The sequence below is a fragment of the Sinohyriopsis cumingii genome, chromosome 15, assembly GCF_028554795.1.
Source record: "Sinohyriopsis cumingii isolate HCF-2022 chromosome 15, ASM2855479v2, whole genome shotgun sequence".
In the NCBI taxonomy this organism is placed as follows: Eukaryota; Metazoa; Mollusca; class Bivalvia; order Unionida; family Unionidae; genus Sinohyriopsis; species Sinohyriopsis cumingii.
In genome coordinates, this window is record NC_142975.1 from 28,873,201 (window position 1) to 28,945,289 (window position 72,089).

General features: G+C 39.7%; 1 protein-coding gene across 2 annotated transcripts; it reads right to left on the minus strand.

Moving 5' to 3' along the window:
* Window positions 1-10,801: 10,801 nt before the first annotated feature.
* Window positions 10,802-57,525, minus strand: LOC149781468 (heat shock 70 kDa protein 12B-like). 2 transcript variants are annotated; one of them, XM_089935554.1, is made up of 7 exons: window positions 57,397-57,525; window positions 45,295-45,465; window positions 23,533-23,724; window positions 21,827-21,934; window positions 17,172-17,285; window positions 16,485-16,596; window positions 10,802-15,418 (listed from the first exon to the last, which is right to left on the minus strand). In XM_089935554.1, the coding sequence occupies exons 2-7, from the start codon at window positions 45,418-45,420 to the stop codon at window positions 14,331-14,333; spliced, it is 1,740 nt and encodes a 579-aa protein (XP_089791680.1). In that variant the 5' UTR covers window positions 45,421-45,465; window positions 57,397-57,525; the 3' UTR covers window positions 10,802-14,330. The 2 variants fall into 2 exon arrangements, with proteins under 2 accessions (XP_089791680.1, XP_089791679.1); XM_089935553.1 differs by having other exon boundaries at window positions 16,455-16,596.
* Window positions 57,526-72,089: the final 14,564 nt, after the last annotated feature.

Sequence of the window (72,089 nt, forward strand, 5' to 3'; positions counted from 1 at the left end):
CACTCGCTTCTGGTACACGAGCTGATAGACTTTGTCCAAGGGCCGACTGACGATGTGGTGAGTGGGTAAACGTACAATCTTGTTAGGTTGATAGGTGGTCACTTTAAAGTGTTCATCCTCTCCCGATTGCAAGGCTTCTTTCAGTACCCCAAAGTTCACCACTCGACTGGTACGATAATTCAGAGTCAATCCTTTCACTTTGCACGTCGTGTGCACTTCTCCTTGTTTGTCCCGGTATTCGTAGCCGTAATTTTTGGGACCGCCACTGACGAAATTTAGAATCTTGTCGTCGGGATGCTCGTCTGTCCAGGCTCCTAAACGGTCTCCTTCGATGTCAGGGTGCTGTTGACTCGGGTGATGGATGTAAATGCAACTGTCCGTGTCGAAGTACAGGACGCGTTCCCCTAACAGTTCTAAAGCTTCGTACAATTTTAAGCGAGCATGAGCTGTCACGTAAGCCGCAATGATGACATTTCCAAAAGGGTCGTCTTGTACAAAGTCCAGATCTTCTTCGTAATTGACCAAGATCAAATCCTCGCGAACGACGTCCACGTGTTTCATGTATTTGGTTTTGTCGTGAATCATCTGAAAGTAGCGGGAAGGTTCTGTCAAATATTCCGTCTTGGGTAAACACGGACGTTGTGCCATTTTTCCCCACAAGCAATTTAACATCACTTTGGCAAACGATCGCCTGCCTTCGTTTTTCTCGATGTGATCTAAAGTGATGCCTTCTTGTTCATTGTATTTCTCTTTGAATGTCTTTTCGTCTTTGGGAGTGTGACACCATGAAGGATAGCCGCTGGCTTTTTCCTTCAGTTTCAAAAAGGCATCCACGTAGTCGGCGAAAATGCCTTTCTGAGTGGGGTCACCCTTGTGGAATTGTTGTGTCTTGGGACAAATTTCGTACACTTCTAACAGTTGGTATCCCATGTCCATAGCTTTGAACAATTCCACGCTGACCCACGTCCCCGTCAAGGCCCGTTCTTCCTGGGTGTGATGGCAAGGCTGGTCTTGGTTGCACGTTTCGGCACAAGTACGGCAATGGTGAGGTAACACGGGATGGTACAAGTCCGTGGGCGGCAAAACTTTGCACTTGATCAGACCTTCGTATTGTCGAATGTTTTTCAGGTCGATGTGTTCAGTCAGCAATTGTGGGTGCCCTACAGGAAAGCGACAATATTTGCACACGTAGGGATACGGCGAACACACGTCCAAGTATTTCATTTCTTCTCCTTTCTCTTCGTCGGCTTGGTACAGCAAACAGGTGGCATTGGTCCTTCCTCCGTACAAACTATCCCTCGGGTTCAGGGGGTCAATCAGCTTGTAACTTTCCACGAGGCGTTTAAACTCGGGATCGGTTTTCAAACGGTGATCGTACTCGTGTTCCCACATTTCCACCACATTGTATCCTTCCTGTTCTAACTTTAGGCGTCGCTGACAAGTGGCCTGGTACAAGCCTTCCATGGTTCGTTGTAAAAACTGATTTTAAGTGCTACGATCAGGGTAACAGACGGGACATCCGTGAAATAAGCAACCGTTAAACTCGTACACGATCTTGGGGTTTTCTAAGTCCCAGCCATCGACCGAATACGTTCCAATGGTCTTTTCACCCACTCCGTTGCGGGCATGCTGAATCCATTTGTCTTCCTTGTCGCACAAGTAATGTAACCAACGTAGGGCTTTGACCGAGTATTGAAGTTTGACATAGTTGGTCGATTGAGGCCTGATGACAGCCACGGTGTTTTCAGGCATGAATCGTTGTCTGTACACTAAGGAACACGCTTTGGCAATGGTGCAAGCTTCTTTCAAAGGATCGACCCCTCCGTGTTCCATGAACAGTTCTCGAAATTTTCCACAGCAACGTCGTAAAATGTCCACGTCGGAACGACAATACTTTAACATTTCTTCCTGAAAGTCGAAGGGGTCAGAGGCATGAGCCTGGTACCAAGCGTAGAAAGCTTCTCGTTGTTCGGTACGCATGTTGTCGGGGTCGTAATAGTGAGCCTCAGGTAAATGGGGTAGAACGGCGTGTTGATTGGATTCCGTATTGAAAAAGTGTGGAAAGTACCCTTTAGCCATTTCTGTCATTCCAAACGTTTTAGGCATTCGGCTCAAAGGCATGGCCAAGTAACTCATCGACTCTTTAAACTGTACTTGTCCTACTTGCATGAAAATGATTTTGGCTCCGTTCAAAGTCACTTTAGGACGCTCGGTGCCTTGTTCCGTATAGTATCTCAAAAGAAACTGGCCATCGTATCCGGAGAAATTGTGAGCCATCACCGTGGCATGACGATGACAATCTCCATAACGTTCGATGTCCTCTTGGCTCCACGTCTTGTCGATGGGGTCTAAGACCCATTGGGCAAAATCGGCTAACGTGCTCGGTCCTCGAAAGATTTTTTCACGCCCTCCGGGAATCATACTGCAGTGAGGGCAATGACTGAAGTTAGGTTCTTGAATGCACTTCTCGCACGCTCGATGAGCCACGCAGAAATTAGGAATGTGAATGCCGGTCTCTTTCATGCATTCGAAATCGAAAAAGATGAAATTGCCTTTCTTCTTGTGTCCGTCCTCTTTCTCTGGTGGGGGTTGGTATTTTTGCACGTAGCATTGGTGTTCCAAGTCCACGATGTGGTGACAAATGTGACATTTTTTCTTTCCTGAACATACGTGTGCCTTGGTACTATTGGTACGTATGCCTTGTCCACACGTAGGGCACAATCTAAGCAGTTGACAAGCACATTTCTTCTGTGAACCTTGCGTCTTCAAATGTTGTTGGTAACAGGTAGGGCTGACAAACGTGCGCAGACAAGTTGAACAATGCACTGGTCCTTCGCTCAGACAGGGTGGAGAGGCCAAACATCCTGCGCATTTCAATCCACAATGCTTGTGTTGCTCTCGATTATTATAACCACGGTCACATTTCTCACAGTAATATCTGTATCCCAGGAATCCGGTAATACTGGTAATGGTATCGAAATGTTCATCGTGATAATAGACATGAATGTATTTTCCATCCTTAAAGTCTTTCCCTCGAAACAACAGAGGCCCGCGCACTTCTTGAGGGTACACTTTCAAATTGTAGAATGGAGCTAGGGCATCTTGCAATTTTTGCATCTCAGGAATGCCACAGGGTGTGTCTTTGGACTGTCCGGCTTGTTGCAACAGGAGTTCTGCTTCACTACGTTCTTTGGCTCGGTTCTATTTTCGAATGTTCTCCCAGGCTCTTTTCCATTCTACCGTGGCGTTCTTGTTGGCATAGGTTCGTCCCACCACGATAGCCCTGGCTAAACACATCTGGTCTTGAGGGTTGTGAATTCGGACGAGACTTGTTTTGGTGTTGCGAAGCTCGTTCACCAATAACATCTTTTTGCGTCCAGTCCCTTGAGGAGGAGAGATGTGGGTCATGTCCAGTGTGGCTTTTCCATCGGTGATGTCAAACTGGTCGTTAGATTGTTGCACGTGTTGAATTTTGTCCATGACTTTGGAAGTGGTCAATTCTGCAGGGGTGCTAAACTCGATCCAAACAGGGGATTTCAAACCGTCGTGTTGTATGGAAAGTCTCAAGCGATCGTCTTCTTTGGGTTGACATTGTCGCTTGAGTGTGGTGAGCAAAGAATCCCACACTTCGGTGATGAACCCTTCTGCTTTCTCTAACAGTACTTCAGCCTTGAAATCTTTAAACTTCACCGTGTATTTGTAAGCCGTGGTTCTAAATTTTCTAGAGGAGCGCTTTTCCGTCTCTCGAAAGGAATAGTATTTTTCAGGGTTGACTAAGGTGGCGAACTTGGTTTAGAGGGTTTGGATTCTGGTTCACTCATGTCCTCTTCAAAATCACTGGCATGAATTTGTGCCAAGACTTCAGCCCTGGTACGAGGCGATAGATCACGTTTCTGCCTCTTACTTTCTTCTTCTTCTTTCTTCTCGAATGAATAGGATCGTTTCATCTTGAGTGCAAAACGTAAAATGACTCAAGTTTAAACACCATAGACTAATTTATAGTCATGGCAGACCAGCATATATAAAAGGGTGTGTGTCTTGTCCTTTCACTATTCATTTCACTCTCAAGCCGAGCACAACGATGGAAGAGACTACCCAGATGGAACGTTTCATCAGAGCTTTGCGAGGGGTCATTAGAAAATTCTCTTCAGACCAGCCGACGGACTACTCTCCTTCCTTTCGAGATAAAAGTCAAGATACTTGCTATATCTGTCAGAAGAAAGGGCATTGGTCTTCAGAGTGTCCAGACCATCAAAAAAGAAAAAAAGGGGCTAGAAAAGCCAAAAGTCAAGATACCTGTTATTATTGTAAAGAAAAAGGACATTGGTCTCCAGATTGCCCAAAAAAGAAGCAAGAGGAGTCGGAAGAATAGAGGGATTCTTCAGAAGAAGAGAGGGATTCTTCAGAGGAAGAGAGGGATTCTTCAGAGGAAGAAAGCAGCCAGGTAAAGAAAAAGAAACAGGAGAAGAAAAGAAGAAGGAAAGAAAGTGAGGAGGAAGAAGAGAATAAGACTGTGACGGTGAAGAAATTTAAAAAACAGAGAGACTAAACGATGAGACAGAAGAAGTGTATGAACTTTTTAAAGTGCTCTGTTGTGAATTGTGAATTGGATTGTAACTATTGATAAAAGAATACATTAATTATATAAGGTAAGTGTCTTTGAGTTTTGATTTTAAATAAGAAGCTACACTCACGCACTCATACACAGACACGTAATATAGGGGTAAAATGTTTTTTTTTTTTTTTTTTTTTTTTTTTTTTGAGTTACTGGCAAATTGAAAGTGTATCTCTTTTCGAGAGACGTGGGTGGCCCTGAAAAGGGCCTTTGGTTTTTGATGTAGGGGTGAGTTTAAGCAATCAACTTTAACTGTCTTAAGCCTTTGCCACGGCCCAGGCCTACTTCTGGACTGCGTAATGTTGATGATGATGATTGGGTTGAAATCACTAAGGGTGGTACGGTTGTACGGTTGTGTGTCCAGTGTGGCTTTTCCATCGGTGATGTCAAACTGGTCGTTAGATTGTTGCACGTGTTGAATTTTGTCCATGACTTTGGAAGTGGTCAATTCTGCAGGGGTGCTAAACTCGATCCAAACAGGGGATTTCAAACCGTCGTGTTGTATGGAATCACTAAGGGTGGTACGGTTGTACGGTTGTGGTCTAAGGTTGACATTGCCCGGGGTGGGAGTGGGAGACAAGCGCCCCAATCCTCCAAAATGCCCCATACGGCCTGCGTCTCTTACTGCCTCTGTCAACTAAAATCCAGCTCCTGGCCTTCGCGAGTGGCTTAGATTTGAAGCCCGGCAGACCATGTTTTCTACTAACAGGAGAAGGGGTGAAGGCGGCCCACTGGCGCCTTAAAACCAGTTGCTTCGGGTAGATGGGACTCGTAAACCTTGGATGGTAGCTCATCTAGGAGAAGGAAAACTCCGATTCCAAACCTCTGCTGCCTTGTGGCTATACCCACTCATGGGAAAGGCTAAGGGAGTAAACCCCGACAGAAAATCCGGAGATGGAGTCCCTAAGGCGGTATGACATTGACTTCAACGTCATTCCGGCAACTCCTGCGACGCCGTTGGTGCCAAGCTGTATCGGCATTCGTCGTTCCTTTGGGCACACCAGCTGCGTGGAGAGGGGGGATCTGCTGCATGGGCAACAGCTGATTCTCCATACCACCCTGCCCAGGCTTCATAGCTCCACTGGAGAGGACACTCCAGCGTCGTCGTACGGCGTCGGCACAACACGAGAAGTAGCAGTTTACCGGTTCTAAGTCAAAGCTCGATTGGCGTAGAGCTTGGCGCCAGGGGTTACTTCTGACGGTGGGAGAGATCATCAGGTCTCACTGGACAGCTACCGCCCGCCTCAAGCTGGGCAGCCCCCAGTCAGTAAGGTGCTGCCCGCCATGGCCTGCCTGCTTCACTGGGTGCGTGGAGCTTAGAGAACCATCTCGACAAGTGGGCCACAAAACTCTGCACCAGGAGAGACTAAAAGAAGAAATAAAAAGACTCCAACTCTTCGTTTTGCAACCTGGAACATCAGGACCATGTGTCCTGGATTGACCACTGACCTACAGCAGATCGACGATGCACGGAAGACTGCCGTCATTGACAGAGAACTCTCCCGACTGAACATCGACATTGCCTGCCTCCAGGAGACCCGACTGGCTGACAGCGGCACCATCAGGGAAGCCAATTACACATTCTTTTGGCAGGGGAAGCCCTTGGATGAACCTAGGCAGCATGGTGTAGGCTTTGCCGTCAAGAACACGCTAATCGCCTTCATTGAACCTCCATCATCAGGTACTGAGAGAATCCTTGCCCTCCGGCTGTCAACATCCTTAGGCCCGGTCAACATCTTCAGTGTGTACGCCCCAACCCTCTACTCCACCTACGAGGAGAAAGACAAGTTTTATGAGGCTCTGGATCAGGCAATATCCAGTATCCCCAACAATGAAAGCCTTTACTTACTAGGAGACTTCAATGCTAGAGTGGGAGCTGACCATGAGGCCTGGTCCACCTGTCTCGGCTTTTACGGAAGGGGCAAGATCAACGAGAATGGTCAGCGACTGCTGCAGATGTGCTGCTCCCACAGCCTATGTGTGACAAACACTTTCCTCAAATGCAAGGAGATCCACCAGGTGTCGTGGAGTCACCCACATTCACGCCACTGGCACCAGCTAGACCTCGTCATCACCAGGCGTGCAGAACTGGCCAGTGTCCTCCTTACCCGCAGCTACTACAGTGCCGATTGTGACACGGACCATTCCCTCGTGGCCAGCAAGGTGCGAATATTACCCAAGAAGCTGCACCACGCCAAGAAGAAGGGTCACCCACGTATCAACACCTACTGTGCAAGCAACCCAGAGAAAACACAGCAGTTCATCAGCAAACTGAAGGAAGCCCTCACCAAAGTGACACCTGATGACACCATTGATTCCAAGTGGTCCCATATCCGTGACTCTGTGTACAAATCAGCCATCACAGCTTACGGGAAGAGGGAGCGAAAGAATGTCGACTGGTATGAGGCAAACTGGGAGGAGATGGAGCCCGTGACTGAGGCAAAGAGGAAAGCCCTTCTGGCATACAAGGCTGCACCTAGCCCCAGAACACTACAAGCCCTCAGGATTGCAAGGAATAACGCCCAGAAGACCGCCCGCCGCTGTGCCAACACCTACTGGCTGAACCTTTGCAACAGTATACAGACAGCTGCTGACACCGGGGATACAAGAGGAATGTATGAGGGTATCAAAAAAGCGACAGGCCCCCCCACCCCCAGCTACAAGACCGCCCCCCTCAAGTCCAAGACGGGCGAAGTCATCACAGACCAGGGGAAACAACTGCAGCGATGGGTTGAGCACTATCTTGAGCTAAATGCAACCCAAAACAATGTCACTGGAACTGCCCTGGACGCCATTCCAGACCTGCCTGTCATAGAGGAGCTAGACACACAGCCCACCCTGGAAGAGCTCGGAAAAGCCATCGATTGCCTTGCCTGTGGGAAAGCTCCTGGAAGCGACGGCATTCCGCCTGAAGTCCTCAAGAGCGGAAAACCAGCACTGCTCCAGCCCCTACACACACTCCTCTGCCTTTGCTGGGAACAGGGATACATCCCACAGGACATGCGTGATGCCAACATCGTCACTTTGTACAAAAACAAAGGAGACCGTAGCGACTGCAACAACTATCGGGGCATCTCCCTCCTCAGCATCGTCGGAAAGGCTTTCGCCCGTGTTGCCTTGGCACGCTTGCAGATCCTAGCCTCCCGCGTCTACCCAGAATCCCAGTGTGGATTTCGAGCCGGCAGGTCAACTGTAGACATGATCTTCTCACTACGTCAGCTGCAGGAGAAGTGTCGCGAGCAGCGGATGCCCCTCTACATTGCCTTCATAGACCTGACGAAGGCGTTTGACATGGTTAGTCGGAGTGGACTCTTCAGACTCCTGCAGAAGATCGGCTGCCCCCCATGTCTGCTTTCTGTCATTATGTCGTTCCACGAGAACATGCACAGCACAGTGTGCTTCAATGGCGCAACATCTGAAGCATTCCCAGTCGTTAGCGGAGTCAAACAAGGCTGTGTCCTTGCACCGACGCTCTTTGCCATCTTCTTCTCCATGCTTCTCCAGTACGCATTCAAGGACTGCAGCGAGGGAGTGTACATCCATACCAGGGCTGACGGCAAGCTCTTCAACATCACCCGTCTCCGTGCTAAGACTAAAGTCACAGAGGTACTCATCCGTGAATTGCTCTTTGCCGACGATGCAGCCTTGACATCACACACGGAAGATGGACTTCAGCAACTGGTATGCTGCCTCTCCCATGCATGTAAGGAATTTGGACTGACCATCAGTTTGAAGAAAACAAATGTCATGGCACAGGACACAGACTCCCCTCCCTCTGTCTCCATCGATGGGTACAATTTGGAAGTTGTCGAGAACTTCACATACCTCGGGTCTAACATCTCCAGCTCACTCTCCATTGATTCTGAGGTGGGCGGCAGGATTGCCAAGGCAGCAGCAGTGATGGCCAGACTTAACCAGAGGGTCTGGAACAACCCCAACCTCACAGAGAAGACCAAACTGCGTGTCTACCAAGCGTGCGTGCTCAGCTCACTTCTCTACAGCAGCGAAACATAGACCACCTATGCAAGACACGAGAGGAAACTCAACAGCTTCCACCTGAGATGTCTGCAGCGCATTCTGCACATCCAGTGGCAGGACAAAGTACCCAACACAGAGGTTCTAGAACGCGCCAACATGAACAGCATGTTCTCCATACTCAGCGAGAGGCGCCTTCGCTGGCTCGGCCATGTCAAGAGAATGGACCCAGGTCGCATTCCCAAGGACCTGTTATATGGGGAGTTAGCAGAAGGTGCACGACCAACTGGACGACCACATCTGCGCTACAAAGATGTTTGCAAGAAGGATATGAAGACAGCAAACATCAATGTCAACGACTGGGAGAGCTGTGCAAACAACCGTTCCAGCTGGCGTCTAGCTGTCAGGCAGGGAGTTCAAAACGCAGAGGAAAAGAGAAGAATAAAGCAAGCTGAAAAGAGAGCTAAAAAGAAGGATAAGCAAAAGCGTACTTTGGAGCTATGCCATCGTCTCTCGTAGACGGACGGATGCCAAGAAGACAAGAAGGTACGGTAGGCTTAGTCACAGGGTTGACGTGTTTAGCTCGGGAAGGCCGTATTCTCTTTGGTCGTAATAAAGATGTCTGATACATTTGTTTCAGACTTCTTAACTCCGCTAAAATGTCCAACAGTACCGTGACGGTTTGATTTTCACCCTCTTGTTTCTTTGCTGCTGCTTCTTCTTGTTGTTGTTTTTTTCTTACCTCTTCTTCTTGCTGCTGTTGCTGTAGGAGAAAAGCTTGTTCCGCTTCCTTTTGTCGTTGTATAAATTTCTCCAATCCTTCTTTCTGTCTCTGTCTAAAATTCTCCACTTGCGGTAATGAAGAAGGTGACGAAGGTTCCGGAACAAATTCTTGCGAGGTAAGAAAATCCACAAAATCCCAATTTACCTCTTCTGAAAGTAAGTCCGGGTTCCCTTGGGCGGTCTCCACTGCTGGTGCACCCCAATGGATCGTTTTCTGAGTTTCTGTCATGTTGAATCACTGTAGCATAAATTGACTACACACAGGCGCTAACGAATCTATATAGACCACGTGACGTCACAGACTGTTCTCTTCGGATTGGATGCGGGCTGACTGAATTTTGTAACGCGTGTTTGGATTGGTGAATGAACTCAATCCGTTTCAATCCTTCCTCTACCTATAAATAAGCGCAGTTCACTGCATTGATTCACCTGTTCTCGTCGCCTCAAGATGTGGACCACAGTTGAATCATCCACCCTTGTGTCTTCAATGATGTTTAGGACGGACATGCTCATGTATGTCCGTTCCAAGTGGACCGTTGTCCACAGGACAGACACCAGTCTGTGGATACGTAGGATCTACGTAGAAAGACAAGGATGCCTCAAAAGAGTGCTGATTTACGGTCCTACAGTGAGGCGCAGCCTAAGGACAAGAAGAAGACCAATGCGGTGCCCTTTATGTTAATGGTTACATTAACATAAACCCAAAGGCCCTTTTCAGGGCCACTCATAGGTCTCGAAAAGAGATTGACTTTCGATTGCCTACCCCTTTTTTAAAAAAATATTTTAAAAAACAAATCCCATGTTCAATTCCCCTTGTCCCTAAAGTAGTAGTTTTTTTTTTCTCCCCTGTTAAATTCCCCTTGTCCCTAAACAAGCCCAAACTCTATTCCCATGTTCAATTCCCTTTGTCCCTAGACAAGCCCAAACTCTGTTCCCCCATGTTAATTAACCTTCTCCCTGGACAAGCCCACGAACTATTCCCTAATGTTAATTCCCCTTGTCCCTAGAGTGGCCCAGCAATTTTTCCCATGTTAAATTTCCATTGTCCCTAGAGTGGCCCGGGGGGGTCTGTAATGCTAATTCCCATTGTCCCTAGGGTGGCCCCATTCACTACTCGGGTGTATGCGAATATGGGTTGGTGTGTGCAGACAAGGCGATGGGTTCCGTTTACCCGTTTACGTGTGGACCTGAGTTCAAATCTCCGTAGAGTACGAATTAAAAATTCTCTAACTTGTGTGAAAGTAGTATTTTTATTAAACACACACACACGCATGCATACATACATACATACATACATGCATGCATGCATGCACGCACGCACGCACGCACGCATACATACATACATACATACATACATCTATTGTCTAACCTCAAAAATGGAACAGCAGGTTTTGACTCTTAGAAACAAACCATAAGAAAACAGCAACAAAAAATGCACTTTTTATTGTCATTGGCAGATTTAGAAAAGTAGCCATTACTCTAGTAACATTATAAATTACTGACATCTTCATCACCTTTTTTATCAAAGGTGAAAAAATATACTGATAATTTTTAACAGCACTACCAGGATTTAACAAATAGTGGCAGTCATGCAAATGAATTGGGCTATAACAGCCATTCCTGTAATGAATACCGAAAAGACACAGCAAAAACTTAATAATTTTTAACTTCAGTATAAGTGTTAAACACAATGTAAGTTTTGAACTGACAACACCGTTTTTTGGTTATAGACGGTGTCTATTCACATTTGCTTTCCGCACATTAATACAACGTTCAAGCAGACTTTGCAAACAATAGGATGTATGAGATATTTCCTTACTAGCTGATTATTATCAAAACATTACCCGAGGACAAATTAAAGCCATTCTTCACCTTAAAAGTCAAGATTTTATTAGAATAAATACTGAAACAGGGTTAAAAAAATCGCATACTTAGAAGCTTATTTAGTCTATATACACTTAAATTGAAGATTGATTGTCGTATGCACAAGTTATCGCACAGTATTTCATTTAACTCACTCCAAAACCGATCATTATTGTGAAATAAAGCAGATACAAATTTCTATATGTGTAGTTAGTATACGGAGTTTAGACAATTTGTTTCATGCTCTCTGAGCTATGGTTGACTGCGCAGATGTAAGAAGCACGTGATTAGACCAATGCTATACGGATGATAAATAAATTGAAAGCAATTAAGTCGACGTTTTATGATAACTGGAACTTTAAATCTCTCTCTCTCTCTCTCTCTCTCTCTCTCTCTCTCTTGGTCGTTCGATCGAGAGAGAGAGAGAGAGAGAGAGAGAGAGAGAGCACAATAAAGTACATTTTCCTATGATAGTTTGCGGTTATAATATCTTGATATAGCAACTGTGCATGAATCTTGCTAAAACTGTCCTTTCAAATGACACTCGAAATTCTTTTTGAATATCTGATACATCAACTTGTACGATGTCTATTCTTGCAATATGTAATTATTCACAGTGTATGACTTTCTGTCTGTATATATGTATGTATGTATGTCCGTCTGCTTGGCCATCTGTATGTCTGTCTGCTGTATGTATGTATGTATGCATGTATGTGTGTATGTATGTAATGTATGTGTGTGTTAACAGGAAATTAGTAATACATACATATTTTATTCCTTTAACTGCTTTTACACCATGGTCATAAATGTTTTTCAGGTAGATACGTTATTCTTTCAAAAGGATATTTACAAATATATTTTATAACGTCATTATTATGTCAATTATGCCATTGTTTGTAAGGCGAAATATATACAAAATTTCCTTTCATTTATCTATAAGACATATAAAGACTGGTCCTAAATGATACAGTGCATCAACTAGTCCAGTGTATTGATACAACATAGAAAGCTATGTACCGATATAAACAGCATCAATGTCAATGATACGAAAGCGCTTGAAAGAACATATTTCGTGTTAAGCTCACAACTTATTTTATATATGAAGTAAACTAATGGACAGATATTACAAAACTTGTCCATTATATGGAATAAATAGTTAATGATTTAGAAAACTACGATGCGTCATCAGTGGATATTCTAATTTAGTTTAAGTCTTCAATCTTTGGGATCTTTGAGATTCTTGGTAAATTCATCATCTGTGTTTGAAGTTTGATAAAGATATGTCAGAAGTATGATGGTTAGAGTAGAACTTGTTAAATGAGTGAAAATTTTAGTTTCCATGTCAAAACATCTGAGTGCGATTCCATCGTTCGGTTCGCTCATTCTCCAGCTTTACAACTCCTGGGTCTTAAACTAAGTAACTGAAAGAGCGACAACCAAAATGTTTTGTAAACTCAACAAATAATTTATGTCACTAGAATACAAAGTGAAAATTTAAAAAGAACTTACACGCCTTGTGAACAAATTCCCAAATAATCCTAAATGTTCTATCACAAGTCCAACTGTACAAAGTTCTAATTGAATTTAAGTGGCATTCCAAATAAGTTTCGATATTGAATGTGTTGAAGTGCATGCAGTCTCGCATATGCTAACACTGCCAGTTGCATGGAGGGCGATGATGAACTAACATTACTTTGATTATCACAATAATATAATCCGAAATTGTCATTATCTGAATTCACTATGATTCCAAATTATTGTCTTAGTTCAAGAATATTATTGAGCACTTTGTAATTCCAGTGAATAATAATTTGAACAACTTAATCCACCGAAATATAAACCTGAACACATCGATAAAAATGATTCTGCTTCAGATGTTATTTCAGGAATAAGTACTTTTTAGATAAACAAGATTATCTACCCCTCTACAAACCTATGTCGCAATTAACGTTTTCTGGAAATACTCTGTCACTTAATGGAATTGTCTAGAAGACTCTAAGGTTAAAATCAAGAATATCTTTTTGCTCAAATTCAGGTAAACACGTTTGCATTAATAATGATCTGAATATTTAACCCACACTCATAGAGAAATATTAGACATGTATTATGTTGTTTACAAAATAAATGTCACTGGTCAAGTACAACATTACCTTGGAATTTGGACAAATTTAAGTACAAAATTCAAATGTAAATAACATATGATTTAAAAAATAACTAGTAATATAAATTAAATATACATAACACAATCAATACTCAGTAAAGAATTCACAAAGTTTAAAAGTGGCTCACATTTTAGAATGTGTAATAACTGATTATTGCTTGATGGACTGTTTACAAAAAGAAGGTGAGGAAACAAACTGCAAGAGATATAATTAAAGTACAACAGCAACAACAGGTTCTCAACTGCGTCTAACAAGAAACGCTAAATTAAATTTTTACAATGATATATTATTTGCTTAAAAGGTTTAATTAGATCTTATAACAAGTAGATGATCTTGAAACTCATCATAATTTGCCTAGTAGGAACATATTCGGTAAGATAAAATGTCGATTCCACGAAATAAGAACAGCGAAAGTGAAAGGAATGATAATAACATACAAAATTTAAGTGGGTTGAAGAAAGAAAATAGGGAAAAGTATTGTACTTTAGCAAAATTAAAAATGCAATATATGTTGAGTTCATTGAATTGTATGACTCTAACATGCTTTCTAGCAAATAGTTGTTTAATCATCTGGTATTTCATAAGAAGCTAAAGTCCGTATTCGCATTTCATATTTAGAATGAAGGAAAACTCTCTCTCTCTCTCTCTCTCTCTCAGCAAATATCGAAATGTGTATGTAACGAAATGGGTCATACAAGATAAAAGTACACACTTATGTATGTTACGAAAAATAGTTTTAAAATAGTTTGAAACATTTAAGCTTTGGGTTTTCGAGTTGTTTTAAATTCAATTATTATGGACACAGGAGGAATATGCCTTTTAACGAATTTATAACGATGGAATGCGAATAGAAATGCGTTCAATTTTCCGTGGGTTTATCCCCATGATATGTGCACTGTCATGTTATCGTGTCTGATGCCAGCATAATTTATTTACTCAGAGATGAAGTCACTGGACAATTCAGTGTCATTGACAAGAAAGTCAACTTTGCACTTTGCGAGTTCCTTGCCGGTGTCTGCATCTTTGACCACCGTCTGCAGTTCCGTACCAATACAAAACATGGTCACGAAAAATCTCCATGGTTTGTCTTTCTTCCAGATATCTACATACATTGATCCAATGCAATCGCATTCACAACAGAAAACTGGATCGAGAGAATCAGATCGGAATATATTCCATACTACACGTGTTGACTCTTGATCAACATTTAGTGTGTAATGACGACCTTTACTTTCTTCTCCTACGCTAAATTTCTGTCCCTTTTCAATGTGCTTTTGGAAGGTGTCTTTTACTATTTGCCTTCCATTGACTTCGACGATTTTCTCCACTGGATGTCGTTTGGGGTTAAATCGTTCCGTTGCATCCACCCCGTACGTGTATGGGCTTATCCTGTTAAGAATAATACCAGAGTTACAGCGATAAATCAGGGCACCCCTGAGAATGGCAAAAGCCGCATCTTTTGGAACCATGACTCTCAGTTTTGGATAAGTTGATTTAATGCTGTTAGTAACAACCGTTGAGTCTGCTAGGCCTCCAACAAGAAGTATGGACGTAACACCGGGTACAGCTTTCAAAAGAGTGTCGATATGATCTTTGATATGATCCAGTACAAAGTTGAAATAATCTTGCATCTTCTCTCTTGAAATCACAAGAGTGTCTGAGTCTTCATCGAAACGAAACTTTCCATGATAGAGATCGTCGAAGGTTTCCTGCAGACGTTTATTTTTAGCTTTTGCATACGATTCTCGAAACTTCCTGTTGATTGGAATTAGAGTAATTCGTCCTTCCTTATTGAGAAACTCTCTTTTCCTTCCTTCAAATGTGTCCTCCAACTGCAACCATTCATGTTGGTGTTGATTCTTAAAGAGCCGAAGAAATTTTTCACCAACAACCTGCTCTATGTTCTTCTCGAAAAGATCATTTATTCTCTTTCCTCCCCATGGTCCACCATGTGCTGCGTGCTCTTCATGAAGTTTTCCTTGATTTGTAACACAGTGCACTGCTGTGTCTACAGTACCACCTAAAATTAACGGTTTTACGTCTTTAATTTATGTAGATACTATTTTGGCAAGATGATAATGTTATTTAAATAGGAAAATTAGGGAACATAAGGTGAAGGATAAGAACATGATCAAGTTATCGATTATATATTTTGAGGCATCGAGGTTAAAGAGACGTATTTATTGAAACCATCGTCGCTTTTAAGCTAAATAACACATTGGAATAGGAATGTAAGATGTAATGTTCAATCTAGCAGGCAGGTTTGGCGTATTTGATTACACAAATACACATGAGGCAGTGATGGAGATATATTCTACAGTTCCTATCATACATTATGTCATGCCCCATCTTCAAAAAAGGAAGGAACATAGGATTCAGATTAGTGTGAAATAAGTATGGAAAAAACGCAAGAAAAACTATTCGCGAAATGAAGCTATAAAGCTTGATAAATATCGGCAAGGACTATTGCTGTCAAGAACCTCTTCGCCTAAAAATACTAATTAAAATCAACACAATGAAGGACTTAATCAAGATTACTACTACTACTACTACTACTAATAATAATGATAATAATAATAATAATAATAATAATATAGTTGTATACAAGGAAGAGCACAGTGTTAAATTGATGTGTAACGTAACGCATATACCGAAACAAAATGTCAGAGAAAGCCTAATAAACGGCACTGTTTAATATAGTTTACGGATCTGTTTACCTGTTTCTATTTATTTACGTCTAGAAAATAAAAATAAGCATGCTGTGAAGTTAATTTATCTCCTGTGTGCCAGTGTTATGCTTTTACTGGGTGATTCTAAGCTAAAAGTTTTAAAATTAAGCTAACATCTTACCATAAGCGTAGTCAGTACGACACCCTTTAACATGACAAAACATACACTATATATGACAAGGTATGATGATCACGCTATCGTTTGTGGACTCTAAAAATATGTACACATCAAAATAAACAAGTTAACAATACGTGAAAATGATGCTAGACATTATTGGTTAGCACCATGATCAATGAAGATTTTCACATACTGTAAGTCTGATTTACCTCCCATATCAACGACGATATATTTCTCACCAGGATTGAATGCTTCGATGTCTCTTGTTCCGATCACTGCCTGGTTCTTGCAGAAAATGGCTGCTGCTTCAGGCTCAAGGGCGAGTTTAAGCCTTTCATTCGGGATTCCTGCCTGAAAATTTACATTTATTTATAAAAATGTTCACATACATCTGAATAAATCGTAAAGACGACAAGAATAATTCATGTTATTAGTCTACTGTTAAAATATTACCATGTATAAGGTACATATAATTTTAATATACTTGAAGATATAGTCGACGGAAGCAACACTCTAGGGCAACAAAAGGATATCTCAAAAGACGCGAATATCTTTTGCCCAGGGTAATATTACGAAATTAGGCGTTGTTAGTTTTAGTCCTTACCAGTAAGGGGAAACGGACATAGTTTGCTTACGTCTAGAGGGTGAATTGTTCTTTGGCAAAAATAAACTTTGCACAAGAGTAGTAAGTACATGAGATATTTTATTATTTATTACGACCCTCGATTCACACAATTGAACATTTCCGTAGGACTTTTAAAACCCTCATGTGGATCAGAATCGTAAAACTATTGCGCAAATTTCTGAACCGATTGCATTTCATAGTTTGATGTTTCTTTTTCATAACACTGGGCACCATGAACACACTTATGTATGCACAGAGAAATGGTCATGGATATACAATTCTCGAGACAGGGAATATTTACCTTCTTCGAAGCCTTTCTCATAAACTGTTTTGCAGAGTCACTCCATATTGCTGGAACTGTTATGACCCAGTCAATTTTCTCTGGATGTACTTTTTTTCCATATGCTTCCTCAATCTGAGGCAGAATAAGGAACATAGGTAACTACTAAATTTTAGAATTTCAAATTAAGAAAGAAATGATATGGTCGTCATTATGCTTATTCATTTAGTGCCCACTATTACATAGTTTTAGGAGTATTTGTTATAAACTGTTTCAGGCTATTGGCATGAATCATCGTCGTCTTGAAAAAGGTTTTAGTAACGCATCGATGAATTGTTAATTGTCACGTGGATATTGGATACCTCAGACAAATGTGTTGTTAAAACAGTTACTATGTTATAGGTTTGAGTGTGATATGGCATCAGTGCGACATATTTAACATTTTATTTGGGGTATATAAATCAAAGGACATGATCAGGATGAGAAAGATTTTATTAAATCGATGGGGAAGATATATTACGTGAATAATATAAATAAAATAATCTAATGGAGTTATGGCATCAGGGGATCTAATTCATCTAAAAAGCGGAGGACGTACCCAAATGCATATGACATTATTAGACTGCGACATTTTAAATAGTTTTCAGGAAGAGAAAATTTAGACCTCGCAGTATTTGTTTATTAATACTAAAACAAGAAGGAAAAGATGATTCGCTTGGCGCTATAAAACAGAATCGCTACCTTATAAAAAAATTATCAATGAAGTGAATGCAACAAATTACAGACCTGTCTCCAGAAGAACTGACTAGTATTTATCACATTGGAAAGGCAGATACAGAAAATGTGAAAATAAATAGGCAGAATCAATCATTCAAAACGTATGGATTTTTTTCGGGGTGGGGTGAGGTGTGTGAAATAAAGAGAATGTAAACTACCTTGGAAAAATAAAATCTGAAGAAGAAAAAAAAACGCAACTAATATTAAGTAGTGCAGCTATGACAAAAGTCAGAAATGACAATCTCGTGCTTACTTTAGGATGAAAACGTGGGAAATGTTTGGCAGTCATAGCGTTTCCAACGGGTAACAATATGAATATAAGTGTCTGGGTTTCTGTAAACGTTACTGGCAAATTGACATTTTTAAAGGAGGTGATACTGCTTAGAAATATCAGAAGTACTGGAATAGATCTTTGTTAGTCTTTATCCAGCAAGCAATATTTCTATCTTTCAAGATGTCAGTTAAAAATTAAGTCACAAGTATCTTACTGCAATATAACAGAAACCAAAAAATGCCCTGACATAGACTGTATAATCCCCAGACAAAATTAGTAATTTTACATTTTTGTTTGGGTGTTCCGAGTGGTCTAAAGCGCTCTCCGTTACGGATCACTGCCATCTCACCTGTCTGCGTGGGTTCGAGTCTAGGATGCGGCTAATGTGGGTATGTGAGAAAGCTTGCCAGTAGCTTCTCGTGGGTCGGTGGTTCTTCCCGGGGTTTTCCCGGGTTCTTCCTCCACCAATAATACTGGCCGCCATGCATAGCCTATCGTGTGCTGAAAAATGGCGTTAAACCCCATAACAACAACAACAACATTTTTGTTTATTTGTTACCACTGTTGTACAAAGCAAAAACATTGTGCATATCTTCTATCATCATATTTTTGTCCTTTTAATTTTTTTTTTACAAGAAATGCATTGTAACAGGCACTGTAAATAACTTTTATTAAAATATATATGAAGTCAGTATCAATAGCACGCATATGAAACAAAGCGGTGGAATACATTGGACACTTGCATAACCCAGGACGCAACTCTTTACTGAGATCAGAATCGGTTGTAAATAAGAAAAAAGGAAATACAGACTAATGTCCTGCAGAACAGGGGATATAACTGTCTTTTATTTGTATTATTCTGACAGTTAAATGCTTTCATTATACATTTACACAACATCATAACATAATGGAAGTAAAATTGACACCACAAAAATAATAAAACGCACATGGAATAGTAATATTTGCAATTTACCGAAAGGTGAAAGACGTTACGCGTTTATAATGCTACTAAATTGCATTATCATAGAAATGATTGGACAGTTTCATTGACAAATGAACTTACTCAAAATGTTTAAGAATTAGTAGTGGCCTTTAAAAATATATACATGACCCATGTCTTCTGAGACGCACAATTCACGTTTTATTTCGGACACATCCAGAGTTTGCCCCTTTCCATGCAATACAATAGTCTATTATTCTTGCACGGGTGTTTGTTTAAGTTATTAAAGATGTATATAATTTGCTCTGAAAATGGTTTAAAAGTTAAAATACCATTTTGCATTTCGAAAAAAAAACCCCACTCTAATGCTAAGTATGCATTATGTTAATTTTTAAGTCTCATTGTGGCTGTCTTCTTTACTCAGTTTCCTTTAGGCTACTAAAGGAGAACGACATAGACAACCACAAATTATTCAGATCCAAATTACATAACATTAGTTTAATGATTAAAAGCCATTTGAAACTATATACCGACAAAATCACTATAGAACATAATGTCTAGCAATACTTTTGAAACATTCATCATTTTTCAAGTAGAAAGTCTAGCCCATAATATAAAAACAGTCCCTCAGTACAACATATGCAGGGAAATGTGCTTTATTCAAAATGAAAATGTTCGTACCGAAATCAGCGTACAAACGTTCAGTTACAATGGTATCAATAACTACCCATATCTCCTAGCAATATCGGCAAAAGAGTCCTATCAAGCAGTTTCCATTGTAAGTTCTCTATTTTTTACTCTGTGGTTTTAAACAAAGTTACAGATGGAAGCAAGACCAACAAGTTTATGTAAAATTAATACATACTGTGTTTCTATAAATCGTAAAGTAAACTTTAAAAATTAATGTACAATACTGTGAATTAAATCCCAAATAATCCTAAGTGCGAAAGGTCAGAAGGTTTAATAGAAGTCCCTATTAAAATCTAGTAGTGTACATTGGTTGTGTGACTTCAAATGCAGTATTTATGATTGGAGACTGGTAAATTACACAATGGAATAAACGAGAAGGGACCGTTCCGTCGTCGGCAGGTACCGTTTATGTCGCCATGGTGGCAAATGTGATATAATTTTACAGCCGAAATGTGGCTCAGAACCATGACTTGATTGGCCTAAGAAGCGTAGTTACAATAGTTCCCTGTGTTAGGGGGAGTTGTATGGTTTTACGGCGTGAAAGTCTGACGGTACGGAAAGTTGATGGAGAAAAAACCATGCAGATATGCAGTTGATAGACAATTGGAAAGGTGTGAGATCTGTGGTCTTGTATTGATCAGAGTAAAATTATTTATAGAATGGATACGTTGGGCTTTCTAATTTACAACAGAAGTTGTAAGGAAGTCTTTGGAATTAGGGGAAACGTATGACCTCTGGCGGAATCGCGCCAGGGTTAGACACCGCTCGGTCAAGCAAAACATCTGAATTGTAACAATATGAATTAAAAACTCATAGTGTCTTCCCATAATCTGGAACTGACACTGTGAGATACGTAGGCAATAGATGTAAGTACATTGCATTGTTAACCTCTATAAATAAGTACATTTAATTATTAAATTCTAGAAATAAGACAAATATATGATCACTAACGAAATGTATTTACGAAGCGTCTAAAATAAAAGATAGATAATATTTCTAGACTAATTTATTACAATTATTTTTATTGCAGCTCTGGACGATTACCGATTTAAGTTTCTGTTTAAAGTTGTTCATACATGATTTGATAGCCAGACAGTATTTGTATTATTTGTAATACGTTTTATATAAGCTTGTTAATACTTATGATAATAAAATGTCGGATTGCATTGACAACTTTGCACAACAATTAATGAAGAGGAGGTTTCGTCCACACACCGCTTCACACAAAGCATTGTCATTAGATCACAGACGATGTATGCTCTATATCTATCCTATTTTCTTAATGCTATTCCATTTGTTTCCTTTCACAGAATTGTGTATCAAATACCAGGCTGAATACTTGTGCGAATTTGTCTGCATTATTAAGATTTCTCGCCTTGTGACGGACGTATGAACAGAAAATGGGAAAGTGCGGAAATTTTAATGCATGCATTGTTTAAATTAATTTGTTCTCCAAAGAATTTATAGAATAAGACATTTATTTCAGCAAACAACACTGGTTTTCAAGCCGTGTTAACTTGTCCTCACCACTAAACAGTCAAAAGCAGATGAAATTTACATTATAAATGGTTGACTTGGGTTATCTAATTATAGATATTCTCTGTAAGAGAAAGATCATTATATTATTATAGGTAATTTTTGTTATAATAAATAGTTCATCTGCGTTTGCACTTTCTTTTGATGATACTTGTCATACTCGAGTAAAAATCTAAAACATAACATCCAGCTATTTTACGTTATTCATCCCGTGACCCTTTCTGATTATTTTATTTGTGTATGTATTGTTTTTAGGATTTATCTCAAATTGGAACAATTTACGAACGATAATATATCTAAATCTGTTGTTAGTCTAACAATCAATCACTATCATGTATTTATATTTCGATTAACCAAATAAATGAAATAACCGTCGTTACCTGGATTAGCGGTGTTTGTGAAATTCGTCTATTCGACAGTGTCATTAGATTGTGCTTTTGTTATACGCTGTAGTGTTACCTTTTCCATGACCAGGTCTGCAATGTATTTGATGGCCCCTTTAAAAACATCCAAAGCTAGCATGGTTTTTCCGTTCGTATCTTCGACCAGGCTTTCCTTTGTTAATTTCTGTAGGATTAAATACATTTGTTTTTTGGCAATTGGGAAGTTTAATTTAACGGGCAATGCTGGATCACACACAGAGTGACACATGCTTAGCTGTTAATTTGAATGAAAACATCTTTCATACTTATATTTCAAGAAATTATAATAAAATAAAGAATTAAGAAAAGCAACATAAAGAATAGAGCCATAATAAGATCTGCAACAACTCTTAAAATGTAGAGAAACCAGTACTTCCTTCACCTTTGTACATACATGCAAATCGTCCGTTCGACCACAACAACACTAACTGACGAACGATGACTAACAACAGTGATGCTAATCATGGTATTTAAGGCTCTGCATTGTTAAAGTTGTCAATATTAGTTTGTTGGAATCAAAATTTTCAACATGACTTATGTAGGGTGGTGATGTTTTGAAGTATCTCTTCTCTTCCCTCAAACAAATCGTTAGATTTTTTACGACATTGTCTAAAAAAACGAAAAGATGGCAGAATATCATAAGTATAGTAAGGCGACTTGAGACGCAAAAGGGGGTCTAATATTAACAAATTCTTGATATAAACGGAAAATAAACATTAGACCGCCATATTGAAACGTAAGCGAGAAAAAATGTATTGTCTAAAATGTGGTTCATATGTTTTTCATGGGTGGTGAGTCTGTCTGGTAACAATGCCACATGTTGGTTCTGTTTTGGCGGGAATAGGTGGTTTCTAACTGAAATGAATATTACGTCGTAGGTTTATCAGACGTGTGTGTGTGTGTGTGTGTGTGTGTGTGTGTGTATGAGAGAGAGAGAGAGAGAGAGATGGTGACTAGATAGAAAAGTCTACACACATGCAAGTCACTCATCATAGAATAGAAGAGATACTAACCGTTGACAGTGTCTATAGGGCCCATGATGTACACAAATTTTACATGATGAGTGATCATACAGAGAAGGGGAAATTAATATTAGGTTTCCATTTTTGTGAAATTCTGTGGACAATGGGAAATCATATGTTAAAAATCTGTCCATATGTTTTATATCTTGGGCGAATATATAAACAAGGGAAATGCAGTTGTTTCTTTTTTCAATTTCTGGGAAATTTAAATCTGTAATTGTATTTATTTCAATCAAGGACAACAAGACTAATTATGCCACTCGGATTACAAATAAGACTAATTGTGGCACTCGGATTACAAACAAGGCTAACTGTGACACTCGGATGACAAACAAGACTAACTGTGGCACTCGGATGACAAATAAGTCTAATTATGGCACTCGGATGACAAACCACTTGGACGGCCATTATCATAAGTGATGTTCGGAACTTTGTATTTTTATAATTTGATTTACTGGAGAATGCATATGTTCTGATTGCAAACGTGGATGAAACAAATATTCCGGTTATATAAATTCTTTAAGATATGGAAATAAATATTTGACACTTTGAAATAGGATTTTGACAAACAATGTCCAGTCGTAATGCTATACAGTAAACTTCATTCATTCACTGATGAGTGTCAGTATCATACACAACTTAGAGTACAATAGGAAAATAGATGTAAAAATGTATATATTCATTATAAATAAAAATGATTACCTAAACATGCATATTTTACCTTGTCATTATGGAGAAGCATCTTGAAATTCTTGAAGTAGTACCAATCCTGCTCCTCCCTACTGAAGGCCAGTTGGTGGTAGAGATCTTGTGCTTCATATCCGAACGAATGAAATTCTTTGTCCTTGTTGAAAAGGCAGGATGTTGGGGCTTTGATATTAATATTCTGTCCTCCGTGCCACTTCTGGTCAACCTGAATGGTAAGAATATTTTCAGTTTTAGATGAACGCGTCTGACTAGAGACGCTGGACATTGTACTAAATATATAAACGCAAAGACACATAAATGAGGAATAACCACTTCACTTCCACGCAAAACGATATTCCTCTGACAGGTTGAACATTGTCACGGAATGGTGTAAATGTTGTTAATTAAATACATGAGTAGTAAATGGGGGCACTTTACCGTCAATGGGAATTAGCATTACAGAGACCCCTGGGTCAGATTAGCGTCAAGGGAAATTTAACATGGAGAAAAATCGTGGGTCAGATTAGCGTCAAGGGAAATTAACATGGAGAAAAATCGTGGGACGGTTTAGCGTCAAAGGAATTTAAACAGGGTGGGACTTTATAGCGTCAAGGGAAATTGAACATGGGATTTTTTTTTTTTTTTTTAAATTTTTTAAGAAAGGGGTAGGCAATGGAAAGGCTATCTCTTTTCGAGAAATATGGCTGGCCCTGAAAAAGGCCTTTGGGTTTATGTTAATATTAATATTAACATAGATGGCATCTGTCACATCTTCTTCTTCTTCTTCTTAAACTCCTTCTAACTGCCGGTCCATACACAAGTACCCTCTTGAGACACCCTTGTCTTTCTATGTAAACTCTCCTCATCCATTGACTAGTATCTGTCCTATCAATAACAGTCCACTTGGACCCGACATACATGAGCATGTCCGTCCTAAACATCATGGAAGACACAAGGGTGGATGACTCAACTGTGGTCCACATCTTGAAGCGACGAGAATAGGTGAATCAATGCAGTGAACTGCGCTTATTTATAGGTACAGGAAGGATTGAAACAGATTGAATTCATTCACCAATCCGAACACGCGTTACAAAATTCAGTCAGCTCGCATCCAATCCGAAGAGAGCAGTCTGTGACGTCACGTGGTCTATATAGATTCGTTAGCGCTTGTGTGCAGTCAATCTATGCGACAGTGATTCAACATGACGGAAACTCAGAAAACGATCCATTGGGGTGCACCAGCAGGGGAGACTGCCCAAGGGAACCCGGACTTACTTTCAGAAGAGGTACATTGGGATTTTGTGGATTTTCTTACCTCGCAAGAATTTGTTCCGGAACCTTCGTTACCTTCTTCATTACCGCAAGTGGAGAATTTTAGACAGAGACAGAAAGAAGAATTGGAGAAATTTATGCAACGACAAAAGGAAGCAGAACAAGCTTTTCTCCTACAGCAACAGCAACAAGAAGAGGTAAGAAATAAACAACAGCAACAACAGCAAGAAGAAGTAGCAGCAAAGAAACAAGAGGGTGAAAATCAAACGGCTACGGTACTGTTGGACATTTTAGCGGAGTTAAGAAGTCTGAAACAAATGTATCAGACTTCTTTATCACGACCGAAGAGAATACGACCTTCCCGAGCTAAACACGCCAACCCTGTGACTAAGCCTGTCCTACCACCCTTAGTGATTTCAACCCAATCATCAGAAGTAGGCCTTGGCCGTGGCAAAGGCTTAAGGCAGTTAAAGTTGATTGGTTAAACTCACTCCTACACCATAAAGAAAAAAGGCCCTTTTCAGGGCCACCCACATTTCTCGAAAAGAAATACAATTTCAATTTGCCAATAACTCACAAATAAACCCCACCCATTTTACCCTTATAGTACGTGTCTGTGTATGAGTGCTTGAGTGTAGCTTCTTATTTTAAAATCAAAACCCAAAGACACTTACCTTATATCATTCATGTATTCTTTTATCCATTTTTTACAACCCAATTCACAATTCACCACAGAACACTTTAAAAAGTTCGTACACTTCTTCTTTCTCATTATTTAGTCTCTCTGTTTTTTGAATTTCTTCACCGTTTTTTCCTCATTTTCTTCCCTTCTTCTTTTCTTCTCCTGTTTCTTTGCCTCTTTTAAATAGAATTGTCTTCTTTCTTCCTCTTCTTCCTCTGAAGAATCCCTCTCTTCTTTCGAAGAATCCCTCTCTTCTTCCGAAGAATCCCTCTCTTCTTCTGAAGAATCCTTCTTTTCTTCTGACTCCTCTTGTTTCTTTTTTGGGCAATCTGGAGACCAATGTCCTTTTTCTTTACAATAATAACAGGTATCTTGACTTTTGTCTTTTTTAGCCCCTGTTTTTTTTTTGACGGTCTGGACACTCTGAAGACCAATGCCCTTTCTTCTGACAGATATAGCAAGTATCTTGACTTTTATCTCGAAAGGAAGGAGAGTAGTCCGTCGGCTGGTCTGAAGAGAATTTTCTAATGACCCCTCGCAAAGCTCTGACGAAACGTTCCATCTGGGTAGTCTCTTCCATCGTTGTGCTCGGCTTGAGAGTGAAATGAATAGTGAAAGGACAAGACACACACCCTTTTTATATACGCTGGTTTGCCAAGACTATAAATTAGTCTATGGTGTTTAAACTTGAGTCATTTTACGTTTTGCACTCAAGATGAAACGATCCTATTCATTCGAGAAGAAAGAAGAAGAAGAAGAAAGTAAGAGGCAGAAACGTGATCTATCGCCTCGTACCAGGGCTGAAATCTTGGCACAAATTCATGCCAGTGATTTTGAAGAGGACATGAGTGAACCAGAATCCGAACCCTCTAAACCAAGTTCACCACCCTTAGTCAACCCTGAAAAGTACTATTCCATTCGAGAGACGGAAAAGCGCTCCTCTAGAAAATGTAGAACCACGGCTTACACCTACACGGTGAAGTTTAAAGATTTCAAGGCCGACGTACCCTTGGAGAAAGCAGAAGGGTTTATCACCGAGATGTGGGATTCTTTGCTCACCGCACTCAAGCGACAATGTCAAGCCAAAGAAGACGATCGCTTGACATTATCCATAGATCACGACGGTTTGAAATCCCCTGTTTGGATCGCGTTTAGCAGACCCGCAGAACTGACCCCTTCCAAAGTCATGGACAAGATACAACAGGTGCAACAATCTAATGACCAGTTTGACATCACCGACGGTAAAGCCACACTGAAAATGGCCCACGTCTCTCCTCCTCAAGGGACAGGACGCAAAAAGATGTTATTGGTGGACGACCTTCGCAACACCAAAAAGAGTCTAGTCCGAATTAACAACCCTCAAGACCAGATGTGTTTAGCCCGTGCCATCGTGGTGGGACGAACCTATGCCAACAAGAACGACACGGTAGAATGGAAAAGAACCTGGAACACTATTCAACAATCCGACCGAGCCAAACAACGAAATGAAGCAGAACTCCTGTTACAACAAGCCGGACTGTCCAAAGACACACCCTGTGGCATTCCTGAGATGCAAAAATTGCAAGATGCCCTAGCTCCACGCTACACCTTGAAAGTGCACCCTCAAGAAATGCGTGGAACTCTGTTGTTTCGAGGCCAAGATTTTAAGGACGGAAAATACATTCATGTCTATCATCACGATGACCATTTCGATACCATTACCAGTATCACTGGATTCCTGGGATACAGTTATTATTGTGAGAAATGTGACTATGGTCATAACAATCGAGAGCAACACAAGCATTGTGGAATGAAATGCCCAGGATGTTTGGCCTCTCCACCCTGTCTGAGCGAAGGACCAGTGCCTTGTTCGACTTGTTTGCGCACGTTTGTCAGTCCTACCTGTTACCAACAACATCTGAAGACGCAAGGTTCACAGCAGAAATGTGCTTGTCAAATCTTGAGATTGTGCCCTACGTGTAGAGAATGCATACGTACCAATAGTACCAAGGCACACGTATGTTCAGGAAAAAAAAAATGTCACATTTGTCACCACATCGTGGACTTGGAACACCAATGCTACGTGCAAAAATACCAACCCCCACTAGAGAAAGAGGACGGTCACAAGAAGAAAGGCAATTTCATCTTTTTCGATTTCGAATGCATGCAAGAGACCGGCATTCACATTCCTAATATCTGCGTGGCTCATCGAGCGTGCGAGAAGTGCATTCAAGAACCTATCTTCAGTCATTGCCCTCACTGCAGCAAGATTCCCGGAGGGCGTGAAAAAATCTTTCGGGGACCAAACACGTTAGCCGATTTTGCCCAATGGGTCTTAGACCCCATCGACAAGACGTGGAGCCAAGAGGACATCGAACGTTATGGAGATTGTCATCGTCATGCCACGGTGATGGCTCACAATTTCTCCGGATACGATGGACAGTTTCTTCTCAGATACTATACGGAACAAGGCACCGAACGTCCTAAAGTCACTTTCAACGGAGCCAAAATCATTTTCATGCACGTGGGACAAGTTCAGTTTAAAGATTCGATGAGTTACTTGGCCATGCCTTTGAGTCGAATACCTAAAACGTTTGGAATGACAGAAATGGCTAAAGGGTACTTTCCACACTTTTTCAATACGGAAGCCAATCAACATGCCGTTCTACCCCATTTACCTGAGGCTCACTATTACGACCCCGACAACATGCGTACCGAACAACGAGAAGCTTTCTACGCTTGGTACCAGGCTCATGCCTCTGACCCCTTCGACTTTCAGGAAGAAATGTTAAAGTATTGTCGTTCCGACGTGGACATTTTACGACGTTGCTGTGGAAAATTTCGAGAACTGTTCATGGAACACGGAGGGGTCGATCCTTTGAAAGAAGCTTGCACCATTGCCAAAGCGTGTTCCTTAGTGTACCGCCAACGATTCATGCCTGAAAACACCGTGGCTGTCATCAGTCCTCAAACGACCCACTATGTCAAGCGTCAATACTCGGTCAAAGCCCTACGTTGGTTACATTACTTGTGCGACAAGGAAGACAAATGGATTCAGCATGCCCGCAACGGAGGAGGCGAAAAGACCATCGGAACGTATTCGGTAGATTGCTGGGACTTAGAAAACTCCAAGATCGTGTACGAGTTTAACGGTTGCTTATTTCACGGATGTCCCATCTGTTACCCTGACCGTGACACTAAAAATCAGTTTTTGCAACGAACCATGGAAGACTTGTACCAGGACACTTGTCAGCGACGCCTAAAGTTAGAACAGCAAGGATACCAAGTGGTGGAAATGTGGGAACACGAGTACGATCACCGTTTGAAAACCGATCCCGAGTTTAAACGCCTCGTGGAAAGTTACCAGTTCATGGACCCGCTGAACCCGAGGGATAGTTTGTACGGAGGAAGGACCAATGCCACCTGTTTGCTGTACCAAGCCGACGAAGAGAAAGGAGAAGAAATCAAATACTTGGACGTGTGTTCGCTGTATCCCTACGTGTGCAAATATTGTCGCTTTCCTGTAGGGCACCCGCAATTGTTGACGGAACACATCGACCTGAAAAACATTCGACAATACGAAGGCTTGATCAAGTGTAAAGTTTTGCCTCCCACGAACCTATACCATCCCGTCTTACCTCACCATTGTCAAGGCAAACTGATGTTTCCCTTGTGCCGTACTTGTGCCGAAACGTGCAACCAGGACCAACCTTGCCATCACAGCCAGGAAGAACGTGCCTTGACGGGAACCTGGGTCAGCGTGGAATTGTTCAAAGCTCTGGACATGGGATACCAACTGTTAGAAGTGTACGAAATTTGCCGCTTTCCCAAGACACAACAGTACCACAAGGGTGACCCTACTCAGAAAGGCATTTTCGCCGACTACGTGGATGCCTTTTTGAAACTGAAACAAGAAGCCAGCGGCTATCCTTCATGGTGTCACACTCCCGAAGACCAAATACAATTCAAAGAGAAATACTACGCACAAGAAGGCATCTCTTTAGACCACATCGAAAAAAACGAAGGCAGGCGATCGTTCGCCAAAGTGATGTTAAATTGCTTGTGGGGTAAAATGGCACAACGACCGTGTTTACCCAAGACGGAATATTTGACAGAACCTTCCCGCTACTTCCAGATGATTCACGACAAAACCAAATACATGAAACACGTGGACGTCGTTCGAGAGGATTTGATCTTGGTCAATTACGAAGAAGATCTGGACTTTGTACAAGACGACCCTTTTGGAAATGTCATCATTGCGGCTTACGTGACAGCTCATGCTCGCTTAAAATTGTACGAAGCTTTAGAACTGTTAGAAGAACGCGTCCTGTACTTTGACACGGACAGTTGCATTTACATCCATCACCCGATTCAACAGCACCCTGACATCGAAGGAGACCGTTTAGGAGCCTGGACAGACGAGCATCCCGACGACAAGATTCTAAGTTTCGTCAGTGGTGGTCCCAAAAATTACGGCTACGAATACCGGGACAAACAAGGAGAAGTGCACTTGACGTGCAAAGTGAAAGGACTGACTCTGAATCATCGTACCAGTCGAGTGGTCAACTTTGGGGTATTGAAAGAAGCCTTGCAATCGGGAGAGGATGGAAACTTTAAAGTGACCACTTATCAACCGAACAAGATTGTACGTTTACCCACTCACCACATCGTCAGTCGGCCCCTGGAAAAAATCTATCAAATCGTGTACCAGAAGCGAGTGAGACTTCCCAATCACTTTACGTTGCCGTACGGTCACATCGATATTGGTCAGCATATAAAAAGGGACAACGTCCAAGACCAATAGTTCATTGTTCATTGAAGTAACTTACCATGTCGTTGACGAAGAAGAAACCAGATTGGTTAGGAGTCAAATGTTGGACATCACCGAGACCAGGGTTTTGAGGCTTGGACACAAGAGGTGGCCCAGTATGCACGAGAGTTATTCAAGGAAAAAAGTTACTTTTCAACCTGTGTTAGTGACGGTGCCAGAAGAACCCGTCACCCAGGACAGGACTGTCGTGGACAGGCCTGAAAGACCCTTTCGGGAGGACACTTGTGTGACCTTACCCCCTACTATAGAACTGGTTAGAACTTTACCCAAAACATGTGGTTGTTGTACAGACACTTGTTTTTTATTCCACGTTCATGTGCCTTTTATTCTTGTACTTAAGCCTTTGGCTTTTATGTATTTTTGTCTTTCGTATTTATGTTTGAAAAAAACATTCAATAAACGTGTTCTGAAAAAGTATATAAACTCTTGTCTTGTTTGTTTTTTCGTGTCACAAGTGACATTCCTCACACCATGGCTACCTCTACTGTCTCTGCTCCCTCTTCCTGTACTGTCGAAGTCATCGACGAACACTTAGATCGTGCCAGTTGGGAGGCTTTCTATCTTCGCCATCCCTTTAACATGCTCATTGCTGGACCTAGCGGTTCTGGCAAAACTGAATTCGTCAAACGTTTGATCGAACATAAACATCATTTGATCGATCGACCCCCTCAAAGGATCGTGTGGTGTTACAAAGAGTGGCAATCGGCGTACAGCCTCTTGCGAGAAAGTCAAGGCGATTCCATCGTGTTTGTGGAAGGCATTCCTAAAGAAGACGATGGCATCGTCTCTGACTCCCGTCTAACCCATTTGGTCATTTTCGACGACATGTTAGGAGAAGACGAAGAAGAAATTAAACTGTGGTTCACGCGCAAAGGGCATCACCGTAATGCCAGTGTCGTTTACATCACCCAAAATTTGTTTCAACAAAGTAAAGCCCATCGCACCATCAGTCTCAATGCGCATTACGTGGTCTTGTTTAAAAGCCCTCGAGATAAATCGCAAGTGCAAGTCTTAGCCAAACAGTTAGGAACGCCTTGGCTGACTCAGGCGTACGACGATCCACTCAAACGCCACACGCCTATTTACTCGTCGATTTGAAACCTACGACCCCCGAGGATTTGCGATTTCGTACCCACTTGTTTCACCACTGGTGCCAAGACGGAGGGCCTGTCCTGTACACGTCTCCGTCCTCGACTTCATTTCACTCCCCATAAAAAAATCTATAAAAACCTCAGACCCTTTTTCGTCTGTCTCACTCTCAGTGCGAACATGACGTCCCTTCAGTCGCATCTTCCCGTCAAATTGATTCGTGCCTTGTATGGCATCAGTCGAGAAAAAGATCCACAAACACGAGCTCGTGTCTTAGAAGCTAGTCTCAAAGAAGTCTTACGATGGTTCACGGTGACGGCACGTCAATTACTCCAAGGAATCATTCAGATTCCTCATCAAACCAAACGCTTTTTCGATCGAAACAAAGTCGCTTTGGTCCAACTGGCCGATCCCCGCATCGACACTCAAACCAAAAAACAAATCATTTTGAAACCTGGAGGGAGTGGTACTCTAGGAGGGGTCATCATTCGCTCACTCTTAAGATGGGATCCTAATGCCCCCAAAATTATACCCAAGACAAAAGTCCAACGAAGCCCCAAGAAGAAAAAGACCAGGTCCCCAAGGAGAACTTCTCCAGTGGCAGGACCCTCCTCTGACCAGACACCGCCACCACCACCCCGGAAAAAGAAAAGAAGCCCCCATAAAAAGAAAAGTCCACAGAAAACTAGTCGCAAGAGAGGCACTTCGGCCAGGACGCAACCTTACACTCGCAAACCACGACCTGCCACAGCGGTCACTGCGTCTCCGGCAGCCTCACGTTTGTCCACTTCTCCGTTAATGACACCCAGAACTGAAGAGTACTTGGAGACGTTGATCACACCAAGAACTTCTCCGTTGATGACCCCCAAAAGAACTTCCCCAGTGGCAGGACCTTCCAATTTAGTGGCAGTGGCTGCTGCTCACAAAGTACCTTCTCCCAAAATCAAAGTTCAAGAAAGATCGGGCATGTTACAAAGTTTACTGGATTTGTCCAAGCAAGAACTGGCTCGATTTAGTCCGTTGCGTACCCCTGCACGACGTGTCATGCCTGTCCTCAAACTAATACGACGTAAAGACAATCAGTGGCGACGCGTTCCAGTATAAAAAAGGCCTGTGACCAAGTCGGGTATCAGTGTTTTTTGGTGCTCCTGAAGACTGAAAGATGTCACCCTCCAGAAAACCCCAAGGAAAGAAAAGGAAAGGACTGCCACCACGTTTAGCCAAACATGGGGACATGTTATCTGTCCTGTCCAAAGCTTCTCCACCCCTACGAAAAAAACTCATTCAAACAGCCTCCAAAGAGGTCATCGATACCGTGTGCGAATGTTGTTTGAACGTTTTGAAAGGCACGATCCCTTTGTCCAAACACCAGAAACAATGCTTAGGCAAACATCGTCACGTTCTTCGCCAAATGGTTCAAAAGAAAATTCCCATTCGTCAAAAAAAGAAGATGTTAGTGCAACGTGGAGGTATTTTACCTCTCTTGTTAGGCCCCATACTGAAAGCAGTCTTGGGAACCATGTTGGGAGGACTGGTGGGAGCAAGATAAAAAGGCCTCGGAAGTTCCAAGATCTCAGAATCGACCCCTGACAACCCCATGGAAGGACGAAAACTAGCTTTAGTGCCTTACAAACGATGGATGGAATACCATCGGTGGCAAGAACAACACACCCCGCATTTACCTCCCAATCCCCATTTGAGCGAGATGTCCCAGTTACAACACGAATTGCAGTCCTTGATGGATCGCCAAGATTTGTCCGAAACAGAAAAATCGCAAAAGTACGGTCAACTCTTGCAACGACTGCAACTCTTTCACCAGAAAGCTTTAGACGAAACAGCTCTACCCACTCTGAAAGATTTTAAGACCTTGATGAAAAGTCCAGCACCATCACCAGTACCAGTACCAGTACCAGTACCAGTACCACCAGTACCCGTGACCAAGACAGAAAAAGGAGAAGAAGAGGAAGGGTTTCAAACTCCACCAGAAAAAGTACGCAAGTTAACAACACCACCTACCTCCAGAATTGGATGGATTAAAAAGATGATGGCCACCGCTTCTTCCTCACAAGAGAAAAAGAAAGTGAAGACAGAAGTGAAGACAGAAGTGAAACAAGAACCGATATCCCCCGCTCAGACATCCTTCTCCTCTTCGACACCTATTGCTGGCCGCACACGCAAAGCATTGCAATCCAAGAAAATACCCCAAGAGAAAAAGAGTAGCATCCTCCAAGAGTGGGTGTCTTATTAACACACCAACCAACACAAAAAAATGGAAAAAGTCTTAGCCAGCATTTACTACGATCCCTCCCATCCTGCAGGTTACGCAGGAGTTCAAAAATTGTATCGTGCTGCCAAAACGCGACTGAAAAGTCTCCGTTTACCTCAAGTGCAACGATGGTTACAAGAACAAGCTACCTACACTTTACACAAACCCATTCGACGCAAGTTTTCCAGAAGTCGCACCCGAGTGGAAGGCATCGATCATCAATGGCAAGCCGATTTAGCCGATGTCTCTCATTTGGCCAGCTACAATCGTGGCTACAAATATTTGTTTTGTGTCATCGACGTCTTTTCCAAATTTGCCTGGGTCGTGCCCTTGACTTCCAAATCGAGCAGCGAGTTAGTGCGAGCCCTGCAACGGGTGTTGAAACAAAGCGGTCGTCACCCTCTTCGATGGCAAACGGACAAAGGTACCGAATTTCTGAACCAAGCTTTCCAAAAAGAATTAAAGAAACGTGACATTCATTTTTTTACCACCGAGAATCCCGAAACCAAAGCCAGCATCGTGGAACGTTTTCAACGCACTTTGAAAGAACGCATGTGGAAATATTTTACGCATCACCACACTCTGAAGTACATCGACATCTTACCGCACCTGGTGCAAGCGTACAACCAATCTTGCCATCGAAGCATCGGACGTGCCCCGCAAGACGTGACTCCCGATAACGAAGTGTTGGTGTTTGAGCGTCTGTTTGGTACGTCCCCGACGAGGGCTGTCCCCGAGAAAAGTGGAATGTTGGCCGTAGGAGATTGGGTGCGCATTGGCAAAACCAAACGCACTTTCGACAAAGGTTACTTACCTAACTGGACGACCGAATTGTTTCGCGTCACTGGACGAGTGCATGGCCGTCATCCTGCCGTCTATAAATTGGAAGACATGAACGGAGAAGTGCTCAAAGGAACGTTTTATTTGCCCGAGTTACAACGTGTCACCAAAAAAGAAGACGACGTGTACGACATCGAAAGCATTCTCGAACGCAGAACCCGTAAAGTGGGCAAACGACGTGTCAAAGAAGTCAAAGTACGTTGGAAAGGATATCCACCCAGTTTTGATTCTTGGATCGACGCTTCGCAAGTCATCGACTATAAAAAGAATTGACCATCATGCCTTTTCACACAGACGCAGCTACGTCGACCACTCCTCCTTCACCCAGTTCTTCTGTGCAAGATTTACAAAAACAACCCTTGTGGGTGTGGTGTGGAGAACGTGTGCCTAAAACGCAAATCGTCTTTTTCTGCCAAATCTTCGTGGTGTATTGTGTCATCGGGGCAGCCATCGCCAATTTGAGTTTGCAACAAGGAGACAAACAATTGTGGACCATTTTACTGAGCAGTTGCATCGGTTACCTGCTTCCTAATCCCTCCCTGAAATTCACCTCCAACGGGAACCACGGGAACCTTGTGTCCAGTGCCAGTGCCAGTCACCACTCCAACCACAACCAGAACCCCATTTTGGGCGGAGACACGCCTCTGACGTCCACTAACCCCTCGGACAGCCACAGAACTCTGGAATTATGAGTCACCAAAACCAATTTTACTTAACCTTACCCAGTGACAGTTCCATGGAGGTGTTTCCCAAGAACACGTTGTGCTGTTACACGGCCAAATTACCTCAAGCCATCCCCTTAGATCACGAAGCCCATTGGGAAGTGGCTTTAGTAGAAATGATTCACCCGACCCAAGTCCTCAATGTCCTTCCCAATCAAAATTTTTTTGATGTGGAAGTTCATGACGAGCAAATGCAACAGTGGATGGATAGCAATGTCAAATATGACAAGAAAACCCGTACACAAAAGTACACCACCTATCACTTGTTCATTCCCCCAGGCTATTATTTTAGTGGTCAACATTTGGTCAGCACCATAACCTCCAGGTTTAATGTCGTGTTTCTGAAAGCTTTGGAGCATGTCAACAAAAATGTCACCATGGAGTACCACAAAGCAGCTCGTCGCTTCTTGATGAAATTTGAACGGAGTAAAATCCTGTCCATTTTATTTTGTCCTGAATTGTATGACATGTTGGGCGGAGACATGAACCTGAGAATGAGCATGATGAAGAAAAGCGAATTACCCATCGTTTACGATAACGAGTCTTTTAGCAAGTTATTTCGTGCCCCGGTAGAACTGAACCAAGGACTGAATTTGATGTTTGTGTACTCCGATGTGGTGGAGTATAACGTGGTGGGACACACCTCCGTACCGTTACTGCGTGTCATTCCTTTCAAAGTGGATTCTGCCACGAACACTGACGAGGAAGGTGGAAACACTTACCACGTCCACCGCGAATTTGTACATCCTCACTATTTGCCTGTCAGTAAGTCGTATTTGGACACGGTCAACATTACTATAAAAGGAGATTTGGGACAAAATATTCCATTCACCAAAGGAAAAGTCACGGTGAAACTCCATTTTCGAAAACGGTTTTCTCACGATTCGTAAGTCATGTATCCAGTGTACCGAGGGGTTGCTCGACAGCGAGGACACGGTTTAGGAGATATGTTAAAATCGGCCTTTCGTTCGGTGGCCCCGGTGTTGAAACCGATGGTGACACGCGGATTGCACGCCTTGAAAGATGCGGCACTGACGCAAGGCAAAGAATTTCTCCAAAATGTCATCATCGACAAACAAAACCCTAAAGAAGCCTTCATGAGGGCAGGCAAAAATGTCTTGCTGCAAACGGGCAAAGACATTTTGGGTCACCGAGAAACACCTATAAATGCCCTGCACGCTACCGAGTCAGGCATTCAGCAAGGACAAGGCAGAAAGAGACGACGAAGAAAACACCCTTTCACCAGACTTCAAGCGAGAAAGGCCAAGAAAAGAAGAACCGTTCGAGACTTAGACGTTTTCGATTATTGAGAAAAGAGACAAAAAAATGATGCACCGAGAATCTTGCGCTTGTTCCAAGACGGAACTGGATCTGTTTGCCATGCCCCCCACGATGATGACGATGCAAGAATCCCAGTGGGTGGAATTTTACCCCGTCTCCTCATTGACCGATTCCGCTCCCATCGAGTTTGAAATCAAAGGACAGCCCGAAGATTACATCGATCTGAATAGCAGTTACTTGTACCTGAAAGTCAAAATTCTAGATAAGACTGGAGGTGCTATAGACGATGAAGCAGTAGCTCCCGTCAACAATTTCATGCATTCCTTGTTCAGTGGAGTGGACTTGTACTTGAATAACAAACTGGTCAGTAGCAGCATGGATACTTACCCTTATCGTGCCTACCTGGAAAATCTCTTGACGTACGGAATAGATGCCAAGAACACTCATCTCAATGCCTGTGTGGTATGGGAAGCTGACGAACCTACCAAGTTTGAAATATTGGAAACTGATGAAAAGAAAGACAACAATGATGGATTTCTAGAGCGAAGAAAGAGAATCACGGGAGCCGACACAAGTTTAGAACTGATGGATCGTTTGCATTTGGACATGTGGTTGCAAGAAAAGTATTTGCTGAACGGGGTGGATGTCCGCCTGAGACTGAATCGTAGCAGTGCCGCTTTCCATTTGATGGCTGATAGTGACGGTTACAAAACCAAAATCCTAGAAGCCAGACTCTACGTACGCCGTGTGGAAGTGTTACCTAAAGTGGGAAACGACATCAGTCAGACGTTTGAGCAGAACGACTGCCAAGTATCCCATACGACGCGTGGAAGTGAAAACCTTCACCATTCCCAAGGGACAGCGATCCATGATCGAAGATCATCTGTTCCAAGGACAGTTACCCAAACGTTTGATCGTTGGTATCGTCGAGAATACAGCCTTCAACGGAGCTGCCGAAAAAAATCCTTTCTACTTTCAACACTTTGGCGTGTCCAAAATCGAAGTCAGTCGCGATGGCAAGACCTTGTGTACCCGACCTTTCGAACCTGACTTTACCAAGAAGAATTACTTGAGATCGTACTTGTCCCTGTACGAAGCCACCGGACAGTTAGGAACCAATACCAGTCACGGTATTACGTACGAGGATTATGCAGGAGGCTACGCTTTGTGGGCTTTCGATTTCACTCCAGACCAAGGCAGCGACGAGGGACATTTCCACCCTATAAAATCTGGCCAGATTCGTGTGGAAATTCAGTTTAAAGACCGAGACCCTGATGAAACGGTGAACGTCATCCTGTATGCAGAATTCGATAATACCATAGAAATCAACAGTTTACGAGAAGTCATCCTAGATTACTAGAAACCATGGAAGACTGTTATCCCTCTTTACCTAGTGGAGAAACTTTTAGTGTTGGATTATTGTTAAAAAATGTTAGAGTTGTTGTTGTTTAGTTTTAAGTGATTTTTGAATAAAAAATGTTGTGTTTTGAAAAAATTGTTTGATGTTATATTGTTGGATTATTGTTAAAAATGTTAGAGTTGTTGTTTAGTGTTAAGTGATTTTTGAATAAAAAATGTTGTGTTTTGAAAAAAATGGCTTTGTGTTTTGTTTAGCTATAAGAATGTTGGATTGATGCTCTTTCATTTCTTACTATCCCTCTCATGACACTCACTAAACGTTGCGACTCAAAAACCGTGTGGGGGATGTTTGCCTTCACGTCCGCGCTTTGACTTTAAGAACCGGGTTGTTTCCAGTCTAACCATCCATTGTCGACTCATCCTCCTAAAAAGATGTGCTCCAAACTAGCTAAACTCAACGAAGCCTACGTGAATTTGCATAGGGTCAGACACAGTCTGATACCGAAGCCAGAAGAAATAGAGAATGTGAGAATGTTAAAAATCACTGAAGACCTGATAGAAGAGCTCTTCAGAGAAGAAATGAACAGGGAAAAAGAAGAATGGACAGAGAAGTACAGACTTCAGAGACAGCGGCAACAACAACAACAGCAGCAACAACCTGAAGCTGACAGAGGCTTTGTCGATTGTCGTATCGACACCAAAGAGTTCTTCTTCTCTTTCCGAAGAAGCAGACCTATCGCCAGAAAGTCTATCCTCAGAGGACATCGCATTCTTAGAAACTAAAAAGAATGCCATAGCAAACAAAAAAAAAACAGCCCTTTTCAGGGCTACCCAATACTCTAGAAAAGAAATAACAATCGATTTGCCAATGTGTGTAGGTAGAGTAGTGTGAAAATAAACACTAACTCTTTTTTTAAAAAAATGTGAGGGTATGTGTTTGTGTGTTTGTGTTTGTAAGTGGTTAAGTAAGTTGGTATGGATAGTAGATTAAAATGATGTCTTTTTTGGTGTTTGAGGTGTATATTTGGAGTTAGATTGGATTGCTTTGCGTATGTGGATAGTCTATTGAAGTGATTTATAAAAATTTTTAAAATAGTGATGGGTAGCATAAAAAAGTGAGTGAGTGTTTCTTTTAGGTCGGCGCGTTGTTTTATGGTCATGATCTAGGTAAGATCAATTTTATGTTTTTAGGGGATGTTTTCGTTCACGTCCGCGCTTTCACTATAAATTGAAACTCGTTCGGCAGTCCAGCTACCCTTGTTGATTGATCAACACCAAAAATGAACACGAGACTGGAGAAACTGTTGGAACTTCATGTGCATCTGGAATATGCCAGGCGCATATTAAATGAACTGGCCGCGGAAGCCATTGTGGAGGAGGGAAGGATAAGACAGGAGGAGGAAAGAAGAAACAAAGAAAAGGAGGAGAGAAGATATAAAGAAGAGGAAAGAAGATACAAAGAGGAGGAGAGAAGATACAAAGAAGAGGAGGAGGAGGAAAAGGAGAGAAGAAGAAGAAATTTCAGAATCCCAGAGAGCGAAAATTGGGATTCTGAAGCGACATATCCTGCCTCTGCTCTCTCCCCCCAAAAGGTAAAATGTAATTGGGGGATAAGATGTGTATGCGGCGCCAGGCCTGGAAGGTGCCACCATTAACCAGGTGTCCATGAAGTTCCAAACAAAAAAACAGCCCTTTTCAGTGCTACCCAATACTCTAGAAAAGAAATAACCATCAATTTGCCAATGTGTAGGTAGAGTAGTGTGAATATAAACACTAACTCTTTTTTAAGATAGTGTGAGGGTATGTGTTTGTGTGTTGGTGCTTGTAAGAGCTAAGGTATGTTTGTGTGAATAGTAGATTATGGGTTTCTTTATTGTTTCTTAGCGTAGGTGAAGAGTATAGTTAGGGTTCTGTAAGCGCTCACGTACGATTGTGTGGATAGTAGATTATGGATTTGTTTATTGTTTCTTAGCGTATGTGTTTGTGTGTTTGTGTTTGTGTGTTTGTGTTTGTACCCGCTCACGTACGATTGTGTGAATAGTAGATTATGGGTTTGTTTATTGTTTCTTAGCGTATGTGGAGAGTATAGTTTGGGTTTTGTAACCGCTCACGTACGATTGTGTGGATAGTAGATTATGGATTTTGTTTATTGTTTCTTAGCGTATGTGTTTGTGTGTTTGTGTTTGTGTGTTTGTGTGTTTGTGTTTGTGTGTTTGTGTTTGTACCCGCTCATTGAGTCATCCACCCTTGTGTCTTCCATGATGTTTAGGACGGACATGCTCATGTATGTCAGGTCCAAGTGGACTGTTGTTGATAGGACAGATACTAGTCAATGGATGAGGAGAGTTTACATAGAAAGACAAGGATGTCTCAAGAGGGTACTTGTGTATGGGCCGGCAGTTAGAAGGAGTTTAAGAAGAAGAAGAAGAAGATGTGACAGATGCCATCTATGTTAATATTAATATTAACATAAACCCAAAGGCCCTTTTCAGGGCCAGCCATATTTCTCGAAAAGAGATAGCCTTTCCATTGCCTACCCCTTTTTTAAAAAAATTTAAAAAAAAAAATCCCATGTTCAATTTCCCTTGACGCTATAAAGTCCCACCCTGTTTAAATTCCTTTGACGCTAAACCGTCCCACGATTTTTCTCCATGTTAATTTCCCTTGACGCTAATCTGACCCACGATTTTTCTCCATGTTAAATTTCCCTTGACGCTAATCTGACCCAGGGGTCTCTGTAATGCTAATTCCCATTGACGGTAAAGTGCCCCCATTTACTACTTACATGTACTCGGGTTTCGTTTCTTTTCTCTGTACAACGATACCCGAGGGTGATTTTAATATGGTCTATGTATTTCGAAATCGTGAGTTCGATTCGTCCTGTGCCACACGTGCAAGGTGCCTTTGATAAAGAATAACGAAAATTATAAAGGTATAAATACGTTACTACATGTAAAGGACCTTTACAATACAAATGGTTTTGTCAGCAAGCGGCCTGTTTAATGGATTCGCACAACTCCAGCTGTAGGGGTAGGTAATGTTTTGGGTTTTAAGTGATAACTAGTGTATTACCATATTTGCCTTTGCATGTTTGTTATAGTTTTCTTTACATACCATAATGCGTGCATTTTTTATTCTTGTTGCGACGTAGATTTATATTGGTAATGTAAAGCTACATTTTTTAAAAGAATTGTTTACTATTGTCTTATCAAGCAGGGTTAGGTTTACTATTGAACCTCTGTTTTGTAATTGCCATTATGATATAATCTTTTTAACTTACCATGTATAACGTCCTTACGTTATGTCTGTAACAAGTGTAGTACACTGTATCGGGTATATTTTCAGCTGAGTGAGTGTTTTGATGGTAGGAATATCTGGGGTGTCCGGTGTTGTCAGAGGGTAGAAACGTCCGTGTGTCCGGAGCGTTTAAGGTGCCGGAGCGTCTAATGTCTAGCGTCCGGAGTGTCCAGAGGGACTAAGGTGACCCAGCTGTAGAGCCGTCAAAGGACCAGGGGGTCCGGAGGGTCTAATATTTCAAGTGTCCGGAGGGTCTAATGTTTCAAGTGATCATAGTATTCCGAGGGTCCGGAGTCTATATTGGTTGTGAAATTGATTCAGATGAGCTGTGGAGCGGATAAGATGCACGGGTGACGGAGTGCATCTCCACACATGTATTTTTAGCTGTATGCTAATTTTGGGTTAGTAAGACCCAGTGTATTATTTAGGACTGGAAGGATAGATTGTATATCCGTTCTTGTTTGTTGACATAATTTCGCTACCTGAGCGAATACATTTTTTTTACTATGTGTAAAGACTTACATTGTTTACTATTTGAGTGAACTATATTCATCATTCCATTATTGAATCATTTGTGAAATCATTTATCCTGTGTTTTAGGGTTACTGACCTAAATTTATTTGTATATTTTTTTCATCTTTGAAACTGTGCGTTTTTTGTTAAATAGATCCAATATTTGGATTATAAATACGCACACATCTTCATAATCCACTACTCATATAAATCGCCACATTAAACCATATATCTGTGTCGTCAAAACGTGTTCTGTTGTTAATCCGAAATATCCCACCCGGTTATCTTGTTACAAACATCCTTTTAGCAAACTACAACAACAATAAACAAAGATGAAGTTAATATTTAGCTCAAGACGCAAAGTTGTTAAGGCAAAAAAATGGAGACATACACACAGATACATATTGTTAGCTTGTTAGAGATCTAATGAGATATAGGTAAGAGATCCAGTGAGATATAAGGTAAGAGATCCAGTGAGATATAAGGTAAGAGATCCAGTGAGATATAAGGTAAGAGATCCAGTGAGATATAAGGTAAGAGATCCAGTGAGATATAAGGTAAGAGATCCAGTGAGATATAAGGTAAGAGATCCAGTGAGATATAAGGTAAGAGATCCAGTGAGATATAAGGTAAGAGATCCAGTGAGATATAAGGTAAGAGATCCAGTGAGATATAAGGTAAGAGATCCAGTGAGATATAAGGTAAGAGATCCAGTGAGATATAAGGTAAGAGATCCAGTGAGATATAAGGTAAGAGATCCAGTGAGATATAAGGTAAGAGATCCAGTGAGATATAAGGTAAGAGATCCAGTGAGATATAAGGTAAGAGATCCAGTGAGATATAAGGTAAGAGATCCAGTGAGATATAAGGTAAGAGATCCAGTGAGATATAAGGTAAGAGATCCAGTGAGATATAAGGTAAGAGATCCAGTGAGATATAAGGTAAGAGATCCAGTGAGATATAAGGTAAGAGATCCAGTGAGATATAAGGTAAGAGATCCAGTGAGATATAAGGTAAGAGATCCAGTGAGATATAAGGTAAGAGATCCAGTGAGATATAAGGTAAGAGATCCAGTGAGATATAAGGTAAGAGATCCAGTGAGATATAAGGTAAGAGATCCAGTGAGATATAAGGTAAGAGATCCAGTGAGATATAAGGTAAGAGATCCAGTGAGATATAAGGTAAGAGATCCAGTGAGATATAAGGTAAGAGATCCAGTGAGATATAAGGTAAGAGATCCAGTGAGATATAAGGTAAGAGATCCAGTGAGATATAAGGTAAGAGATCCAGTGAGATATAAGGTAAGAGATCCAGTGAGATATAAGGTAAGAGATCCAGTGAGATATAAGGTAAGAGATCCAGTGAGATATAAGGTAAGAGATCCAGTGAGATATAAGGTAAGAGATCCAGTGAGATATAAGGTAAGAGATCCAGTGAGATATAAGGTAAGAGATCCAGTGAGATATAAGGTAAGAGATCCAGTGAGATATAAGGTAAGAGATCCAGTGAGATATAAGGTAAGAGATCCAGTGAGATATAAGGTAAGAGATCCAGTGAGATATAAGGTAAGAGATCCAGTGAGATATAAGGTAAGAGATCCAGTGAGATATAAGGTAAGAGATCCAGTGAGATATAAGGTAAGAGATCCAGTGAGATATAAGGTAAGAGATCCAGTGAGATATAAGGTAAGAGATCCAGTGAGATATAAGGTAAGAGATCCAGTGAGATATAAGGTAAGAGATCCAGTGAGATATAAGGTAAGAGATCCAGTGAGATATAAGGTAAGAGATCCAGTGAGATATAAGGTAAGAGATCCAGTGAGATATAAGGTAAGAGATCCAGTGAGATATAAGGTAAGAGATCCAGTGAGATATAAGGTAAGAGATCCAGTGAGATATAAGGTAAGAGATCCAGTGAGATATAAGGTAAGAGATCCAGTGAGATATAAGGTAAGAGATCCAGTGAGATATAAGGTAAGAGATCCAGTGAGATATAAGGTAAGAGATCCAGTGAGATATAAGGTAAGAGATCCAGTGAGATATAAGGTAAGAGATCCAGTGAGATATAAGGTAAGAGATCCAGTGAGATATAAGGTAAGAGATCCAGTGAGATATAAGGTAAGAGATCCAGTGAGATATAAGGTAAGAGATCCAGTGAGATATAAGGTAAGAGATCCAGTGAGATATAAGGTAAGAGATCCAGTGAGATATAAGGTAAGAGATCCAGTGAGATATAAGGTAAGAGATCCAGTGAGATATAAGGTAAGAGATCCAGTGAGATATAAGGTAAGAGATCCAGTGAGATATAAGGTAAGAGATCCAGTGAGATATAAGGTAAGAGATCCAGTGAGATATAAGGTAAGAGATCCAGTGAGATATAAGGTAAGAGATCCAGTGAGATATAAGGTAAGAGATCCAGTGAGATATAAGGTAAGAGATCCAGTGAGATATAAGGTAAGAGATCCAGTGAGATATAAGGTAAGAGATCCAGTGAGATATAAGGTAAGAGATCCAGTGAGATATAAGGTAAGAGATCCAGTGAGATATAAGGTAAGAGATCCAGTGAGATATAAGGTAAGAGATCCAGTGAGATATAAGGTAAGAGATCCAGTGAGATATAAGGTAAGAGATCCAGTGAGATATAAGGTAAGAGATCCAGTGAGATATAAGGTAAGAGATCCAGTGAGATATAAGGTAAGAGATCCAGTGAGATATAAGGTAAGAGATCCAGTGAGATATAAGGTAAGAGATCCAGTGAGATATAAGGTAAGAGATCCAGTGAGATATAAGGTAAGAGATCCAGTGAGATATAAGGTAAGAGATCCAGTGAGATATAAGGTAAGAGATCCAGTGAGATATAAGGTAAGAGATCCAGTGAGATATAAGGTAAGAGATCCAGTGAGATATAAGGTAAGAGATCCAGTGAGATATAAGGTAAGAGATCCAGTGAGATATAAGGTAAGAGATCCAGTGAGATATAAGGTAAGAGATCCAGTGAGATATAAGGTAAGAGATCCAGTGAGATATAAGGTAAGAGATCCAGTGAGATATAAGGTAAGAGATCCAGTGAGATATAAGGTAAGAGATCCAGTGAGATATAAGGTAAGAGATCCAGTGAGATATAAGGTAAGAGATCCAGTGAGATATAAGGTAAGAGATCCAGTGAGATATAAGGTAAGAGATCCAGTGAGATATAAGGTAAGAGATCCAGTGAGATATAAGGTAAGAGATCCAGTGAGATATAAGGTAAGAGATCCAGTGAGATATAGTTCGGATATTGAAGACAGGATACAAATCTCCTGTTAATTTACAGTCTGTATCCTCGATTGTTGGTAAAAATATTCAACACCTTGACAAGTATCTTCAGTTGATATCTTCCATTTACCGTGTGTGTGTGTGTGTGTGTGTGTGTTTAAAATGATTCGTTTGATCTCCTTTGATTTAGCAAAAACATTTCTCCGTAATTGGGCATTAGTCGATTTCTAAATATCCAATCAATTGAAAAATCGCTTAAATACAATATTGTACACTATACCCATAAAATGAAACAGAGCGATATTGCAAAATCGAGATAATAACCAATACAATATATATTACAATATATATATGTGTGTGTATGATTTGTTTGTAAAGTCTGTTTTTTGCTGGTTATTGATGATAATATACCTGTATGGGCGAGGTTGAGGATAGTTTATCTCTTTCAATATATGCATATCCCGTGTGGGTCGTACCAAAGTCAATTGCTGCATAGAACAGACATGGTTCACTGCCTTTACCATTCTTAGATGTCATGTCTGGATTTGGCTTAAATTATCAAATAGAATACACCACCATATCCTGAAAAGAAATAATTAAAAATGAGATTTATGTGAGTCTAGATTAGGCACTATCATCTCACCAGATACGTGTGTGTGTGTGTGTGTGATTTGGATTTTTAACGTAGCTTCAAAAATTTTAAGTCATATCGCTACGATGTCAGCAGTGTGACAGTTTATAGTGATGTCTAGCACTGGTGCATCATGCCGCAGACATGTAGCATGATGTCCCACCCTGTCACATTATCCCGACACCAGGCCGACCAGCCCTAACACTAACTCTTAATGCTGAGCGCCAAGCGAGGCAGTTGTTAGTACCATTTTTGTAAGTCTTTGGTATGACTCGATCGGGGATCGAACCCACGACCTCCCGCATCCGAGGGGGAGGCACTTATCACAAGGCCACCGGAGCGGTTTGTTAGAGATAATTGACGAAATATATTAACACATGTTCAGAAGCATTGCATGCATGTTGTGCGCTGTACTCAGGATGAAACCAAACTTCACCAGTAGTTTACAAATTTAGACAGTATTATCAAAGCTGGCCTTGTCCCAAATGCAGGTGAAAAATATAATTATTATAAAACAGACACGTTCTTTTGTTTTACAACATGCTGATCTAGCAAACAAAAATAGCTTCCTGAGGATAAGAATTATAACAGCAGGAGAGGACGACCGACGAAAAAAATGGCGTTGAAGTTTGGGGCTACCCTCTCCCCCCCAAAAAAATCCCTGCTTTCGTAATCTGATATGAAAAACAAATATTTTCAGCCAAGCAACGTTGACTCATTAATTATGTAAAGGCCAATCCGAGGCTCGTAAGAGTGTTGATTTTGTCTGTGCCAATGAAGATTTATTATTCTCAGCAAAAGGAAATAATTGCACCAAGTTGATAAATGTTGAATATCTGTTGAATGACTTTCTTGGGTAATTGTTATAGTTTTTTTTCTCTCCAATAATGTGAGCCCGCCTCCCCCACGACGAATCGATAAGTGCGAAACGAAATTTTAGAACGAAAGTTTAGATATTCAGAGGGCTGTCCAGGCTGAATTTTAATTTTGTAATCAAGCACATCCACCCCACCCACAAGTGAACCCCGGGTGCTATAAAATGAATACACTTTTGGGGGCTCTGAAGATGCCCAGGCAAGTGAACTTTGGTTAAATTTTACAAGTTTACCATTAACCATTCAACGATATTTTATCTAGTTTCGCAGGTACCCCACTTATAAATATGTATTTAAACACCAACAATATGTCAGTTACGTCCTGGGATAGAACTTGAGGTAAATTTTCACAGGTTATCGAAATATTGTCCGTACAGAAAAATGTATGAAAAGAAATAAATGAATTATTAGCTACGAGTGAAATTGACAGATTATCGGTGATGGAACCAGAGAAGGGCAGAGAACAGGTTTTTGAAGGAGAAATAAAAACATTATCAGTGATTGAACAACATCACATCACTAGATTTGACTTTGAAAAATTAACTAAAGATAATAAACAACCACCATTTAAGCTACAATTACACGAATTTATCAAAATGGCCAAAAATGAGTTTGCGCAAGTTGGTGCGTATCATGTTTTTTTCAACATTTTGGATAGACGGCGATGATATTTTCGTTGATTCCACCATGAACGACAAACAAGCAGCGACTAGTATTAATAATCTTGTGGATGACATCAAGTACATATTTAGAATGATATTTATTATGGAACATGTTAAGCCAAGATGGTCCAACTTGGATTATTCGTGATAAACATGACCCTGTTAAGGAATCACGACGACATAACAATTTCGTCACAATAGGTAAAAACTCCAACCAGGCATGTTTACCACAATAGACAAACCATGCTACACTAGCGCATATCCAGTGTCCGCAGAGGTGTATATACTATACACTATACACTACAATGATCCTGATATTAATGCGCTTTCCCCAATGAGAACTTTCACATTAAATTGCGTACCCCAACGTGTCAGAGAACATTTTATTAGCTGGAGAGATGGAAACGGACTTATAGAAACGAGAATTAAAAATTAGACAAATGGGAAAATGCTCTTATCAACGGTGCTAAAATAAATGACGTAGCAGTGCTTGACAAAATATTAAACTTTCAATAACAAACGAGATTTTGTATCATTCCGGCAAATACCGTAGTAATGGAGTCACAATGGCGATTATAGACCATAATTTACACGCCTGGACTGAATCAATGACAAAGTTTTCGCTGGAAAGAACAATTCGATTTTATGACGGCGATATTTTTGAGGAAAATTACAATATTAGTGTGCACAACCCTGTATCGGTCTGGTTATTTCACGGTGACGACACAGATTTATCTGTGGCAGATACATCTGCTGCATATAAATCCGCTACAGATGAATCAACATTTGATCAATTAGTGCTACCGCCTGGCATACTTTATCGCAAGGAATCTCTCTAACGTGCGATGTAAGAGATTGCGGTAAAGATGACGGCGACAGTGATGAATTACTCAGTAACTGTTTTACAACTTCGTCTGTTGGGGTCCCTAAAACACAACAAAATAATTCATGGAGTCCAACACTGAAAGAATTTCTCGACGATATATCACGATCTTGTGTCGCGTTTAGACATGGTGTCTCTGGAACACAAAATATAATACCGACGATATGATATCGGTTGACAACACTGAAATCTACCCTGCGGTATTTCTTAGATACGGCGAAAGTCAACCGTATTTTAAACGATCATCCATCACACGAAATGAATAGACTAGCAATAGACGTTCCTCTGCCTATCAGAGGTTACACCTCCGCAAGCGTCTCCGACGCCGTCGACTACAATCTTACCGGTTTTCTCGAGATTGAATTATTCGAGTTCTCTGCGAGTATTCATCCTGAGATACCCATATAGTTTGGTCTTCATTTTAATACACTGGACACAAACGTTAATCTCGATGACTGATGAGTAAAAAGTCAACGGGGTTTGGCTCCAATAGTGCTATTACGATATTTGTTAGAAAGTGGTACTTGAACGTCACTGACTGTAACGGCAGCCATAATATCGTACAGACCACAAAAATCTGTATCGTTACCACTCCATGATAAAGATATTTTCAGAAAAATTATTGATAAATTTACGCAGTGGTCGTCATCTGATAATAAACGCCGCTGCACAAGATTAATCATGGATCCAGCAGAACTTGATTTTGTGATCGCAGATACAACATCGAGAGGAGTATTGATGTCGAGGTAAAGTGCAATCACAAAAGGCAGTACACATACTGGCATGATAGTCAGCTACTTCGACGGCGGCTCGTCGCAGTTTACTCATTTGAGATCTGCGATGCATGGATATCCGTCAATAAACCTGATATTGATGATTAACCGTTTTACAGCGGATGCTGTTTAGAGTCGCCACGGATTCATTTTATATAATTGGATCAAAAATGGACCTTGTGAAACCATTTATTGCCGATGATGCTGGTCTCGGAGAGACCCTCTATGGTAATTGGAGAAAAAAGCGTGAATAAATACGTTATTATTCTGAATCAGCTGAAGTTGAACCAGTCAATGCTTATTACCGAGACGATAAATTATCTGAACCATCATCGTCACCGTAAGTGGTTGATAAAATTCTGAGACATAACACGGTCGATCTTAATGGTCAAGGTGGTTCTGGTAAAAACAACACGTGCAATAGAATGATTTAAAAACTCAGATATGATTGTCCTAAGGCCTACTCATCGCCCTGCCAGAGAGATGAAACAGCAGCGAGTTAAGTCATGCACGTATCACAGTTTCATTGGATGGCAAGGTGATGCGTGGACCATTGAGCGAATGGGAAAGAATATATTCTTAAAATCATCATCTGGGACGAAATATACACCGTGTCCAAATTTATTTAAAAACGTTTCTCGACTGGCTGTCGAAAAAAAACCCCACTGCAATTATCATGTATGGCGATCCAGGACAGCCTCTGTCGTTTATAGAAGAATCCCCCAATGAATGGTTACAAAATTACGTGAGCCACTACGAAGAAATATCGTAGGACCATCGATCGCACGAAGAAACATAACGACCGTTGAAATTGCTAATCAGATTACTGCCAGACAATGTTTAGTGTGAAATAATGCGTATCGTGATTCCAGAGACTCTGATTTCTGGAAATCTTGGCAACCTAATGATATGATAGTAATATCACGAGAAAACGTTCGTGATTTACTTCAACGTAAATTATTTGAAATTCACAAAGAAAATTTTTAACGCTGCCAGTTCCACTATGCTATCGCCCTGCAGATACCCGTCGAAAAAAATATACTCGTTCACAATCCAGGAACGGATATACAACAGCGACTGGTTCTTAATGATATCATCAAAGTTTCAGTAGATGTACAGCAGGCTCTGACAACGTCGGAGACGCAAGCAACAGTTCCTCCACGACAGCAGCCTCAACCATGGAGTGGTTGCAAATCACCAAGGACTCTAGGTTATGCGATAGCAAATCATTCATTAGGGGATAACAATCTCAGATACCAATATCTGGATTGTCGAAAATCGCATCGAATGGTCAAATGTGGTTTATCTGGCAGTATCGCGAGTCACAAAAATATATCAGCTGCGAAGAATTGTCTATGTTACGGAGTAGTCAACAACACCTGTTGGATCAACTACACCAACAACCAAGGCGTTGAAGAAAAAAATAGCTGGTTATAAGCAAGAGGACAAAAACAAAAACAATGCCAGTTTGACCTTGATGATGAATTTATCATAGCGGTGCAACAACGAAAAAATAATCACTGCGTCGGTTATAACAAAATAATGCTGTGGCAATATTTTCCCAACGACGTAGGACAATTTACCGTGAACAGAATCGATAGCAGTCTCAACCACACACGCGAAAATGTCGCTCTGACGTGTCCTGAATGTAACGGACGTCAAGGAGCTTGGCTCCTCCGCGCTAGAGTCCTTTGTTAGTGGCAGAGGCCGAATACCTGCTAGTGTCTGTGACGCCAAAATCCAACTTGGTGGTAACTGTGTATTTTCATGTATTACTTGTAATTGTTTACGGACAAATCCACGTTGAGCAGCTGTTGAATCTAGTCTGAGGATTGCAGGCTGGCCACTAGATCTTACCACGCTGAAAATTGTATGTGTAACACTCCAGACGGGATCAGTTGCTCTTACTGCACCACCCTTAAGTTAACAAGGTTCATATAAATAATTGACTGTTACGCTAGCAACGTTGAATGTATTACCCACTGAACTTAGACACAAAGACACAGTGACCACATTCAAGAGTGCTCTCAAAACTCACTTATTTCGACTGCAAGAACAAACTTAAAAAGACCTAAAAATGTTTCTTACCTTAAATATTTTCAGCATGATTTTAATGTTTTCTAATTTCATGGTGTTTGTTTTTGTTCTGTAATTCGTGCGCGTATTGATATTCAAACAGTCGCTGTGAAAGTGTTTGATTAAATCGTTCAACGATTGCCTGTTCACGTCTGATTTTGACGTTATGTTGTTGCACCAGCGATGATACTGCTTCGAGAAATTATTTCCCAAGATCAACTCGTAGCGTGTGAATCAATTTGACGTCCCCTATATATCGTTGTTGCAGATCTTTGTTTTTATACGCGACATCATAAGTATGGTACCCTTGATCAATCGCATTTGCCGGAAAATCACCTGGTTTTGTGTGATTTGTTTCGTCAGTTCTAAAATAAAGTCGGGTTCGAGGTCCACAATAATTATATTCCGTAAGATGTTTTCCCCTGAGTACTTCGCCCATGGCGTTCATGGTAATTGTCCGAGTGTCGTCGCAAGTATCTCCGCCAGCAATGATCGCATTGCTGATCGCAGAGCGATCTGACACCACAAACCTATATTTTTTATTCCACATCTCACAAACTTACCTGTGAGCGCAAGCCTGTTATTTTTCGACGTGGTTGTGTTTAGCCCGGTTGTATCAGTGACCGTCTTTCATAGAACACAATATAAACTCAAGATTTTAATAATACTATATTTGTACAGTATGAACGTGACTGACTTTCAGCTATACGCGAGCATGCGCCACTCAAGCATCATCCAGTGTTAACAAATTCCATTCGAGCTATTATAATTGGTCCTTCTGGGTCTGGTAAAACTCAATTGTTGCTCGACCTGATAATGAGGTGGCTCAAATGGGACAAACTTTATTTAGTAGCGCCATCCGTATATGTTATTGAATTTATCACTGACATCTAGGATGCGCCGTCCGTCGAGGATCTGAACGGGGATATCAACAATCTAATGGTTTACGATGATGTCATGCTTGAATGACAAGTAAATCCAGCCAGAATATTTTCACGGGACAGACATAAAAACATACATGTCATTTACGTGACACAGCTGTAAACTCAGATTCAAGAAGTGATCAGAGTTAACTGGAATTTTAGTGGGGTTTTTTTGACACACATATATAAATGTGTTTAGAAACTTCTTAGCACATGCTAAGAAAACCCCAAATGGATTAATCACGATAAATTTACACGATCCAGCAACACGTTATCAAATTGGTCTCGACACAATCTTTATTAAATAAATACATTTGTTGTATAATGAACCAGGACAATATTAACTAGATTATCTCTGCGATTGAACAATTACAACAACGATGATTTTGAGATGATACAGCAGGGACGGGAAGAGGGTAGATATACGCCAGCGGCAGGGTATAGATTTATCAAATTACTCCAGCGCGAAATGGATCGCCTGAGACTCGCAGTTTAATATCGACCCATTTGATATTGCTCGTCTTTAGCCGCCCATGCTGATCCTGTAAAACAACAACCTCATCTCTGACAATCGCGGCGAGGAGCAAAAGATCATCTCGTGTTGCAAACGCTGCATCGATCAATGTCACCCTGGGCATTGCTTTTAGCAGATCTTCCGTAAATATCTACCATTGTAAACCATTAACCTGTTTAAAATGATGGGCGGTATATTCGTGCAAGACTTTATGCAGCGGCGCTGATGACCTTGACACGTAATTAAGTAAAGCAAGTGCTTCTGGACCGCATATAGGTGGATCCGTTAATATCTGTGTTGGTAATGTTGAATACCAGATTGAAATATCGCCGGCTAAGCCAATATTTTTGAAAAATTCTCTCCGTGGCGCCAATACGTACGAATCAAATTAAATAACAACACGTGGTCAACCGCGTATGCAACCCAGTGAGTACCTGGACCAGAACGGCCATCGAGATTAATGATACCAGTTTCAACACGGTTTGGTTTCTTTGATAACTGATGTTTAATATCCGAGCATCATCAAGTAAATCAAACTTGAATATGGGTAGCTTTAACGAAACGTCCCAGGCAGTCTCAGACATTGACCGTACTACGTACCTGGTAATCTTAGACCCCGTCCGTTTTATTTTGTTGAGGTCTTTAATCCGTGTCCTGTTTTTTTATTAAAGTGCCATAAATATATGTCGTGGGGATGACACTCCCTGCTGTGATGATATCTGCCATGTGAATAACCCAGCAACGTTACTCTGGACACTGTGGTTATTGTCAACCACGACAACATTGATTTACCGCCGCTATCCATGAAAGAGAACAGCCGTTGTTTTTCAACGAGTGATGGTGTAATTGTTGGCATCCACAACGAAAGCTTTGTCAGTCTCACCTTACCATCATCAACATCAGCAGAATGCCAGATTGCCTCGTTGTCGGTGGCTTTTCTGACAAGCACCACCATGTGTTTAACACCAAAGGAAACTTTTCTGATATTTCTGCAGAATCCAAGTATGTGTGATAGTGGAATTACGCATGAAAATTCTTCTTAACCGTTTAACATCGATCGACGTTCTGAGAATCCTTGGCTGAAATCTCCATTCGTCAATGAAACTGCATCTCCAAAGGCCGTTCATTGTCACGTTACTGCTCTCATGACAATCAGTGGTATCCTTCGCGAATATCATTGATGGACCGAAGGACCGCAAGTAATCATCGGAATATCTTGCCAGACCCAATAAAGTCGTGGCAACGTCGACGTTCTCGAGACATGATTCAATATTCTTTCCGTCAAAGCTGTATGTGGCACTGTTAAATAACGCCATAACACCATTTGTAACAAACACCAGCTCGATCTAAAATTCTGCATGCTGTATTGTCTATTTTTAAAAGTTGACATTTGATCTTAATTAATACCTCGGCGGGCAAGAAATATCTCCTTGTATCTTGCGTCGGGTATACGCGCATCAAAATAATAATACTGATAATCGCACCGATTCATTTTATCATACTATTTGTTGTTTAAAATGACCGCCGAGCCAGGCCACTACCAGATTTGCAGTTATATTTTTTCCTCTCTCGGCGGCTTCTTGTTTTATCAATGATAGCACTCCAGCTAATTCTTTCAATCGTTCATTTGCAGCTTGATTTATTATCTAACCGACACTTACTGGCATCACTTCGGTGCTGAGTAGTTTCATTATAATGTTTGCATTGGAATGCTTTGCATTCTATTGTGGTTTTCGTCGTACTAATCGTGAGAGTCTGTCTTTGAACGCCGGAAATGCTTTACCAGCAACATCACCAACAGCGCTGTAACGAATCGAAGGCAGAATTTTGCAGAATCAGAGCATGTGTGCCGGACGTCTTACTAGGAGTTACATAATTTTGGATCTCTAAATTGGCTTCAAAGGTATTTAATCTTTGTGCAAGCGGGGCTTCTGCCGAAGGGCACATTCGGGCCGGATACCCCATAGCGGGCCAAGATAGTCTGAAGAAACCTGGACCCAGGCGGAAAGAACATCAAACGGTAGGCGTGTCGACAAATTAGGGATGAGAGAAGCTAGATCTTCCGCTGGGAGGGGCTAATACTTTAGGCGGGAAAATGCTTCATTCTTATTCGTAAACGCGCACAGACCCGTCAGTGAGCTGCTAATTCTCGGGGGAGAGAGACGTATTGTCTAGTAAAGCAGAAAGCTTATGTTGAGGAGGATATTTTAGCTAAAAGCCAATCCGAGACTTAACTCGTAAAAAGAAGGGAATTGAACTGGGTAAACAAGCTTCTCAAAGGTAAGACGATATCTTGACCGAGTCTTTGTGCTTGATTTGATTAGATAGTTTAATATATTAGAATATTGAATCCTCACGTATAGTTGCATTTATTAGAATATTTAATCGCATCATATTTTTGAATTTATTAAATAATTGAATTATGACATGTACTTAACATCTGTCAGAATGTAGATTGAGCACTATGCAAAATTAGACGGAGTGGTATTTATGTGCATGTGGATTTATATGTATATTTCTGTAATTCTTAGGACGCATACAATAGGAATGATTACATAATAACGATGGGTAGATACGGTGTGAGTGTGTAACAAAAATTCATTGAGTAATCCTATTCGTACGTAGAGCGCAAGGCATGAATCCGATAAGTGAAAATTTATATGAACATAGGGCCTGGTAAAATTGTTTGCCCATTAGTCTGATGGAAAGTCAGTGAGAGAGTGGTTAATTTCAAAGAATTAGAGTAGGGAGACAAAGGTGTACGTCCCTTATATTTCTTCAGGAAGCTCCCAGGGTGCCGTGGGAGTCGGTGCTGAGATATTCCAGGGTGTACGAAGTGACGACACCAAGAGAATAAGAAAGAAGCCGTGGAGACTTCCAGTGGGTACACAAGAGGCACAGTGTATAGAGGGAGGAAGAGGAAGGAAGGAAGAAAGAAAGAAGAGAAATTATATGAGTACTTGGGAAAACTCACTGAAAAGAGAGTATCTCACAATAGGACAGTAATTTCTATATGACGAAGTAAAGAATAAAAGGACATTTGGTCAACCCGGCCATTATTGTATTATGATATATTGAGCTGAAGATTTATGTCCATGAAATTCTTGCATTCGTATATTTGATAAAATTGTTATTTATTCAACCTTGAGTTGTTATATGTATTTAGAGAGTCGGAACTGCTGACTGGGGGCTCCTGAGTCATTAAATTTTAATGCACACTTTCTGCAGTATTATTTATAATACCGTAGTGGATCAGTATTATTTATAATACAGTAGCCTGGGTTGTGACAAACGCCAATACCCTTATCACGAATATCTTTGATGGTTTTCATACCTAATTGTTTTGCAATCGCGATAGTTTTTGGTGCTATCTTTCTTTATAAAAAAACAAACTTAAATAACATTGCCGAGTCAATTTCCGAGGATAGCTCTATAAACCGGTAATCTCGAATGTATTACCCTGACGTTGTCAGGTCCACGTTGGGCATTGTCTATAATCATGCTATTTTGTTATCGCCGATCTAATTGATCACTCACTGTAGTAATCGTCGGTAATTTTATCGATCAGTGCCTGATAGACGATGCTGTCAATGATGCCACTGGTAAATAAACGCTGACAAAAAGAAGCTGCTTCATTGATGAGTTCGTGGGAATTGTTGCCGGCTCGTCTTCCACCAATCAGAATATCTCGTCGATCAACATCTTGTTTTTACAGCGTTGATCGCGAGTGGCTAGGTCACTTCTGGTTGGGATGGTCTGAATGGTGATTATATGGAAAATCTCCAGGTAATAGCTCTTTTCTAGCTTCTTTGACTTGTTTCTCAAAATCTTCAAATTTATCATAATATTCACTGCTAATTTGACTTACACCATGGTACTTTCGAAAAACAAAACTAGTCCAGTTTTTTTTTTTTTTATGTTTTGGAACATGAGCAGTCTCTGGATCTAATAGGTCACGACGAGCTGGATATCCTGTTCCAGCAACCGCTATATAGTTTTCTCGAAGTATTTTACGACCTTCTTCGGTAAATTGGGCAGATGGTATTTTACAACAACGGTTTAATTACAGATCACCAAGTCAGCCAACATAAAGATTTCAGTATGCAGAGTAACGTATTTTTCACTACAGCAAATTGCCGGAATCTCAGTTTGACACACAATTTAGACATTGGCCAGGTGACGTGTGCCAAAAAATTCCTTTGACAAATTGATAGCTAATAATACACACGGGGTTTCCCCATACTCTGGCAAAAATTAATACCTGTTATGATAATAGTACAGGAATGATTTAAAATGCTCAAATACTTAACAAGTTCTCTCTTAAAAACGTTTAAGTTCGAATGTACTTTATAAGACAATGCCTATAGACCTGTGAATGATAGTAAACCTTTAATCAATTCAACTAAAGAGAGAGAGAGAGAGAGAGAGAGAGAGAGAGAAACAATTTTATGGTCGATAGTGGTGTTAATTAAAGCGGAATAATGACTTAGATCAACTGTAAATATATTGAAATATTTAATTATCTCTTGTTGGTTCGACATTTCGCTTAGTTTCTTTTCCACACTATCTTTAATGTTTAAATCTTAAGTGTGTCTTGATTTAATCAATGTGAATAAAAATAAAAATCAATCAATTTAAAAATATGCAAAGGTGATTGTATATAGCCAAAATAGGCACAAAACTACATTTTGTAGCGGAGACACGAGGCCGGGATGTGAGTTCATTCACTCGGTCAATGCACATTTGCCTAGAGTCAGTCTTAACTCCTTTGAAATGGTTCATATGTGTATTTGTATGTGATTTTTTATCTATAAGTGCGAATATACTGGTATAGTTCACGTACATGTTCTCTGCAAGCCTCGTTTCCTTTTGCGTTGCCCCCAGAATATGAGACCTAGGATAGGACAGTAAGCGCTAAGATTAGGTCAGTAGTTATTAAAAGGTTTCTATGTCACAAAACTTGGATATTTGAAAGTGGAAATCAAGATTAAATAAATTAGAATATTGAACTTACCAAGCGGCAGTGTACATTATGATTTACTTCAAAGGCACATAGCCTGGTAACGACTTCTGTTTACTGGTTAAAGAACAAGATGAAATAACTTTGTCAAGGAAGTTAAATGTAATATTTGAAAATGGAGATCAATATTAAATAAAATTAAAATATTGGACTTACCAAGCGGCTGTGTACCTTATGATTTACTTCAATGACACATAGACCAGTAACCACTTCTGTTTACTAGTTAAACAACAAGATGAAATAACTTCGTCAAGGAAGTAAAATGTAATGTCAAGGACTACTTTTCTTATCTTGATTAGTTCAAGAGGTCACTTCTGGGGAAATAAGTTAGGTAAGCTAATATAATATATATATGTAGTTATATGGATATAAAATTATAATTTTACCAGATACAGATCATCCCTAACGATCTCTAATTAGATCTGGCAACTATGACATAACACTATTGAAAATAAGTGTTCGCATAGCCTGAGCGTTTTGTGTAAATATTGATCCAGCTGTTCAAGAAAAAAGGAATACAATAGCAACAGAGAGAGGGAGAGAGAGAGAGGGAGGGGGGTCGATTCGTTGATATCTAACGTCACATCGAGCACATTATTGGATATATGATACCAAGCAAATGAGAGCTAAGTGCCCTTCAGAAGGATGAACCGAGGTTGCAGATCTGGGACGGAACTGAATCCAAAACTATTCCGACGCTTTATGTAGTTGTGGTGGTTCTGTGTATTTTACAATGTGACACTTTAATAAATGAAAGGTTCTAAGTAAATAAGAAGAGTTTTTGTTGCTGTTTTGCTTTCCGGTGGGGGTCCTGTGTATACTACAGTGTGACTCTCTAATAAATGAAAGATTATAAATAAGAGTGCATTTTTATCAGCTAAGGATGCAGCATCTTAGCTCAGTGAACATTGTGCCTGAATGCAAGTACAGAGTCTATGGATTTTATGCAGTCCGAAATGAGGTAAACAGAAAGGTCGTCAATTGTAACTTAAAGAACGTATAATTAGATATTGTCTCTTTTACATTTATCCATTAAAATATTAACTTTATTTCTGTCTTGGAGATTATTGTGATATGCACAGTGCTTTCTACTTTCAAAGTGTAATTTAACTAAGATAAACAAAACTAGAATGCCAGATAGGGTCATTAAACCCCATCTTTTTCTTATAAACCCTTACCAGGTGCAGTTTGACATGGTCCCTGGATTTTTTATATTCATTGCATACTTGTTCGGATTTTTAAAATCTACATGAAGTATTGATGCTAAATTTATACAGTTGAGCCCTTATAAGCTAATATATATTTGGAATGTATTGGGATTTATGCAGCTGTCCGAGTCATGGTAGACAAAGGGTACTCGAACAAGTCTTGTTTTTTATATACCATTAAGACAAATATCTGCGTGCCTGTTATCAATCTCTATACATGTATTAGGTGATCCAGTGGGTTACATACATATATTAGTTTTATTCGGTCGAATGACATGTGTGCTTTGATGGTTCTATCTGTGCATGATCCCTTTCCTTTTCAATCTCCTTAGAAAGATACGGTTACACCCGTAATATTAAAATGAAATTTCATAACAGCCCATCTTGAAGAATTTTCATAGGGTCCTATATCGATCCATACCATTAAATTTCATTAGGATCGCATGTTGCAACCCCTATGTTAAACATTCCATAGGGCGCAATATTGACCCAGATGTATTGTTAAATTCTCAAATGAGGTCAGTTTTACCCAAATGTAATATTTGCTTTCTCCACACATCAATAAACCGTGCCAAACTTATTAATGTCCGATTTCCATACCTACTTATAATAACCGAAACGTAATTTATTATCTGATAACGTTACATAACAAGTAACCACTTGTACTGGCATATAATTGTTAGAGATCGTGAATATTGCGTTAGGAATTTTCTTTTATGTTTTCGGACAACGGAACAAAGACAAAAATTGTTTCTGATGTGACCACGCTCTCAAGAAGAAGAAAAAATCATGTGCTTAATTACCTTTGCGCAATCATATGAGCTTTACCATAAAATCTACATTTGGATTGATCTGAGCATTTCTTTGAAGTCAATGAAAATCTTGTAGCAGATCAGATGTATTTCGTCTGTAAATTTAACATTCAGTCATTCGCAATGTTATGATGAACAAGATTTTCTTCATCAGAATGCCTTTACGAACATTACATCTAATGTACGAACCGGACTTTGCTGCTCGCATTTGTTCACATCGATTCTATCAGTTTTGAGAGAGAGAGAGAGAGAAAGAGAGAGAGAGAGTTTATGCAACTTTTGATAGGAACGGATTTGTTCAGTAGTTATCTATAATCTCTATCGACCATCTATCCTTTCTACATTCACACACCATCACAATACATTAGGCTAAATATTCATAACGTAATATCAAAACTGATACAACCAGTAATGGTTTCAAAGTTTATTACTTCATCTTATAGAACAATTTATTAATTCAACAGAAAAGAAAAAATCTTAATTATTCAATCCTTACACATTATTGTCGGATGTATTCTTAAGGTAGATATATTACACTGTCAACGAATTTTTGTAAATAAATACTCTGACGTCATTGTTATGTCATTATTTATGGTGTTAGGTAAACAACAACTTCTTCGCATTTATGTATTCAGGTGTATACAAGAAAAAACAATTTGCGAGAAACAAAATCATTAAAAGCCATTCACAGTCCTTGGCTAAGTACAAAAAAAAAAAGCTTGGACAGAAATGCTCACAGTATGGACTATATGCAGTTTATTATGAAATTGAATTAATATATTAAGTGGTCCATGCAAACCAAAATTACCAATATAAGATTCCAATGGTCATGTTATGAAAATATGTCAGTGTATTGCTGCAGTATGCAAAGCATTGTTCCTACCTGAAGAGCTTCCGTGACAATGGTGCGAAAGTGCCAAAAGAAGTAAAATATATAGAGGATATTTTCTTGAAACAAGTGAATAACCGGTATATTTCTTCGAGTGGATAAAAAGTCATTATTTTTGCGAGCGGAGAAGACACAAGTGAAAATACTTAAGTTTTTCACTTACGAGATGAAATACATCAGCCATTCACTCGTAACAAGGAAATTTCTTATTTATTTTATCCTCAAATGTATTGGTCAGCAAGATACACTGTAAAACATCTTGACGTAGCATATTTCTAAGTGGATCCTGCGCGATGTCCGAGGTTTACCGTTTATGCAGTGCTGTCTTTTGTGATTATTCACGCAGAAATATAAACATTTATATAATTCTAATTCCCAATTCAAGGTAGAAAAACACATTACGAAATAAAATAATTCGCGCCTTGGAACGAGAGACAGTCATGTAAACCACTCGGCCACATGAGCGCAATAACTTTGATTTCACGGTTATCTTGTTCTCGACGCGGCAGTGAAATTATTTCTCGCAGTTCACTGCAGTGGATTGCCACAATTATTTTGTCTGGAACATCCAATATTCATGACCTAGCATAACAAATAAGTGATTTCCTGTTGAATTAAAACATTTTTCTACGTATAAAACCGCAGAGGGATAACACACACACGCACACACATATATACATATAAGAGAGTTGTTGTTGTTGTTGTTGTTCTAGGGTTTAACGCCATTTTTCAGCACAAGATAGGCTATACATGGCGGCCAGTATAACTGGTGGAGGAAGAACCCTGGAAAACCCAGGGAAGAACCACCGACCCACGAGAAGCTACAGGCAGGCTTTCCCACGTACCCACGCTAGCCGAGCCTTGGACTCGAACTCACGCAGACAGAGGTGAGATGGCAGTGATCCGGAACGGTGAGCGCTTTAGACCACTCGGCCACTCGGGGCCCCCCATATAAGAGAGAGAGAGAGGTGTAGGCTATAACCGGATACAGAAAGAAAAGTACTGTTTCGTTGTCAAAAATACGTGTGCGATCCCATTGTTAGGTTATCACATACACAATCAATACTCAGTAAACAATTCGCCAATTTAAAAGTTATTCAGATTTAGGGAAGTATATTACTTCATTATTACGCCATTGGCTATAGACAGAAAACTTTTAGAAAAAAAGAAAGGCTAAAATGAAAGTATCACAGCAATAACACGTTTTCAATTGACTCTAGCTACACACCTTATAATTAGGTTTTACAATTATAAATTATTTATTAAACCGTTTAATTTCGTTATTCTACTTTAAATTTAAAGTTTGTTTCCGTTTGAAAGCAACAGAAACAAGAAGGAAAATTGTTAACATAAGTCACTGATCCTCAAAACACATCATAATTTTCCTAGTAAACAAAATAGTATTAAAAATGTCAATTAGAATAAATAAGAACAGCTGAAGCGAAAGGATTGCTAGTAACATAAATATTATAGCTTGAAGGAGGCAAGATAATAAACAAATATTAAAGATATTTAGTTTGAGACGCGTGATTAAGCTGTCACAAAATTTTAATAATACTGTAAATGTGCTGATTTTAGTGAGTACAACATATCATGAATTTTACCAAATAGTTCTTTGGTCTTGTATTTCGTAAGAAGCTATACTTGTCGCCTTGATATTGAAGAGGAAGGTAGAGTCTCCTTCCTCTCTCTCTCTCTCTCTCTCTCTCTCTCTCTTTTTCAATGCGTTTTTGGAAGATGTCTTTTACATTCCATTGATTTCGAAAATTTTCATCCCTTCATATCGTTTGGGGTTAAATCGTTCCGTTGCATCCACTCCGTACGTGTATGGGCTTATCCTGTTAAGAATAATACCAGAGTTACAGCGATAAATCAGGGCGCCCCTGAGGATGGCAAAAGCCGCATCTTTTGGAACCATGACTCTCAGTTTTGGATAAGTTGATTTAATGCTGTTAGTAACAACCGTTGAGTCTGCTAGGCCTCCAACAAGAAGTTTGGACGTAACACCGGGTACAGCTTTCAAAAGAGTGTCGATATGATCTTTGATATGACCCAGTACAAAGTTGAAATAATCTTGCATCTTCTCTCTTGAAATCACAAGAGTCTCTTTGTTTTTATCGAAATGAAACTTCAGAGATCCAACAGGTCAGGAATACTTTAAGCTTCTTTTATAATATAGAATTTCAGTCGTGAATAAAAGTAGTATTGGTGGTCTATTTCAAAGTTAAAAAGTGAGGTGGCTGCATTATTGGAAGGGGTTGTTGGTGGGTGTCCCGCTTAATTTGGTTTTCGTTATCTAGAGGTTGACCGCCCTCGATGTTATTGACCGGTTCGAGTAAATATAAATATAAGTGGTGAAAACTTAAATCGTCCGTTCGACCGCAACAACACCTACATACAAATGATGACTAACAACAATGATACTAATCATGGTTTCTAAGACTCAACATCGATAGAGTTGTCAATATTAATTTGTAAGAACCACAACTTTCAACATGACGCTTGTAGGGTGATGATGTATTGAAGCAACACTCCCCTTCCCGCAGACAAATCGTTAGAATTTTTTTTTTATAACAATGTCTAAAAAAGAATAAAAGATGGCAGAATATCAGTACTACATTACGCGACGTGAGACACAAACGGGAGTCTAATGTTAAGCAATGGAAACAAATGCTAGACATAAACAGTAAATTGAACATTAGGCCGCCATGTTGAAACGTATAGCGGAAACAAATTTATTGGCTAAAATTTAGTTCATATCGTTTTTGTGAGCCTGTCGTGAAACAATGCTACAAACTGGTTCTCTTTGGGTGGGAATAGGTGATTTACAATTAAAATGAATATTACGTTGTCGGTTTATCGAAATTGAGAGAGAGAGAGAGAGAGAGAGAGAGAGAGAGAGAGAGAGAGAGTAATTATTTGTTGGTTTCGTTTCCTTTCCTGTTACTTAATTACGACCACAGATTCGTAGCAATACCTGAAAAGAAGAATCAGTAGTTCCTCCTTGTCCTATAATGCCGAAATATAATGCAACCAAAATTGTGTCCTACTTCTCTGCCTTCTACATCCTCACTGTCTCTGTCTCGACGATGTAATTTTAATTCTCTCTCTATATATATCCCTCCGGTGTAATGTTAATTCTCTGTCTCTCTCTCTCTCTCTCTCTCTCTCTCTCTCTCTCTCTCTCTCTCTCTCTCTCAAAACATGTGACAATCGACACTCAATACAGTAGCGGTTTCCTACCTTGTATATGTCAAAATGCCTTGCTATACCGATCGTCCTCCGATACACCACCATTTTCACACTGTGTATCTCAAAATGTCTGAGTGCAAAGGAAAATGTTTGTTTTAAAACGCTAAATGATAATGTTGCAGTTTAATATTTAGAGTGAGTGAAACAAGTTACAGTAAATGAAATATTTAACTTGACAATACTGTATTAAATTATGTTAATTGGCTTGAACTGCATGTATTGAATTGGGTGAGAAAAACTATGGAAAACAAATCTATCAAAAGAGACGACTCCTCTTGCTAAGTCAAATGCACCAATGTATAAAACTTATTTTTTTTCCAGTTGTTTTTAAACTGTTGATGGTTCAAGACGTGTTTTTTTTTTTTTTTACTTTTCTCCGGTCTATGGGTATTATAATTTTGAACTTTATTTGCAATAGTCTTCAAGCGTGTGCAGCTTCACATGATTTATGTTAAAATTTTGAACATACAATAATTGTTATTACAGTCATCCAACAATAAATATAATACTGCTTTTTCTAAACTGATGAATTTAAAAAATGCCAATGAATATTTCTAAGTTAGAATTTATCATTGTCTCCATAAACTCATAAAAGGGTTATCTAATGTTAATTTTGCCTTGTGCCACAATGCAGCAAAATAATAAAGCCATAATGGCGGATACTTTCCTGTCTTTTACCATCCCATATGTCTCTGTCTTTCTCTCTCTCTCTCTCTCTCTCTCTCTCTCTCTCTCTCTCTTGCGCGCGCGCACACACGCACGCGCGTAACGTTAGTTCCCTGTTTTTCTCTTCAGCGTAATGTTAATTCCATCTATCTTTATATCTCTGTATATATCTTGCAATATAGCTATCGCTATCTCTCTCTCAAAATTACTATAATTCTCATCAAGGAATGATACTAATAATGTTTGTATGGCCTCTAGCCATCTTGTCTTAAGAAACCCGTGTAAAGGATTACCTCGTTGTTTGAACCAAACCATAGTTTGTGGAATTTGTTTAACTGAGTTCAGTTAATAATATTTTATATTATATACACTTTGTTCACAATAGCTAAAGAGGCTAATCGTGTAACTAAGTCAATCAGTACGAAACGAAACTGTAATTTAGCCACTGCTCGATTTGAGTAAATAAATTTGTTGAATTATTGTTTATCTGTATTATTGTAAAAGAATATTCAAGTGATTCTACTTTCTGTACACTATGCTTGCAGTAGAAGATCAAAATAATCCGCGAGTCAGGATAAATGTCAATATAGTTTTGTGAAAGTTATCTTTATCTATTTCTTAGCTCAGAAACGGGGTGCGCATCGCCAAATGACACTGTACTAAATGATTGGATCTCTAGTCCTACGTTACAACTTTGACAGCTTTGAATCATTGCCGATTTTTGATTGTTTGTGTATGTCTTTGTTTCCACCTAAAACTTAAAACCCACCATCGCTCTTTTTTTTGTGATTGTATAGTATGTATAGTATGTTTGTATGAGGGTATAGTAGTGTGTCTATAAACAATCCTACCCTTATGTGACAGTATGTCTCGTTCGATGACAGGTATGTGTGTTTGGATAGTAACCAAAAAGCGGGTGCTCCATTGTATATGTAAAGTGTAGGATTGTAATCATAATGCGGGTGCTGGATTGTATAAGAGGTGTGTTGGATTGTAATCAAAAAGCGGGTGCTGGACTGTATAAGTGGTGTGTTGGATTGTAATCAAACAGTAAACTCAAGTGTTTGTTGGATAGTATCTACAAATGTTAGCATTACTTTTTCAGCATGTCCCCATACATTTTTCAACAGAGAAACAAACCATAGCAATCACAAAGTTAACGATTTCCCTATAAACACTTTTATACCCATAAATACTTTTGACCTCATAATTGTGTGACCCTGTAAACACTTTTGACCCCATTCGCATACCTATGACTAAATTTAAAACAGCCTTGTATAACCCCATACAATTTTTTGATCCCCATGTGCCGCTACACCTATGGACAAATTTAACATAAGAATACCCATACGTACCAAGTGCCACGCATCTTTAGGTCAAGTCTAACAATGTCACTATCCTAACCCCAAGTGAGGTCAGTCACTTGTAAAAATGCTAAGGCTTGACCATCAAGTGTCGCTCCCATCTTAAACCTATAATATGACCCCATACCGTCGCTCACATGTAAGTCTCCATATGACCCCAAATATGTAGACCCCATATGACCCCAGGTACCCACATATGACTATTAACGTGCTTTATTATACATATTACTGTCTCTCGGTTACAGTTTTTCAAGAATAAAACGGGATAGTAATAACTCAAAATCATTTATCACAGTACAACAAGTCTGCATTTCTGCTACATCATGAATGCTGGAAAGGGGTAACCCTCGCTCTGTTAAAGACAGACTACTGCATATGACTGTTCCATATCCTTGCGTATGTAAAAGGACTTACGTAGTAGGAAACGACTGATCATTACTATCACTGTGGAAAAGTTGAAATACATGACCTTGGATTCGACAATAAGCATTAAAATCAGGGGAGTAATTGTAATGTTTATATGTGACAAAACTTGGACCATTGAATACAGTCGGCACGAAATATAACAATTATCTTAGACTTGTCAAGAGATTGTGTTGCACAGATGTTGGTAAATATTTATGTTTACTGGTTAGAGAATAAGACTAAATCGTTCGACCAGGAAGTAAAATGGGGTGGCATAAACCAAAAGAATATTAAGAGGCACATGTGGGGAAAGCCGTTCTGTTGGCATATATATATATATATATATATATATATATATATATATATATATATATATATATATATATATATATATATATATAGTTATATGGATATAAAATTATATTTTTACCAGAAACAGATCATCCCTAACGATCTCTAATTAGATCTGGCAACTATGACATAACACTATTGAAAATAAGTGTTCGCATAGCTTGAGCGTTTTGTGTAAATATTGATCCAGGAATACAATAGCAACGCTGAGGGGGGGGGGGATCGCTTCGTTGATATCTAACGTCACCTCAAGCACATTTTTGGATATATGATACCAAGCAAATGAGAGCTAAGTGCCTTTCCGAAGGATGAACCGATGTTGCAGATCTGGGTTGACCTGGGAGGGAATTGAATCCAAAACTAGTCCGACGCTTTATGTACCGAGCTACATAGCAGCTTACACACGTACAGAGTTTATAAGTCTGGAAATTACCAAGTTTGTTCAGCAGCTCTATCTACCATCTCACCATTCTACATTCACCATTCTACATTATTCTACATTCACCATTCTACATTCACCATTCTACATTATTCTACATTCACCATTCTACATTATTCTACATTCACCATTCTACATTCACCATTCTACATTCACCATTCTACATTATTCTACATTCACCATTCTACATTATTCTACATTCACCATTCTACATTATTCTACATTCACCATTCTACATTATTCTACATTCACCATTCTACATTCACCATTCTACATTCACACACCAGCAGAATAAATTCGTCATAATATGACACTCAAGACAATAGAAATGAAGAAATTCTAGCAGCAAAGCAAGATTTAAGGGCTGTAAATGCATTCTGAATAAGAGAACCGTGTTCATAATAACATTGCAAACAACTGAATGCCAAAATTACAGACGAGAAATATCTGACCTGCTGGTAGATTTCAATGACATAATAAAGAAATCCCCCAAACAATCCAAAAGCAGATTTTATGGTAAAGTAAACGTGAGTGTGGAAAGGAAATTCAGTTCGTCTTTTTCTTGAGAGCCGGATGAAAACAAAAAGAATTCTTTTTCTTTTGTCAGGACTCTAAGGTTTTAAATTAAGTAACATAAAAAGTGAAATCATACAATTTACTAACATTCAGCATATAATTTATTTCCCTTGAATGCAAAGTACAAATTTAAATGGAACCGTCATTATTGTGAATTAAATTACAAACAGTTCTAAAAGTTATCAGAAGTAATAAAAATATAGAGTATTCAAAATTAAGTCCAGTTGCGTTCCGAATGACTTCCAGTCTTGAATATGCTGATGTGCCACTAACATTGAATGTGTTAATGTGCCAACAGTTTTGATGTATCACAATTATATAATCCATAATGTTCTTGAATGAATTTACAATAATTCCAAAATAAGGATTTCGTCCTACTATCAATAAGCACTTTGCAATTCCAATGAATAATTTAAATGAATTAATCCCCTTAAATTATAACTGAACACAACTAAATGACAGATTCCGCTAGACAGATGTTAAAATAAGAATCCTTTTAATTGTGATATAAACAACGTTACATACCTCCACAGCTGATATATGTCGCAATAACCATTGTTTGAAACTATACTGCCATCCTAATGGAATTTTTCATCAAATTCGTAAACAAGGTCAGGTCTGTTTACTTAAATTTTTGAGGCAAACCTGTCAGACATCCTTAGACCATTAAGTTCCAAGGGGAAAACCAATGTCTTGAACTCAAATCCTTTTGGGATTACTATTGGGTCGGCATGGGTATGCATGGGAATTTGATATATTATTTTTAATTTTACGAGTGTGACCTTATCTTTCTATGGGCATCAAAAAAGAAGAGATAATGGACAGACAGCGCCATGAAAGCACAGATAACTAATTCAACTGAATATATCTAATATACGAATGAGCCCACTTGATCTCCTAATATGTTTATAGAGACTGATATCAGGTGCGAAGTTCTTACTATCAACGGCAAAACGCAACTCTTGTTTGAATACCTTTTTGTCTACGGTAACTCGGTTATAAGTCCCAATAAATCCCATATCTATATTAGATTAATAAGGCTGAACTGGAAACATTTAACATTAATACTTCATGTAGATTATATAAATCCGAAAAAGTATGTAATACATATCAGAAATGGAAAAACTATGCCAAACTGCACCGTTGAAATGTTTATAGGAATCGAACATGGTTAATAACTCAATCTGCCTTTTAAGTTTAGTTTTCCTTAAATCTTATAACACTTTGAAAGTAAAATGCTTTCTTTGCATTTCAGAATTATGCCCAATAAAAGGACACCCCCTCCCCTAAGAAAAATCAAACCAAACAAAAATAACAAACCCGGTTAATATTTTAATGCATACCTGTAAAAGAAATACTATCTAACAATACGTTCTCAAACTCTCAATTTACAATTTTTTTATTTACCTCATTTCGGACTGTATAAATTCCATAGAATGAGACCTGCATTCAGGCACAATGCTCACTGAGTTAAGATGCTGCAACCTTAGTTGATAAAAATACATTCTTCTTTACTTAGAATATCTCATTTATTAGGGGATCACGCTGGAGTATAGAAATTTTTCAGGAAGTCGAATCTGGGTTTTTCGACTCGAATATTTAACGCATGCGTAATCAACGTAGGGTAACTTTTAAGCGATGTCATGAACATAGTGTATGTTCGTGAGTAAAGTTTCAAACAAATTTTTAAAGGTTTGACATCTATACACCCTTCATAGAAATAGTGTGTTTAAAAATCATGAGTAAATAGTTTAGTAACCTGCTTAAAATAGACAAATATATATGAACACAAAAAGCATCAGAGAGGACCAGGACAGCGGACGGGATTTGTGGGCCATAGGAAAAATTATCCAATAGGCCCCAGTGAATCACAAATTGAAACAACGGTGGACCCCATGACCGTTGTGGTCCCGAGGAATTTGTCCTACTCTGTCCGCGGTCCTGGATAGGACTACAAAATTGTATGATCCATTTCTGAAAGGCAAGGGGTGGGTGGACGATTTTTGTATGTGACCAGAATTACAATTTGCACAAATCTACGTGTATTTAGATGACTGTTCAAGACTATATATTCGCGAAAACACGAGGACTTGGTAATCTCTTTGTTACATATAATTAATTTCATAGTGGATGGATGCATACAGGTGAACACAGCATTATCAATGTCAGCGTAATCAGATCCCAAGCCAAATCCGAGCTGGCCATTGCAAATGTATCGCATGATGAGTTAACTCATCATTATTATCCATATTTTTTCATGGCGTTGCCAAACTAAGAAGAGAGAGAGAGAGAGAGAGAGAGAGAGAGAGAGAGAATACATTTCTTAGCCAATCCAATAAGCAATTTTGGGATTCACATTCATTCCTATTTCATTTATTAACTAAATGGCAAATCTTTGAGGAATCTGCTTAATATGTGATGTGCTGCCTTTGGTGTTCATGGTTTGCTGCTAATTAGACAAGTTAACTTGTTTATTTTCGGATTATTCATTACCATAAAGTCATCAGAGCGGGGTGGGCGGAGTTTAAATGAGAGTCACGATGCAGTAACATAAAGCAATATATACTCATTTATTGTTAAAAATACTTGATGAAAACGTACAGTTCAACTCTTACACTTGCGTACTGGCATATTATTGTTTACTACTATAGCGGCGATCTATAATGACAAATGTTCTATTCATGTAAGAAGTGTAGGTCACTCGAGTTGCCCAACGTCAAATGCGCATGACTGTACTTGATGCGGCTATGGAATAGGTTTGGCCAGCTAAAATTAGTATTTGAAAATGATGTATACCGCATCCTCCAAAACCAAACAAATGCATTCTTGCTAGGTCCTCTGTGAAAATGAACATTTAGTTCAGTAGTATATTGCATATCGAACTCCTTGCAAAGGTGTTGTTCTACTTGATCCCGTCTCTCGGCTACATTTATAAATAATATATTTGGGTGACAATGCCCCAAATCGTTAAGTATTATCACGGAACAGGATGTGTGCGTTCCGGTCAGAGTCTTACTGCAGAAAACGGGTAATTAACTCCATATTATGAGAGGCATCGGCGTTTAACCTAGCTTTAGTTCTTGAAGACGTTTAACAGGACATTACCCATCGTTCTGATAACAGAGTCTGGTGATTTGAAACAATAAGCACCATTTACTTTTTTGGATGTGCATTTATGTAATGTAATGTGAATGTATTATTTGAACCACCTTATCTTAATTAGGTCAAATATTCTAAATGCACAACTTTTTATTAATCCAGAAAACGAATAATCGGTATCAATAACTACATCTGCACCTGATGGTTCCCTAGCAATACATGTATATATAAAATATATATCAGTATCAGTAATCGTTTTTTTTTTTTTAATAGGAAAGGACTGCTAATTCCTATCGTTATCCAAGAAACTTAAATGTGCCACCTTGAAAAAGATAAGAAACACTATGAGTAGTTGTGTAAAGAAGTTCGTATGTGACAAGACATTCACAAATGACAGTAGTCAGGATGAAATAAAACTTGTATCTTGGACTTATCGAGCAGACGTGTGAACTATGATTTACTGTATTGGCACAACTTTGAGAAATGAGGCTGCTAATGGTAAAACACCAAAAGGAAATATATATCGACAGGGAATCAGAAATAGACAGCTCGTTTGATCATTTCGTTAAGTCACTACTGGGAAATTGTCTTAGCAATGGCATTTATTAATAGGGAAAATATGAGAGTCAATCATTCGTTATGAAATACACAAGGCTTAGTGTCTCTTAGGGTAAAATTAGTTTCAATAATGAAAACCTTTTCATAGTTTGGAAAGAAAATGTTTGCCTTAAATTGCACCACATGATTAGCGTGGCAATTGACGGAAGTCAAAAATACCGGACACTCCATTGCCCACAAGGGAAAATTATCACGTTAAGTGGGGAATAGACCAGCTGAAAACGGGAATGTTCGGTAAAAAACTGGACGAATGGTCACCCTCCTCATTGTTATGTATATTTGATTTAATTATATCTGTTTTAATATATATTTATTTCAATTTAATTGTTTGTCAGTTTTACATTTTTATTTTTTTTTATTTCATGCTATTGTAATGTAAATTTATTCACTAGAGTTGATACTTTTTTCAGAAAATAGTTTGATCTTGACTGTTAGTTTATTAACACCAGATGTTGATCTAAATCCTGACCATGTTTCAAAATTTGTAGCAACCACGTAAACAAGTTCTATCTTTATTTTAAAATGATTGGTTGTTGTCGAGGTCATGATCGGACTTCATGTTTAAGATGTAAACAATTTTTTTATTTTTATTTTTTTTAGCGTAAAATGATTGGTTTTCGTGAGTGTCACACTGGGTAGACGTGAAATTTAACAGGTATTTAATCTCTATGAGCTTCTAGAACATGATCACCTGACCCCTTAGTTTACGTTTTAGAAGACCATATAACCTCTATTTTGGAGAATTAGTCTCAGTAGAAGCTGGGCTGTTAAACTGGAAGTTGCATGTTTTGCTGTTTGGAGTTATTTCAAATTACTTTGATTCAAAAGGATTAATTCTGTTGTGTTTCTGGAAAATACGTGTGCTCTTGTAAAATAGTTGAACAAGGACAGATTTGTTTAATATAAAAATTTATTCCGCTATCAGAAACCGGAGTGATAATTCCTGTTTGAACAAGGAACTGTAGAAGTCAACACTACAGATTTCACCATACGTCATCGTCTTCCATCTTGGATTCTTCGTCGAGATTCGAACTTCAAATCAGTAGAACATTTTATTATTAGGACTTCAAAAATTTTATTCGTGGATTATTCTTGGATTATTTTTGGATTTCATTCTATAAAACCGTAAGTTAATATTTTTTTTCATTTTTACAGAAATTTTCCAGGGAA

What these genes read in the sequence shown, in the direction of transcription:
- LOC149781468 (XM_089935553.1), bottom strand. Translation starts at nt 45,420, where the DNA reads ATGACATCTAAGAATGGTAAAGGCAGTGAACCATGTCTGTTCTATGCA. An exon ending in CAGACCTGGTCATGGAAAAG is followed by an intron (nt 17,286 to 21,826) that starts GTAACACTACAG and finishes ATTCTGCCTCAG; the next exon opens with ATTGAGGAAGCATATGGAAA. An exon ending in TATCGTCGTTGATATGGGAG is followed by an intron (nt 15,419 to 16,454) that starts GTAAATCAGACT and finishes CGTTAATTTTAG; the next exon opens with GTGGTACTGTAGACACAGCA.